The sequence below is a fragment of the Ascidiella aspersa genome, chromosome 3 (assembly GCF_963924565.1).
Source record: "Ascidiella aspersa chromosome 3, kaAscAspe10.2, whole genome shotgun sequence".
In the NCBI taxonomy this organism is placed as follows: Eukaryota; Metazoa; Chordata; class Ascidiacea; order Phlebobranchia; family Ascidiidae; genus Ascidiella; species Ascidiella aspersa.
The window spans coordinates 5,146,467-5,218,555 of NC_139449.1; the positions used below are offsets into that span (position 1 = coordinate 5,146,467).

At 37.3% G+C, this 72,089-nt stretch overlaps 1 pseudogene; it reads left to right on the forward strand.

The window, feature by feature from the left end:
• Positions 1-14,793: 14,793 nt before the first annotated feature.
• Positions 14,794-28,245, forward strand: LOC146158195 (uncharacterized; annotated as a pseudogene).
• The last annotated feature ends 43,844 nt before the right edge of the window (positions 28,246-72,089 follow it).

A 72,089-nucleotide genomic window follows, 5' to 3' on the forward strand; every position in this document is an offset into this window, starting at 1 on the left:
AAAAGAGCTGTTGCAGCTTGCTTGCAAGGATCTGAAAAACTATAGGCTCTGTCGGCTTTGCAATTCAAGCAACTGTTCATCAGCAATGCAGTCCATATCTGAATGAACTTCTAGCGCTGACACCCGAAAAGGATTCCGAACCCAATTAAAGATCCTGCAAGCAAGAAAGATGGGAAGAATGGACGCTCTTCCACAAATAAGTTCAATCCTGGGAAAGCAGCTAACCTCCCATTTTTCATTCGATGCATCCACACATCTTTATTTTACCTTTGAATGATGCATCAATACTTTCCAAAACATAAAAAAATAGTTTATTTTTTTCTTTCATGGAACTATTCAGTTGGTTGGCTGAAAACATCGGCCAAAAATAGCATCAAGTTAATTTTCACAAAACTCATGACGCCTTCCCATCATGGATGGAGCAACATCAGCAAAAACAGACACGCAATTAGACCACTCAAGCTGATGTTCTTCAAAGAAGAAATCCACTTTCTTGAATATATATCTTCTCCTGTGTTATTTTTAACAAGTGGACGGCAAAACAGAAACTGCTCAACGAAATAATTTGTGTCAAAATATCGCACAAACCCCATGAGCTGTGCATCAGTTTCCATGAATTGACGAGAACCAGCATCAATGCAATAATAATAAAATATAGTGTGAAAAAAATTCGAATACAACAAGCAAAGTAGGTTTAGTTGGATAATAGAGCTTCTCACATAGTTCTTTGTCTGGTTATCATTACAACTCGTATATTAGGGGTTACAGCCGGCAATGGATGAGTTCTCCCATATATAACACACCCTAAAAATGCCTTCAATTCAACCAGCGAAATATCAACAAAATTGGTTGACAGTGGCCATTTTTAGATGTTTAATTAAATTAACGAATAACAAAAACACATGCGCCCCTTATTATTCCTTGTCTATTTATCAAAATTGTCATAATATGTAATGTTGACGAATTGTTACTGTGTGCGTTTTTAGTGAAAACTTCCGGTAATTGCCAGTGCCTTGCGAAACAGTTCGGCCACTTGTTCACAGATGACGAATAGCAAAATTGACACACATCCTTCCTTATATTGTCCTCGAATGTGCGACCTCAAATCGCCGTTTTGAGAATGGGCACAGTAGCCATATCCCAAAACTCGAAATTGTGTTTACAGTTAGAGAAGCTGTTTTCGTGTACTAATATGGATCGATTCTAACTTCCTTGTAGGAGATATGACACCCGTGTGACGTAATTACTATTAAATAAGTATAACAATTTGCCGTGTCTTTGCTGCGTCATAATCTTTTTCTCGCACAGAAAATTTCTCTTCTGAATTTTGTGTATAAAACGGATTGCTCACTAAGTAAAAATGTCCAGTTATCACAGGATCAATTTCAAGTTGTTCTGCTGTTAAACCTAGTTCAGGTTACAGTCTACAAAGTTCAATAGAAAACGAACAGTTAGACGAAAGGGACGCTGTTTGCTAACTTCGTCAGAAGATTCATCAGCGCATTCAGCAAAAAGGACTCTCTTAACCCATTTGTAGATTTGGGTAGTGATTGGCCATCAAGCTCGACATTTGGACGAGTGAAAAGACCAACGCCCATACCAAGAGCTCAAGCTAAGTCTCGGGAAAGTTCACCAGAAGACAGAAGAAACCAATCAGATTCAGATTATTACCCTGATAGTCTAGAATCTCTTATAGTCGACGTCATAAAAGAAGAACCAGAGAAACTTCAAGACAAAGAACATTTTACAACCGACAAACTGATTCTAGGCAAATTCATCCATTCATTGATCTCTATGCACGAATCCGTCCGTGCACAAGCTACGACTTCAAAACAGATCATTTGAAGCCCGCGTTGCAACTTTCGATTACTTCGAGACCGCAAGAGCAGAAGAATTTCGTCATATCAGTTTAATAGACAATTTGTGTATATCAACTGTCCACGCTTTGAGGCTCAACAACTCTGAAGGAGAGGTCTATGCTCGGTGACAAGAACCACGTTGAAGAATAATATATCGATCGCCTTGAGATTAGGAGTCCCGTCCCATCTTATACGTGACCTGGTACTCTTACACGTTCCGCCGTTCATTGCTTCACAGTTAAAAAGGATCCTTCAGGTACAGCATCATGCGCAAAGTTACGGGTGTATCAAAATTAGGGAAACTTTCAAAAACTGTTGATGATGCCTTGTTTGACCATCCATTTGTATCACCATTTTCAGCTAGAATGAATGAACTATATCCATAGAGCAATTGGTTTGTGAGGACTCGCTATCAGAGTGCAACTCAGATTCGATGAAATTGTCTTCAATGTCTGTATGGCTGCAATGCCTTTATCAATAGATATTTCGTTTGTGAATCTGAGGAACGACGAGAGAAGCGGAAAAGTTAGTTTAACTGTTTTTTTTTCTTTGACAGTTTAGATATAATGTCTGGAATTGTAGTAATTAATTTTTCTTAACCAAATTTAGAGCAATGGGAAATACCCCAGGTCTGAAAAAAAACTGTCTTAGTCTAAAAAGTTGTACATAACTTGCTTCACTATTTTAACCACTTGCACGACTAGATGCTTTTTAGCTTTACCTTTTGTCAAGTGTCTACGCGCTGAAAATTTTTGGTTGATCACTCAACCGTATAATTTAATTTTCATAGATAGACATTATTTATACGCTAGACAACGCATATCAGCGATGTGGTACAAATACACATCCCATTGGACGGCCTTACTAAGAATATGTTTAAATAGCAGCAGTAGAGTTCCAACTATGTGGTACAAGATATTGGAGGCAAAAAGTATACATTTTGATATGCAGCACAATAAAAAAATGTATGAAGGTAAAAGCCTAAATTATTTTTGGCAACAGGTTATCGGAAATCACTTGACTAATATGATGGATGCTGCTGCTTGTCTTCGTCTTTGATAGAGAGCACAACAAACCGGTTTGCGCCTAAGCAGTAACTTCTGAAGGTATTTTGCAATGCTTCCAAATGACTGCTGTGCAGAGAGCATTTGTAGTTCCAACATTGGGAAATTTAGTTGTTAGTGTCCAATCTCCTTTTCCACATCGGCCTTAAAAGTAACTTAAGCTCTTCACTTTCAAACTGCTTTTGATACTTTATGTGAAATAGCGTCGAAACACGTTGGTTCTGATCCAGTTTAACTGCTTCTTGCTGTGGTGTTGCTCCGAGCTCAGATGCATATCCAGACGAGAGGGGCGCTGAGGGTACACGTACTCTGGTGTAAAAAACATCAGCGAGGCCAGCATGGAGGGTGAATAGAACACGGTCATCCATTCGTGGGGAGCATCATCAAAACCTAGTTTAATCAGAACTTGTAGAAAACTGCTTTTTACTTCGATTGTTAGTTTTATCCAGAGGATAAACGTTTACGCTGCGACATTTTTGCCAGCGATCTGTCATCAGCACTTTAACGTATTTCTGTCCTTCCTCTATTTTACGCTCAAAATATTCTCCCACCTACGAGAAGCTTCGGTTAAGTTTCGTCACAAACAATTGTTAAAACTAAACGTCAGGTTGAGTAAAAACTAGTTTATATGACATCATAATATTCAGAGTCCAGAAGGAATAGAATGCACTCGAATCTAGGTTTCGTAGGACAAGCAATTATTACGTTATTTCTGATAACATTAATAATCTCTTAAGATGCGCAAACCTAGGCATATTTAAACTACATAAAATCAACGTAACATAAAATGAATTATTCGACAAGGCACAAATGATTGACAGCGACCAAACAGCCTGCCCAACAAGTATGAGTGTGCTTGTTGGCTTCTGCTTGTTATGTTTCCACACGTAAAACTGGTCAAAAACAGAAAAAACATTGATTGTATCGCACGTAACAACTATTCAATTTTACAAACGAGAACTTTTTATGTTGTGTGTTTTAAGTATGATAAACGAACGTTGGGCGAACGGAGACTGAATAAAAAGCAATTTATGCTTCGTGTTGTGACGTCATATGATCCCCTTATACACACTGGAATGTATCAATTAAATAGCTGTTTAAACCTTCTCTGCCTCTGCCAGGACAAATATTGCACAAACTCATCATGCATTCTTTGTTAAAAATGGAACAAACCAATTTTTAAAAATAGTCTGTGTATGTCAACTTATCGGGCACTACGGCTTGCATCAACGTGGCATTCTGATATTTTGGTCATTCACAAAACTGATGTTCAAGTTTGTCCAAATTCAGAGCATGAAGTTCTTTTAAATTTGCTAGAAGTAGATACTTTTGTTTTATCCCATCTTTTGTCGAAACGCAGTCTCTTTTACCTTGACACATCCTTGAATTCTCATTTGAGTCATAGAAATTTACCACTGCATCAATGACTTCGCGTCACCGTTAACAAATTTTACACTGTCAGCAGTTTTGACGGACCCTAACGTATTTTTTAAAACCATTTTTTTACCGTACGTAAGCCACTGGCAGCAGTTTTTACTATTCAAATGTATTGTTTATTTACTACAACTGTCCACATAATGCTGCTGTGGTTACACAGTTTTATGACTTGTCTTTGCATCATGCGACCCAAAGTTAAAATATACCCGGTATGTTGATTTTTGCAAAGTCTCTAAAAAAGATTAGGTGCCTATCAATAGAAGCAAAGAGAAAAACGTTTTATCTTGGTAGTGTTTCTATTTTTTTACCTGTAGAACCCGTCTATCAACTTTAGTGCAATAAAGAAATTGTAGAGCGCACGACTATAATTTGCCGACTAAGAGATTGTGTTTACAGTAACTTTTGTGATGTATTTGCTTATGCCACAGATTTATTGCCTACTCGCTCCAAAGTGCAAAGTAGTTACTGGCTTGTGACAGCACAGAGATTTGTGTACTTAACACCGCTATCTGCTCGAAAAGAGACTTCTTCTCAGTTATCGTCTTGCTGTTTGCAACTTTGATATTGCAAGTAGCATCTCCTATATGCTAACTTGTCTGATACGCACGCAACCTTAAAACGAGAGTCAGAAACTTCAACTAAACTAATCTCGTGCCCCACAAAATCATCACATGGACAATGTAGACCTTTTCCACTGCAACTTTATACTGTTTAATAGCAGCTGATATCCCCTAAAAACAGATACATAATTCTAAAACAACTATTTTTGCAGCAAAAATACATATAAAAAAAAAACTAATCACATCTTAAAATATATATATCACAGTGTGCATACCAATGATTATAATTTATGGGTTTGGTTGATTAAGTTTCTTCAAGAGGTTGGTAAATACAAAAACAGGCAGCTTTTAAGTTTATTTCTTAAATATAAGCAAAGCTAAAAAAGGACAACAACAATTGGCACAAAAAAACATCTTTGGTAATCTGTGTTGAGAAGAGAGATTGGTCTCCAGTTTTTTTATTTGATTTTTATCTCCTTTTTTTGGTATTAATTTAACGAAGGCCTTTCTCATGGACTTTGGCATTACATTTTGTAGGTAAAGGTTATATAGAATTCTACCGGTAGGCCGTCGCAACCTGGAGACGAACCTCTTGTTCATTTTGTTTATTGCTTGCTTTAGTTCTCGGGTGTTTATACTTTCTGCTGTTTCGTTTTGATCCGGTGCTTTGTCCTTGTTTTGCGAAAGATTTGAGGAGCCTTGTGTGTTATTTTGGATTGCGCTGTGATCCGGGTTAGTTGGTCTTCTAGTTCTTTTATCACTGCTTCCATGGAGGCAGCGTTCTTGGGGTCGAATGTGTTGGATGGTGTGGAAGTTTGGAATCCATGCAGTTTGGGGAATTCACGTTCTAAAAATTCTTCGCGGGTTTCGCTCGGCGGTTTGTTGTGTAGAAGGTCCCGATCGAATTCTGGTGTTATGATTGCAACATTTGTGCAATCCTTCATAAGATGTCCTGTCTTAAGGCAGAGGCGGCATGTTTGGGGGTTGGGACATTGGTTGGCCCAATGTCCCCTCTCGTTGCAGTTTCTGCAAACTGGTCCAAAAGACTGTCCGGGCTTTACAATTTGAATTCTATTTTTCCTATAAAATATTTCTGGCTGTATATTGTTCAATTTCGGGTCCAGTAGGAATAAATTTCCTGCCTTGATTTGTGTGTACAGAATTGTGTGCTTTTGAGTTTTCCCCATTGAAGGTCAGCAGCGATTTTTAATATGTGCTCTTGGGTCCATTTAAATGGGATAGGAAAGAGGGTAATTTTGGTTTGGGGGAGGGCGGGTTCAAAGGATTTCAATTCAATTATTTGTCTGATTTGAGTTCGAATTTCTTTACCAATTTGCTGAAGCCTATCTCTGTTAAATTGTAGGCGGGAGCTTTCTTTGGTGAATATATGTTTGGGTTCTTCTGTTAAGTGTTCTTGCTCCAATGCGCGTATTGTTTTGGTTTAAAGCAAATTTAGGCAGAGAGAGGACAAGAAAAGGCACAAAATATGTAGAGAAATTAATTATAAAATATATCTGCCCCTTATCGAAAAGGCAAGGGGTGGCTAAGGGCGCTTTAATCAAAGGTTAAATAAATGTGTATTAAGTCACGTGACTTAGGCTCGTGCGTTTTCGGCGAGTAAGCCAGGTTTGTAAAGGCTAGATATATTGAAGGGCGTTTTATGATTTATTAAGGTGAACGGTGGGTAAATTTAGGTTGAGGTTATGAATCAAAGGAGTGACATCACGTTGTTGATAAACATTACGGTCACTAGGCAACAGCTAGCTGTGTTTTGTTATTGTTTTGGTTATATCAGCTGACCATTGCCTAGTGACGGCGGTTACATTTCAGGGAATAAGAAGAACATAGGAAATTTACATATGAAATGATAATAGCTGGTGTAACAAAAAGAAAAGAATATGATTTAAAAGTTGTCAAATAATTTTCAAAAAGGATTATTTCAACCAATGCTTATTTCTATGGATTATTATGTGTGGATCAAGAGTTTTAAGCAAGATTAAGAGGTATGTTAAATTGATATTCATTGTTTTAACGATATATACATTTGCTATATAAACACAAAGCAATTTAAAATATAGTTTTTAACAAGAAAATCTTTTGTGATAGGAAATCAATTTTCGGACTCTCTGGTTGTCGAGTAGAGACTGATCATTGAAAAACTTTAGAAAGTTTAGCAATTGCAATGTCAATAATAAAAGAAGTAGCAGTAATGAAAATATGATTAAATTTGATTATTGTTAAAGTTATAATATCCAGTTTAGATTTACAAGAGTGAAATATAGGTTACAGTATTAAATTTGCAGGTTAAAAAACAATAAGGGTTGGGCTGCCGCTGTTACAGTCTTGAGAGTTGTCAAGGTTGTATAGCTTGGCCAATCGCTCGGGTGGCAACATGTTAATAAATGACTTGAATTTAGTTCTGATTTTCCAGTATGTTTTGTTAATAAATTTCGTTTGGTTATAAAAGGGTGGGTGTTACCTTGGGCTTGGCAGTTGTATCGTAGAATGGACGTGGGGTTCTTCAGTATAATAGCCTCTGTCCTCGAGGATGAATGCCTCGAGTCTTCGGGCCAATTGTTTAACTACTGGACAGTGCTCTATCATATGGGTGATGGTGTCTTCTTGTGCAAAACTTGCAGTGCAGTTTGAATACCCTGCCCGTTTCGTTTTGGAAAATTTGGCGGTTCATTTTGAACTTACCCCAAAAATAGCCTTTTTGTGCTATCCGATAATTGACTTCCCGTTCCGAATTGGTGTGAAAATATTTAACGTTATTGTTCTTTAAGAGAATGGTATTCCAACTGCATTGCGAGTCCTGCAGAGGGAGGGTGGTTGGAATATATTTATTTTTAATAATTTCTTTGTAGAGGTGTTTTTGCTTTGCTGTTTCCCAGTCAAAGCTGTTTCCAGTTTGGCTGTTGATTATATTATAGTTAAAGATTTTATTCATCCATTCGGGCTTGGTTTGTAGGTTTTTTGGATACGTTTGGTTGTATAGTTTGGGGTTTATTGTTTTCCCTTTAAATCCAATGTCATATCTGACCCATGAGTGCCAGAAATCGGAGATGGTGTCCAAGTTTTTATAGTCTTTGAGCTGCTCGAGTTGAGCAGCTTCTATTTTTGCTTCGACATCTGGCACCCATAGGCCGCCTTCATTTACTGGTGCGATTATTTTTTTCCTCGCTACGGGTTCCATGGAGAGTGGAAACCACAAAAAGCCAAAAATGAGGGATTGAAACTGTTTAATATATTTTTGCCTCATCGTTAGGATTGTGTTGTTGTTTTTCCTTGCCGCCTGGGTCCCATTCTATGGTTTTTATGGATACGGTTATGGTTATTTAGTGTTTTCAAGAAGGGGCCGTAGACCTAAAAAAGCCGTGCCGGCAAAGTTAAATCTGTAGTCAGTTATATTAGAGTAGGTCTTATAGTTTTATTATTATTAAAATATTTAGTTATATTATCTATGTTACAGTTATGTGTCTCCTGTATACCCAGAATACCTATTTTATTTAGTTTTACAAATGATAGAACATTGTCCAGTTTCTTACTTAAAGAATTTACGTTGACAGAGGCTATCCTGATTTCGCCATCCACGTCCATTCCGTCCGGTGAGAGGGATCACTGTGGAAATGAATGAAGATGAGCGACTGGCCAAGCACGGTTAAAGCACGTAGCATGCGAAAAATATTTTTACTAGTTATGGTTATGATTAAATTTATGGTTACAGAGTTATATACAATGTTGTGATTTTGGTGTTGTTGTGAGTGTGAAATGACTCTAGCTGGGGGGTCAGCATCTTTTCTTTTTATGTCTGCGTTTTGATTTGGGGGGTGTTGGTGTTCCGGTGGTTTGAGTGTCCGTAGTGCTTAGGTTCCGTTTGTTTGTAGAGGGGTCGTATTCGTCTGTTGAAGATTCTTGGTAAGATTCCTGAGAGCTTGGGGGGGGGTTGAAAATTTGTTTATTAAATTCATTACTGGACTTGGATATATAATCCGCGGGGATTGGGCATGGGTTGTTGGGGTGATGTATGTATGAAATCGGCAGTTTGGACCAAAGCTCTGTCCAGGCTTGATAATTTGGATCCTGGCAGATTGTAATTTCTGATAATTTTTGGATCCTCGATTTGGATATTTATGTAGCCACTAACAAAAGGTAATTTAAGTTAATTATGTTTACATTGTGCAGCAATATGATAGATGTGATAATGATGAGTATGGTAATAAGTATTAAATATGATTCAAAAGCTGATAATAATGTTATAATATAATTGAAGCGAATTAATTAAGAGGTGTATATTTAGAGAAGTAAGTGTTACATTAATTATTTAAGCGACAAAGATATGAATATTAAAATACTATGAGATTTTCGCTGCCGCTGTTAAAATCCACAGAAGTGTCAAGGTTGTAAAACTTGACCAGTCGCTCTGGTGACAGAATGCTAGTGAATGACTTAAATTTAGTTCGCATTTTCCAGTATGTTTCTTTCATTAAAAAATTTGGTTTGATCACATATATATATTCATTTTCAAAATCTTGTTTTTTCTTTGCTTTAATGGCTAGTTTAATTATAAAAGGGTGGGTGTTACCTTGGGCTGGGATGTTATATCGCAGAATGGACGTGGATAGTTCTTCAGTATAGCCTCTGTCCTCGAGGATGAATGCCTCGAGTCTTCGGGCCAATTGTTTAACTACTGGACAGTGCTCTATCATATGGGTGATGGTGTGTCTTCTTGGCCTCTGCAGAACTTGCAATGCATTTTGAACTTACCCCAAAAATAGCCTTTTTGTGCTATCCGATAATTGACTTCCCGTTCCGAATTGGTGTGAAAATATTTAACGTTATTGTTCTTTAAGAGAATGGTATTCCAACTACATTGCGAGTCCCGCAGAAGGAGGTCGGTGGCAGTGTATTTTTTTTGGACGATGAATTTGTACATTTTTGTTTTGCTGCTTCCCAGTTAAAGTCATTGTTTGTTTGGCTGTTAATTAAATTGAAATTTGCTATTTTGTTAATCCATTCGGGTTTGGTTTGCAGCATTTTTGGTTATACAAATTCCGGTTTATGTTTTTGGATTTAAAGCCAAGGTTGTATCTGGCCCATGAGTGCCAGAAGTCGGGGATGGTTTTGTAATCTTTGAGCTGCTCGAGTTGAGCAGCTTCTATTTTGGCTCCGACATCTGAACTGTTTGATATATTTTTGCCTCATCGTTAAGATTCTTGCTACAAAGATAATTTTGGACATGACAAGGGCTTGTATCAGATTTATTTTACCAAAGACCGAAAGGTTTCTGTATTTGTGAATTTAGATTTTTTTTTTTAATTTTATCATTTTTTGGCCAGTTTAGCTTTTCGTGGTCTCCACTTTCCCCGTAGCAGATGCCTAAAATTTTGCATTCCTTTTTAACGTATTCTGGGTACACAAGAGACACCCTATGTTTAAGTTCCTTGTTGAAACAAATTATTTCAGTTTTTTCGACGTTTATTTTTTAGCCGCTATCTAGTGTTAATTGAGTTTTACCAAATTTTGGGCCTGTTTTACTATGTGAGTTAGAATATCAGAGATATGCCTCTCCTCACCACGATCTTCTTGGTTAGTTTTCCATTAATATTAATTATTTTTATCCAGTTTGTTAAGTACATTTTGTTGGCTTGAAATTGCTGGAAAGTTTTTATTATCATTTTCTTGGTCGTTGGTTGAATTGTCTGGGTTTGCAGAGGAATGACATATACCCTCTTGATTCTTGTTTAAGTTTTTTGTAGAAGCGGCAATTGGGGCCACCAAAATGATTGTATCCGGTTTTGACAGTTGGATATTATGCGCGCTTTCTCGGCAACAATGGGAGAGGATTAGGTTAACTACTTTTTTCTTTGTCTACTAACGACATGTATGTGCGTGCTCAGTGAGATGGTAGAAACTGCTAAAAATGCAGTATTTATGGTTGGTGATAACTGTATTACTAAATTTGTTAGGGGTAGCTTATTTTTAGTTTTTCGTTGTTGCCGATCGGCAAAGAGATTTGGAGTTGAAGAGGTGCGATGAACTTATATGGATCGAGTCACTAGAGGATGATGATGGTGGTGATCAGAGGTTAACGTGGGCCCCCTTGTGAGCGTTGGCGAGTTACAAGGGGGCGCGTTTTTGGTCTTTTTGTAATTTGGGGGGCGCTGAACGCACATAAGGGGGCGGCGTACTGATGGAAAAATTTTGTAAAAGGTTCACATAAAAATAGTGTGACAAACAGCATTGTAGGTAACTTTTAACCTTATGGCAACAACTTCCGTACTGCGAACTTGTAGTAGTTTTCAGACCATTGTTACGTAATAATTGGCTTTCTTATTTATGTTTAAGTTTGTTGTTGCGTTTCACCGTTTTATACGCGGCAAAATGTTTGTATAATTTAAAGCAGGGGTCGTCGCCGGATTCGGCCAGCCGCGCCCTTTTGACAACTAGACAGGAGTTCATTTAAAATACTTTTTGACTATTTTACCTTTAGTACGTCGAAAATTTTTCGCGCTTCGCGCGAATGATCTTTCTACGCCCAGTTTGCTTGTACATTTTTCAAGCTGTTTTTTTTGGACTAGATCAGCGCTTCTTTACCGTTGCGCCGTGAAAGGGGCTACCACCAAGTGCGTCACGGAAAAACGGCACACATATTTTTTAACATTTTTTTTGGCAATGTAATAATAAAAACCAGCAGGAGATTTAAAAGAAATGCCGGTATACCCCCCAAAAATCGCGCTCGCCAGGTGCGCCCGGACTTAAAAACATACACCACACTATCTATTAAGGGTAGGAGGTAGTAGAGCTTTATTACACTTTTCATTAGTAGTATGGATGAAAAAATGCGGCCAACGGAGGAGACCTTTTGGAGTTTGGTTGGCGACCAGAAAGTTAAAATTTTCCTGGTAATGACATAACCTGGTGAAATAATGTATCTATTAATTCCCGTAGTGAATGTGTGTATGTTAGACAACCTAAAATATGACTGACAGCTTATCGAAACGAAAGTGAAGTCAATATGATTGTTACACACAACGATTAATATACAAACACTTTACTGTAAAACAAGATGAGGGGGGGCGATATGAAATAATCCTGCCCAAGATACAAAAGCATTAGGAAGTGGTAAGGAAGAAGATTTAGTTCTATCTCTTCTCAAACGGACGCGGGGGAGGGTAGTAGCCAGCAGCAAAAAGGCCATATCATATATACATTTCCTTTTAAAGGTGATTGGGATGAGAGCAAACGAACTGTTACTCTCTGGCTAAAGTTGCAATGATTTACGATTTCATGGTTTATATCGGCAAAGCTATGAAGTTGCTGGAAATGTTGTCATAAGATTTTCCAGAAAACAACTTCAAAGTGTATTTTGATACTGGTTCAGTTCGGTTAATCTTGTATGTCTACGCCAAAAGAGTAGGAAAGAAACGTGGTAGAGACCATCGAAGACCAAGAAAGCCCTGCCAGTTGCTGTGTTTGCACCACTGGCCTCATCATATTGCAAAATAATGCAACACGCAACCAACAACTGCTTGATGGCCTTTCACAGCAAGTGATTTTGATAAGGAGAGAGAGGGACTTAGACCGACATAGCAGTTCTTTTTCTGTTTTGTGATATTGCTGAAATCAGGGGAATTGTTTATAGCGGTTTTTGGACCACGTCCAAGTAATTGACGCGCGTCGTCTTGCAACAATAAAATTTGGCTGCTATCTTATTTGGTTGTTAAATTCGGACCGATGGCTGAAAAAAGAAACGGGCCTGGAAAATCCAAAATGCGAAAGACGAGGACAAATTGATGTGCGACGGGGCGTTGTTCAAAGTTAGCATTTCATGTGCCAGTGTGGGGCACGAGGTTTAGTGGTTGAGACTTCTGACTCTACAACTCGTTTGTATTATCTGATAAGCGAACACCCAGTTGAAACTATAGAAGGCGGACAATCAACACTGTTAACAACACAGCGCTGTGCTGTCAACCGCACAACACGTTAACTGAGAAGAGGACTTTTTTACAAGCGGATAGCGGCCTTAAGTAGCCACAGACAATCGAACTGCTGACTGCCGAGATAATCGCGGAACAGCACATTTAGCATTTACACTTTGGTGCGAGTAAACAATAAATCTGGGGCATAAGCCGTTACAGCGTAAATTGCACAATAAACACAATAATATCATCATCATCCAAATTAAGAAAAAACACATAGTAGCGGTAAGAAATAATTTTTCTTTCTTGATCTGAAAATTTTAACCCAAAACGACGAGAAACCCTAAATTTAAGTCTTTTCATGACTTGAAGCTGGGAGTTGCGTGGACGGCTGTTTTTTCTTAAAGTTGATATGGATGTACCCGCCAAAAAAATAATTACTTTGCCGTAAATGTGCAGAGTAGTAGTTGAGGGTATAAAATCTATACGAGACTTGCAATTCTTTTCTTTAAGCAAAAAAGATGTCTGCTATAGTCGTCGACAACGCTTCAAACATGACGAAGGCGGTGCAGCTTTTTTAAATGAGAAAGCAAAGGGGGGTAGAGATGAACGATTCATTTGTCGAAGAGGAAGAGTGAGCTCGAGTTTAATTTGGCTGTGAGCAACGAAGATTTCTTGCATAATCTATCACATGCGTTGTGTAATACAAACACTCTACAGTTGGGGCAAGGGATGCCTTGAAAGGCGAGCCGAGGTACGGACCTACCTCATGCCGGAGCGTCTACTGACCATTATTTTCATCTTCTGTTATTTCTTTTTGTTTGTCAAATTCTAACTCTTGAACGCATACTTGGGCTATCTGTGGAAAAATGTATATTATTGAAATTTGATGTTATAAAAAAATAAACCAAAAATAGCGACAAAATTTTTTTACCAATGAAGGATTTAAAAAAAACTTTTATAAGTAACAATGTCACACAACACAGCAATGTGATTTGTACCCCCTTTTCGCCTAAATGAACTACTTTTAAAAATTACGCAAGTTATAAAAACCAACAACAAGAAAATCATACTCACCATGCGACAGCCGCGCTGATGAAAAAGGAATTAATTATTCATCATCATAGTTTTTGGCAATATTACAACAGCTAGAGGGGGGTAAGGTTGAAAACCAAACAATTGTGGTTCCATATTGTCTAATTCTAAATGTGGATATGTATGTTTAACGTTATATACCCCTTTGTTTCAACCTTTTTTGGCTTAACCGAGCGGGGCTGACGAAGTTTTTTTACGTACTGTAGTCCGCATTTCATAAAACAAGAGACTTTTTAATGGACTGGTTTGTTGTTGCACATTATTAACTAACAACTCCAACCGAGGTATGATATATTTTTCAATTGCTCCCCTCATCAATGGGTCGATGTGTGTGAGTGATTGAATTTCTCTTTCGAGATTTAATTTCACACAAATAAGAAAAACCGCTTTCGCATAAATACTGTTGTTGGCATTTTATTTGAATAAGCACGGAAATTGCCTTTTCTGCTATGCCTCGTCACATAAATAAAAGGTTGTAAATCCAAGAACCGGCATTCTTCTGTTGAGCATTAAAATATTTCTCAAAATTTTCTTGCAACAAACTAAGATGGGCATATAAATAAGTGGCAACAGTTGCTCTTGAAAAATCGGAAAATCAGAGAAATTATTTGCAACTCGGTTTATAGCATTGATTTTGGACATGCTTTTAAAAATATATATCCCCTTTCTTCCACTGCAAATTCAGATTAAGATTATTGAGGTGTTCAAAAATGGATGCCATACGCAAAAGTACTCCCTCCCCTCACATACTACTTCACGGAAAGGCCGGGAAGGGAACCAACGGCAGATGGCATTGAGATTTAGACACAAGCATTTTTTAACAACGATCAGCTATTCAAAAAATCCACTAATCAAAATGGCAGCCTTAGAAGACGCAACACCGAGATGCGCAGGCGTTTCATACAAGCAGAATGGACGGAAGACTCTCAAAGACCCAAAGAGAAGCGTAACAGACGACGACATAGTGAGTGAATACATCGTAGACAAGATGGAAAACAACAGGATGCCAGTGGAAACCAAGCTGATAGAGACACAAAGCAGGAAGAGAGGGAGCGACACTGAACTCCTCAAAATAAAAAGAATATATATTAATAAAAGAACTTTGAAGACAACTTTGAAAAAAACCAGACAAACAATTCTAATTACCCCAAACAAACAAAATGAATAGAGAGAGAGAGGTTCTGTCTCCAGGCTGCGACGGCCCTACCAATTCTATATAACCCTTAGGCCCCAACTAAAACTGAACTTGACAGAATTAGTAAACAATATTTTATAATGCCAAAGTCCATGCGAACGGCCGTCGTTAAATTGATGCCAAAAAAAAGATAGCCCCCATCTCTATATTCTAAGCACGGACTATAAATTCATTACAAGAACACATTACTAACAGCTGGAACCACCACCAAAAATGCGGCCTAAAACAAAGACAAATTCAGCACGTTCCCTAATCACCCGTTAGCCATCTCATATTTTCACCTACTTAATTAAGGCCTTTGACCGCGTCGGCATTGGGGCGCGGTCAGGGTCTTGAAGTAACGGCACACCGGCCTACAAAATCTTTTACAAAAACATTACACCAAAAAAATACTCATTAACAGAAAACTAAGCAACGAAATTCAAATAAAAAGCTCCTTGTCGATGTATTTATCAGTGCCGACGCTCTGGACTCAATTCTTTACAACAGATGTAAAATCTGTAAATCAAATCCTGCTGAATAACAATATGAAAGAATAAGCGGTCAAAAACTTAATGTCAAAAAAACCGAAATAATAACCTTTAATAAAGAACTTATTAAACAAAGTGTCAAATATACCCAGAATATGTAAAAACTGAACGCAAAATCCTAGGGATCCTGCTACTGAAGACCACAAAAAGCCAAAAATTAATAAAATTAAAATAATCCAAAATCACAATTCGGTCATTTCGGTCATTGGTAAAAAATAAACTTGATACAACAAGCCCTCATCATGTCCCAAATACGGCGCACCCGTAAAGCTGCTCAAGGAAACGATCTCCGACTTCTCAAGAACTATCTACCCCAAATAATACACAATCAAACGTACCCCGTATACTTTTACAAACCAGGCCAGATTAGATTAACAAAATTTACAACCACAATGTATCATTAACAGCCAATCCGGAAAAAAACAAATTGTTGTACAAGGAAATAATAGTTCCACCCCTTCCTTCCTCTGCAGGACTCGCAATGCAGAGCAGTTGGAATACCATTTCTCTTAAAGAATAAAAACGTTAATAGCACACCAATTCGGAAAGTGTTTTGGGGGGTAAGTAAGTAAGTTTAATGAAGGAGTTCTGCAGAGGCGAGAAAGACACCATAATAGAAAGAACACTATCAGTTAAACAATGGGGCCCTTGACTCGGGGCATTCATCCTCGAGGACATCTGAAGAACTATTATTATCTACGTAACACCCATTCTTATATTATAAAACTAGCCCATATTTTTAAAACAACATTAATTAAAGCAAAGAAAAAACAAGATTTTGACAACGAGTTATCTCTGCTGGGATCAAACCAAATTCATAAATAAAATATACTGAAATTATAAACCATGCGGTCACCCGAGCGACTGGGATTTTAACCACGGCAGCCCAAACCTTATTGTTTGTTTTTTAATCTCTTTCGCAGTAATGTAATACTTATAAGTTCACCTCCCATTTTAATTACCTCGATAATATAACTTCTTTAATTATGCCTATACTACAATATTTATTACTAAATTCATCTGACGAATCCGATGAGGGTAGTACCACCAAAGTCTGCTGGAGCAATGGGATGGTTTCCACCACTAGGGGTCGCGCGGACCGACTCAGATGAAGTCGCATTTTTTTACAATGGCGATAGGTCTGAGTGAGACTGGCACTATTTGGTCGATAATTCAGTTATTAGGGCCGTTTGCGACATTTTGACCGGTTTAACTGTTAAGTTTAGTCTCACTATCAGACCATTTTTTTTTATTTTTATCGCAAAGACCATAAGTTAGTGAGAATTTTGTGTAAACTTCTAGAAAATACTTGTTTGGTAATATAACCTACTATGCATTCTCTCCCTGGGTTAACAATTTATGGAACTAAAGAAACTGCTACTACTGGAATAATTTAAGCAGGTAAAAGTTATTTTCTACCTTTAGTGCTCGCTGATTAAATTAGTATGTTATATGTGCAGTTTTTATTAAGTTGTGGGATTCTTTATCAGTGTTTGATTTAGTTGAAATAAATAATAATCTATAATTCAAAAAATACACTTGTTTAGTTGCTATACTGTTGTTGTATTTGTAGCAAATAATCATTATCTTATAAAATCAAAACAGACAAATCTGGAAATATAATTTCTACGAGGGAAGATTCAAACAAGCCTACATTAAAAAAACACTTTTAATCACGTTCTTGATTCATTATACTACACAGTTCACACCTAACAAAAAGTGAAAAGTTTTGCTTGTTTTATTTAAACTTCATAATATGCATTTAATTTTTGTATGATACGAAACGAAACAAATTTACACAGTTGAACAAAACGCTGCGAATTAAATTGACCTGAAGTACGCAAAACCTCAAGTAAAAAACATTCTACTAAATTTCATATTAAAATCAGTACATTATTATTCTAGAGATTTGACTACTATTTGAAGAATGATAAGATTCATTGTAGTTGTGACCAGGGCTGCCACTCCTAGTGGTTGATGAAATGGAGTAATAAACTTTAAGTTATTTCCCGGCTTCCATTGTTAAAAATGGTAAAGTGAATGAAAAATTCCCTTTTTTAAATCAAATGTAAAAGACTGATCATGTTTGGTGATCGTCGATGGCTCGATGCTTGTTAATCACACGTTTCTATACTGATTACTGTTAGTGTCGAGCAGCAGACTATATTTAGAAGTTTGTACGTGAGCCTATTTAATCACCGCTTGCCAACCAAAGGTGCTAAAGGAAGAAGAGGGGAGTGAAAGGAGCAGGTCTAGGTAGGGTATATAGGTAAAGCTGATATAAATTCGCCGGCAAAAAAAAAATTCTTTCAAAAAGTCGACCTTTAGGGAGAAATTTTTGGCAATCTCTGGCTAGGACCCCCAGGGTCAGTTATACTCATTCATAGCGAATAGAACTGCCCCCAGGGCCCAAACCCAATCTTTGCGATTGGCCCTTTTATTGTACTTTACAGTTTCAATTGATATCATAGTCGGAGTGTGACGTAACTCCACCACGAAAAAACAAGTTTTTATCGCCTGTTTTACTTGAATAATGACTTCAGCAAAGCTTGCTATATAAAGTTAAAACAACCAAACACAAGTGGCGTTTAATGTACCGTCCAAAGACAGTGTTAAGCATAAAAGAATAATACTGCCAAACTCAAAACCACTGTTGCCACATTTTTTTAAGTAGATGCCTTAATATTCAACAAAAAACGGTAATAAAAGCAGAGCTTTTGTTGTGTATATTTAGCAAATAGTAGCTTTAATAACGCAATTATGGCACACAGACTTAAAAAATAGTCTGTGGATGGTCCAATCTAGTGTTTTTTTTAATTTGAGAGTGGCAGCCCTGGTTGTGACTTGTTTGTAACATTGCAAACTAACAAACTTCTTTCATTGTCCTGGCGTTGTTCCACAAATAATATACGATTTCTTTGTCAAGATGTAAAATTTCAGTTCTGTAGCTAATATATTCTTTGGAATTCAGCAAGTGCCTGATTTTTCAGCCAAAGGCACAAGCTTGCATAATATAAACATTTACAAAATTACACCTATTTCAAAACAATATAACAGTACAAATAGTTAGTTGTTTTAAAAGGATGTGGATCACTCTATAAATAATATTTTGCTAAGATGTGAGGTATCATGTTGAGTACAAAAGAAATATCTGGTAAAAAATTTAGGTTGCACAAGCAATTACACTGTCGTTTAGAATACTATACAGAAGATATATTTTAAAATTAAAAATGACTGTAGGAAACAACTTGCAAAATGCAAAGTTATAGGTTAAAAAACAGCAGTACCACAAAAAACTACAGTATTTCCTCATAAAAATGCTTATTTCAGCTTTGTTCGCAACTAGCTGGCCTTAAATATTCTAATTAAAGTTGACACAAATGCTTCCTGGTTTTAACCGGGTACAAAATTAAAGTTGTAACAACATGTTAAGGACTTATCGCTACCAGAGTATTTGAAGAAATTGCGAATAAAAACTGATTATAGATATTAATTAAAGTTAACTTAAAACGAATAATTAGCTTCATAATAGATTCTACAAAAACAAAGGGTGAAATTGAAAACCACGGATAACCACTGTAAAAGATAGGCGCTCGCAACTGTTCATCTGACTCACGCAACGCCTCTAGTGGTGGTGGAAACCATCCCATTGAAGATAAAATGCAGAAAGTCCTGTTTTCCTGCTGGCCTCACGGATTACCAACCTTAATGAGGGGCGCTAAATCGCGGACCGAGAGACTCGGACACACCAGAGAAAAGTCCGGTGAAAACAAAAATGGTTGGACTTCATCCAAATGAAAAAGAGTGCTGCCTCTCTTACTCGATGAAGTGTGAAGTACAACAAATAGCACAAGCTGTTGAGTATCTGAAAAGATTTGTTGGATATTTTCAGATTCTGGTTGTGTAGCCCCCCCTCTCACGTGTTATGCTTCATGGTGAAGGGTTGGTTTAACATGTCTTCAATGTTTAGTATTTTTATATGCCTCTTATTTCTACACGGGGTCATCAATTGAAGGAGAAAGACTTTGTGGAAAATGACCAATCACCTTGTAGTTGAGCTTGGAAAGCGCGACTAACAGGTAATAGTGTTTTTAATTTGTAGTATTTTTGTGTATATTGCAGAGTAACACTCATATTTCTTCTTGTTTTTAGAGATACTGTAACTGCAAGATAGCTCATCCCCATGTTTTTTTGGGCGCAGTTTACATTTTTTAGCAGATGTTCAACACTTGCTGAAAAACCTTCGATCTGCATTTCTAAAGCATAATATTGCTTTTACCAAGGGAAACAATTTGCCAATATAAGTTGCCTTGTTTTGAAGTAAGCATGTTCATGTTTAGTAACTGATAACAATTTATTAATGCTTTTGATTATCTGCAACAGGTAAATTCCATGTATGTTGAGGCAGTTGTCAAGCAGCAGGAAGGTAAAGAGCTTTTGCTTGCTCCTAAACTGACTGCTAGGCATATAAATCCCACACACTATGAGAAAATGCGTGTCAACATGGCTGCACAGGTAAACATCCATTGTCTAAGGGTTGATATTGATAATATGTTTACCTTTTAATCTGGTGCAGGTTCTCAGTCACTCAACTGAATCGGCCATTCGAACATTCAAACTAAGGATTTGCCAGAAAAAGCCCTTCCCACTGCATTTTTTTGCGAGTTTTTTAATCATAGGACATAATGAAGTGCCGATGCTTCAAAGATGGATTATTTGAAAACTCGCTTCAAAAGATTCACAGTTACATTTGGTAAAATGTTTGATTTCATGCATTAGCTGCATAATCACTTAAAAGCTGCACTTCTGCTAAAGGCGCTGAACTTGATTCAAAAAATGAAGTTTCCCTCAGACGCTTGGAAGCCAGTTCAAAGTGGTATGAAGTTGTCAAACAGTAGGTTATTGTCATTGCACGATACACTTGTGAAACATGGCAAACTCAATTTTCTGATGAGTGGCCGACTAACCCAGGATGCCTTGAAAATCTTTTTTCACAAGTAAGAATTTTTGCATTTTTAATATTTCGGAAAGTAACAACATACTAATTATCCCAAAGATTATCGTCGGGCAATCATCATCTTGCCACTAAGACAAAGACGATACTACTCCGCACCTTCTCAGCTTCATTAAAGAGCATTATAATGCTGATGAAATTCCCTCTTCTTTTCCCCGAGACGAATCATCCACCTCCCTTGACACACTCTTTATTGGAATAGCATCTTTTTCGCTAGATGTCTGTGAGGGGAGAGGGTAGTGGTTTAGGGTGGTGGTCATTGTTTAAGGTTCTGAGCGCAACTGAACATGTGACGACATATGTAGACAAGCTTTTACTGCACAATCTGTTTTGGGGTTGACTGATTCACAACATTTGTGTCATCCATAACCAAAAACTGCTTTTTTTCATTTTTTTAAATATGTTGAAGGAATTTTTAGGTCAAAAATTGGTGTACTGAAAACAGCATATCACATTTGAGGGGTTTAAATTTCCACAGTGCCATCAGGTACTTACGAAATCTTTACACCGATTTACACATTCACGCTAAAACGGCCAGTTAAACATTATGGTGGGAAAAGTGTTGCCAGAGCAAATATATAAAGTAGTAGAATTACCAATCAGAGTTGCTTCCTAAATGGTTTTAATTTTGAAATAAACAATTTACTATTACTTTTCGTTACGTAATATATATGACCGAAGTATGAATTTTTATTAGGCTTTTGGGGCTGTTGACTTTGTCAGAAAAAACTGTTGTTTGTGGTATTTACCACTTGACATTTAATATCCCACAAAATAGCATTAATCTTTGATTATGCAATTCAGCTGAAGTGCAGAACATGGTAACTAAGTACTCTTAATAGGCCGAGAAGATTTTTTAATTGATAAAAAACAGATCAAAAAAAAAATTAAACTTGACACCAACGATATGTGGCTTTAACTAAATTGTGGGGGCTGGCCTACAACCCCACCACATTATCTTCCGGCAGTTTATATTGCTAACCATATTGGGTTAGGGTGCGAGTGGGTGGGTCTAGCATTATTATAATACTTATTCTTACATATTTATGCCTTACTTAAAATTCTAACTTTGACAACTTGTTTCGTTAGCTGGACGTGATTTAGTTATCCAGATATTTTACGGTAACAATTTTCGACTTAATTCGGCGCATTTTTACAAATTTGCCTTAAAAAGGTAAAAACATCTAATTTCATGGTTGGTTACTTTTCACAGAAATCAAGAATGGTTGCAAGCGGTCTGTGATCTGATTTATATCCGCACAAAAGGCACGAATCGCTAATGCTTTATAAATTTTGTTAACACACAAATACGAGGTATATAACACTTAGTAAATATAACAAAATACCAAGTGCATTCTTTGCTTGCCGGATAAGGAACCCCCCATGTCCACACCTTTACAGGCAGTTCTTTCTGTTTAGCAATAAGAACTTGCCTAATTTCTTCTAAAAAATGCGTTTAATACATTTTACGCAATTACAAATGTGTCAACAAACCTAATTTTACTTCAATAAAAGTTGTTCAAGACGACTTGTAATCCAAATCACTTCTGGCCTTTTTTTATTAAAGCTGAGTTTGCAGCTGCAAGTCATTCATTGTGGAGAATGATTATGGTCTGAAAATAATGTATGTATTTTCTCGTACAATTAATAGACTATACAGTAGAATAACAATAAAAAACCTGTCACTGCTAAGTTGATGGGTCTCTTCAAAGTCTTGAGTTTGCGAAAAGCTTCTGGCTATCTATTCTCCCGATGATATACAATTTGAAAATTTGCCCCATTAACTATTCCTTATTCACATTATAACGTTCAAGGTGTAAGTGTTAGGACTTTCATTTCCAAAACGCGGGTCAATGTTTATGACAATTTTTTTCCGGTATAAGAACGCATTATTGTCGTCTTTAATGGGAATGCTGCATCTGCAGCCATACAGAACAGGAATATTTGGTTAGTGCCAGGAATGCCCACGTCGCTGTCTTCCAGAGTCACCAAAAACCCTTGTAATTTGTAAAAACTCCGAGCCTGAGAAACATGTTTGCCGTCTATAGCCCCGATGCAATGTGGAAAGAAGTTCCACCGGCTTTTAAATTTCGAAGCTATAGAGCGCCATTCTGTACCTGATGGCATCTTCAAATATTCTGGCATCACAACCGTCCATATTGCTTCGCAAGTCTCTAAAACAATGCGACGTACCGTGTGGTTTGCGAATTTCCAGATGCAAGGTATCTGAGTAAAAAAATTTCGGCTAAACCTACTACGGTTTGGCATGAATTAAATTCAAACCTATTATAAAAAGCCTATAGCTTATTGTTACAGCTAGCCGCTAAAATGCAGGCAAGGCGTATCTTGTTTTGTAATAATAGGCCCCACTTTTGATAATGAAATATAAAAATGCGAAAGTAGTTAAAAAAAACTCTCTGGGTCATCATCTGGTCTGGGTATCCGCTCCCTTCTGTCATAAGCCGATTCTTTTTTGGCCCTTGATTTGAAGTTCTTCCACAGAACTTGAAGCTGCCCCATATTTCTTGTTGCATTTGTGGTTTCGGCATTAAAGGCCTGGCGAAGTTTTTCCCATGTCTTATTTTTTGCAGCGGCTGTTACGCAGTCTGTTTTTTTGCAGTCTAAAATTTGTGCTGAAGAACGCGAGTGTAGTTGTTTGAACGCGATGGTTTGCTGGGAATCACCGGTAGCCAAGTACCTAAAAAATAAGTTTTAAATAGTTTGTGTCTGTGCTTATTTTACATTGAATTTGGTATTACTAATTAGTTTACCTTAACGCCATTGCCAGCCGTTGTGTGGTCGAAATAGATTGTCTCCAAGGCGTGTTGTTTTTTGACTATGCAGAAGAACAACTCCAATAGCTCGTCGAACGAATCGACATTCATCCTAAATAGTAAAATGGAAGCTCTCTGGATCCTGACGCATTTCTTCCACAAGATTTTGTTCGCCTAAAGACTCCCTTTTCTTCTATTTCTTTCTTTTACCAGCAACTTAAGTAACATATTCTGCTGCTCCAATAAAACAACGACTAAAGTGGAATTCATCTATATATCAGTGTTTGAGGTTATGTCATTACCAGGAAAATTTGAACTTTCTGCACAAAGAATTTAATCAGGGGGTCGGGTCGCCAACCAAGCTCAGGGCTGCATTTTTTCACCATAGCACTACTGAAAAGTGAAATAAAGTTAATTGAGAAAACGCGTTAAAGATTTTTTAAGTGCGGGCGCACCTGGCGAGCGCGATTTGTTTTTTTTTTGCTAGTTTTTTATTACATTGCCAAGCCCATTATTACGTAACAATGGTCGGGAAACTACTACAAGTTCGCAATACGGAAGTTGCCAGAAGGTTAAAAGTTTTTACCTACAATGCTGTTTGTTACTACTATTTTTATGTGAACCTTAAGACCCACAACGCCCCCTTGTAAGTCGCCAACGTAGCCAAAGTATTGTGAAGCTGATGAGATGATATCTAGGTGCTCATGATAATAAAATTACAGAAGCTGAACTTTTCTGGAATGAGTTAAACAGTTCAAAGATGCCTCAGGTAAAGTGCCCGTTTGATTCACTTTTTGAATATGCAAAGTCTTAAAGATGGTGGTTCAGAGCCATTAATTAAATCAAAAGCTTAATAATGCTGACTGTTAAATTTTAGCACGTCGAGGAAAGTGCTGTTCTACTCTTATGAATTGCCAGTTATTGGCACTGCAGGTATTCCCTACCCCCTACTTTAGGCCCCCAGCTCCACTCTACATAAAAACAAATAATTTAAAATTTAAAGACGTCCTACTAACTCAAATTGCCAAGTTTGTCCACAAATATTACCAGAACGAACGATTTGCCCAGGACATTCGACAATTATTTCAACGTAACATCTCATACTCACCAAAATAAATTTGCTACTGGTAAACACTAGAAAAGCACGAGATCGCAACACTCTACGGTTTAAAAGAGTTAAAACCTGGAATGAATTACCTGGGGAAATTAAAACTTGAAGCTTCGTGAAAAAATGGAAGTTTAAGAGGTGGGTACTTTTCTTGTTGTGTCCAATTTTTATATGATAAGACAAAACTGATAAGCCGCCTGATTTCTTGTGTCTTTTCGTTTTGCCTTTGATTGCTTCTGGACCTACCTCATCTCTCGAAAAACCTCGTGTTGCTGAGTTGTGGATATCACAGAATATATATTATTTGCTAAAAATGGTAAAAATTGTGCGTTTGTAAGTGTTTTAAGATATTTAAACCAAAAATATTTATAGTTTAAATAGAACACAACAAATGCTTTACCGTAAACATCACAGTTTGAAGATCTAATAATTTTTTGTTGCCTGATTTACTTGCACCTTTGCATAAGGTCATTTATTTAAGATAGTTCAATTAAGTGAATTATAAAGGCACAGTTTACAAATTCTGGGGACCTCACAAACTTTTAACACTACTGGGATGAATGTAAGTTTTTTCATGAAGTTCAATAAAATAATATTCCTGTGGTGTTGTACAAGACCATTTACCTAAATTAATACTGCAAATAAACTTATATTTTTTGGGAAATTTGAATTGACCTACCTCTAAATGCTTTTCCAATTTTTTTGCTTGCTAATATTTTAAGTCTGTTAAATTGGAGTACCTACCTATTCTTTGCTGAATATATGAGGCTTGTCTGTCTGTTGGTGGTTTTCTGGTTGACCAAGATTAGCAAAAAAATAAGTTTCCTTATGTAAGTAACATTTGTTTAATTCTGTCATTTTGGCAAGGATCTCTAAACTGCAAACTAAAATGACGCAATCTTGTCCTGTGCGTTTTTTCTTCTTCATTTATTGCCAAATCTGGTCAGACATCGGTTTGTGTAAATACACACACCCCGGAGTGCAACACTTTTTTTATCCACTGCTGAAATCAAGCGACACTGGAAAAGGTCGAATTTTTTACCCGGTTCATCCAAGCGTGACCGAACCGATTTACGAGTGTCGCCTCTTCGTGCTCTATGGTGGAACAATAAAAAGATCAACTGCCCTGGAAAGACATGATGACGCCCATTGGAGAACTAGATTTGAAATTTACAACATATGTATATTCCATACCAAGTGTTTGTTGTTTCAAAATAATAGACAAGAAAGATATGACTGATGCGTATGGTGTTCTTCGGAACAAGGAGCTTTCACAATTTTAAACCGTAGCCACAAAAAGGAACAATGATGACCAATATACACACAATTTTCAAGTACACGAACAATTTTTTCCAGGAATTTCTGTTGGAGATGTCAATGTGAAGCTCTCTACCTAGATGCATTGTTTTTCCAAAGAATATGCAACCAAATCCCCTTATTATAATAAGCATTTTAGAAATTTGCCCTTTATTTTTTCTTCATGTTCATTGTTTGTTTATTAACGTTTCCATTTCATTTTGCTATACATTAGAATAGACAAAAAAATCCTACTTCGTTTATTTGGATATCCACCAGTCAGCATATCTCAAATATATTTTAATATAAGTAATAAAACCAGGGTTTTAAATTAAAGGTGGGCACTTGCGAAACCTTTCCATTGCAATTTTTTTAAGTTTTTTTTTAGATGGCCGTGTTACAACACACAGCTCATATGACATTTGTAACCAACCCCCTTGGAAGGACCAATGAAACCTGGTTTAAATGAAAGTACTTGGAATAAGCTCTCCATAGACACCTTACACCTTCTAAATTGGGGCTGATTTAAAAAAGACAAATGTTTAACCTCTACATGACCTCCAAACTTCAATCCATCACAAAGATACAAGATGTTGAAGATTACATAGCTAAGAAATCCAAGGTATAGTGGTTAAAATTTTACTTATTTCCCTTCTAGTTGCTTTGACATGGAATTTACCCATTGACAACAGAAGAGTTTCAATTTTACATCAATGCTGTTCTTGTTAATTCATGTTGCATTGCATACAGCGCCAAGTCTAAAATTCAATACTGAGTTTCAAAGTCGAGTGGCACAATATCTCTTTAAAGAGTGAAAAATTATTTTTTTTTTAGTTGCAACAAAGCCAGTGGCTTTTAAAATATCATCATAATGGTTTAATTAGCATTTTATATTTTAACAGACACTAAACAAACGCAGATTCGGAAAATTGGCATAGCTCCACGATTTCTTTTCAATCCATTTCCATTGCCATTTTTTAGAAAACTACTATGCGAAAACAAACCACAACGAGCTACGCCAGGTTGCTACAATACCTGAAAATCACGTTTTTTTATCAGCATGTCGTAAAGGTAACAAGCCTAAGGCCGGTTTAATCAAAAAAATATGGCACGATTTAGCAAGAAGAAACCTAATGAAAAGAAAAGGGCGAACCCGGAGGTGGTGGGTTCATTCTATATTAAAAAGAAGGAATGAACTTGGTAAGTAAGTACCATTTAATTCTTGTTGGCTGAGCTATGTTTATATTTTAAAAAGTGAGGAATAAATAATGTATTAGTCTACGATTAACAGGTGAATACCATCGATTAATAATGGAATTGCGTTTGGAGAGGACGGCGGAATTTCAAACATGTCGCCTGAACAATTTGATCCTTAGTTAATAAAATAGGACCTCTGATCTCGAAGCGGAATACCCACTTGAAACATCGACATCCGCTGCAGAACGTCTTGCAATAACTTTACGGTACTAGTCTTTACCTTATATCGTATGAGTAGATTTTTAATTGTAAGAGTTTTATCTTGATTTTGCAGTTATTGGGGATTCGTAATCCACCATATCAATTCTGGTCCCTGAAACCTCTGCAGCCATCTGGGAGTGTTTGCACTCCGAGGTTATGCCATGACCATCTAGAGAAGATTGGCTTAAAATTGCAGGCGATTTCGTTAATTTTTGGCTTTCCGCACTGCGTTGGGAGAGCATAGATGGCAAACATGTTGTGTTGCAGGCTCCAAGCAACTCCGGGTCCATGTTTTATAACTACAAGCATACACACAGTATCGTCCTGATGGCTGTTGCGGACAACCAGTATAGATTTATTGACATAGATGTCGGTGCTTAGGGTAGACAATCTGACGGAAGTGGGAAAATAATACGCTAAACTTACCTAATGTTACTATTTTGCCAAACAGCTTAAAAACAACTCCTTTCGTGTTTGTTGGAGACGAAGCATTTCCTTTAAAATGTAATTTAATGAGGCCATTTCCTGGTCGTAACCTGGTTGTTTCCAAACGCATTTTTAACTATCGCTTGTTTCGAAATAGAAGGATAGTTGAAAATGCGTTCGGAATTTTATCATCAAAGTGGCGGGTTTTTAGAAGGCCAATACCAACTGCGCCAGAAAGTGCAGACTTATTAGCGAAGGCATGCTGCTGTCTTCACAATTATTTACGCCCATACTGCAACGAGGGTGATTTTGACCGAGAGGACCGTTTCGGAAATATTATAGAAGGCAACTGGCGGGGGGGAAACAATTGGCCAAGCATTTGAAAGTTTCACAAAGTTTGGCCGTAGGAGTTCGGAGGCTGCTGCATAAGTGCGGTCTACATTTATGGATTATTTTAATAACGAGGGTCAAGTAGACTGGCAAACAGCATTGGTTAACAGGTGTTAAAAATCAACACTTATTGTACATGTGTTCATTTATTAATAATTCTTACAAAAATTCTGCTTCATGAAATAAAGTTTAAATTTTAATCTTCAGTTCTGATGATTTTTGTGGAGGAAGGGCTTTCAATTTTTCTTTCATAACAGAATATTTGATATATAAAAATATTCACCTATTATATATATATAATCCTGTAAATATCAGTGGTGCTTATTAGGTTAAACAAAAACATTAACCTTTTTGATGAAATTTACCTATTTGAAAATGTTACTATAAACTAACTTTGCAATTCTTTAAAAAAAAAACCTTGGGGAGTCACTTGAACATATATATAATATTGGATCAATTATTATATGATAGAAGTTTTTGTCCAAAAGTTACTCACCACCAGTTTCTAAAATTTGCAAAAATTTTTTTTCGAGTTCAGAGCATGTTCAGAGCATGGCTCAAGTTCTAATGTAACCATATCATCAAAATTGCAGGATGTTCTTTTAAAAAAGGAAAAATAGTCAAAACAATAAAATCAAATGTTTATTTACTTCGCAAGCTATACTAGTTGTTAAATAACATACAGCTGCTTCAATTAATGTTGTCAAACAGTATGATAATTTAATTAAGAACCATAGCTAAGCTATTTTGTAATAAACCAAAAGCTAATACCTCCTCGGTTGAGAATGTAAGGCTCAATAAAGGACATTGCTCCGAGCAATGGCCAGCTATTCACTGGGCTGTAGTAGCCTGACCCTGAACGAATATTATTCGATTTCTTTTTTATTTTAACAAATTTCCATTTTTGTTTTGCATCTTTTACTGAAAAATAGTGAAAAATCTTTACAAAAATGTCTCCGATTGTAATATGCAAAATAACTGAGAAGCTCAGTTTTTAATAAGATGACACAAACTGTATTTTATAACTATACTGTGAGTTCAACTGTACTGTCTGAATTCAATTGTCAAGTATACCTTCTAGTCACGATCTAGTAGTAAAAATTTGCTCATATGAAAATTGTGACAAGTAAGCCTTAAAATAACATCAAGTATAATAACAAACTTTAGGATAAATGCATAGCACAAACTTCTAGCATTTGGCATAGTTGTCGCAAAAGGCACTAAATATATACCAAAAAAATAACACAAACAGCAAAATGTCTTTCACTGCCCTTCAAGGCTAGGTTTAACGCGACAAGCGATTCGGCGTCAGTGCGCACCAGTGTAAACGGTTACGCTTAAATCAGTGGAAGCGATCCAGTGTCGCGTCGCTTGTAGTGTAAACGGGCCTTATGCAAAGAAGTCTTACAAAAACATGTTAGAATGCGGCAAAAGTATACGCAGAATCAAAGAAGGTGACCGACTTTTTTATGGAAAAGAACCTACCCTTCTAATAAAAAATTAGGTGGTGTAAGTCTTTTACGGCTTGGTGGAAAACATCTTAATTTATAGGCTTTTAGCGTTGTACCAAGTCTTTATTTTGGTGTTAACAACTAAATGGCAAAAAATAAATTTTGATTGGTGCTATATTCACCTTAGTCCGGATGCCAACAGAGTACTGACTGTAAAAAATAAATTAATTTTCTGCACTGCCAAAAGAACACCATTTTAATGTCGAAAGTAGAAGAAAATAAGCTCAAATGTTTAGATTTATCAAGGGGATGAGTTCATGTATGACTTTCCTATTTTGATGTAAGAATGATATATGTTTGTCTGAAAGAATGAAGAAATGCATTCGAAAATAGGTTGCACTTATACATATAGGCCCCTAAGATCTATTTAAATGAACTGTTAACTGAATTTAAGCCGTGATAAGGTAGTTTTGCTACCACAGATGTAAGCTACAGGCATTAAACCATTATGATTTACGCGATTTGTCAGTCTGTTAAAATAAATTGTACACAATTGAGTTGAAAAGCCCCTTGCCTAAATTGTTTACTTAAAATGCACGTAATAAAAAAAAAAAGAATAACATTTTATGTAATACGTGTATAGACTGTACAGTCCTAGTACTCCGTTAAGTAAATTGGACGAATAACTTGAAAAGTCGAATTTAAGCTTTAAAATATATAACTAACAACTATTTTAGGCCGTAAAGGGCCAATCTGGCCACCCTGGGAAGGATCCTAGACCAGCGCCGAATAATGTTAACCAAGAATCCTATTTTTTTTTCCTTATCATTGCTTTAACAAAAACTACTAAAAACCCCAACATTTATTACATTTTTGCGATATGATTCGCTGGTAAACGATCCAATCGAGCGAGGATAGAAAATTAAAATCTCATAGATGTGCTTCGGTTAGTTTCTTGACGAATCGGGTGCGAAGCCGAGCAAAATGCTTCGTTAGCAACAAAAAGTGCAGCCAACTCTACAGGTTTATTACAGGCAAAATGGTCAAATGAAGATTTAAGGTCCAACCAAAGCTTCGGACAAAATCATAATTGAGATGATTGCTATTGGATGTAGGCTTGAAGCGACAATGACAGCAGCAGAACCAAGATACACACTGAAAACAGAAAAAATGTATCAAACCAATGATAGGTATCGAAAAGGAAGAACAACATTTACCACAGATTGTTGGTCAGGAGCAATGAGTCTAAAACAGCAGTAGCACACTTTATTAACAACAACTAGAAAACAAGAGTGCAGGTGATGGTTTTGTCAGCTAAATCAATGCATTGCAGAAATGTTTTAGTTTTGGGAGATTGAGAATCTAATTTGAGCGACCGACTTTTGGTATAACGAACCCACTTTTCGTTTCGGTAACGCCTAATTTGTGTTCTGAAAACTTGAGATCTGTAAACGAAATAAAAAATGGCTGCATTTATTGCTTTGAAGCGTCCAGCAAAGATTACGACGAGAGACCCAATGGAGATGACAGAGGATTTTGATAATCTAGGGATTTTGCAAATCGTTTTGTATATTAGTTGTTAACTAGTAAATGGAATTTTGTAAAAAAAAAAAACAGGTCCAAATTATTCTAGCCTACTTGCTTTATTTAAAAGATTAACTGAAACTGCATAGCCTATTTAAAACCTGGCATGAATTTGTTGATTGTTGCGTTATTGTACATTATGCATTATAGGCTATTGTAGAGCGCGCACGACTATAATTTTACCGACTAAGGGATCAGTTTACCTTGATCCGGGATCAATATTTCAGGTTTCATTCCACAAACTCGGATCAAAGATAGGTGGATCAGCCATTTTAAAACAGCATTCTTGTTGAATACTTTTTAAATTTATAATAAATACCACCCTGTACATCTACTTTTCATCTTGTAAGGCGTGCAATTTGTAAGATTTTAAAAAATTTAAATATAATATTAAAAGCCGGATACCATAACTTTAACCTTGGCGGTTGCGATGAACGGCGAACACCGTTCTGAGTCATTGCCGAAATACAGTATATGCTGAAAAGATTATATAATACAAAATGTCAATTATCTCAGTTAGAAACGTGGTGGAATTATGTGAACAAAGTGAACGAAATAAAGCACTTCCTAAAAGAAGACTATACTCGATGTACAAAATCCGATTGAGTTTTACGAAGAAAAGCAATTTAAAAAGCGATACAGGTTTTCCAAGGAGTCACAAGGTCCACGGAGACATGGTGTTCCGGCAATTTTTAAAATATTAATCACATTACGATTCTTGGCAACAGGGCAGTTTCAAACAACCGATGGTGACCTTATACACTGCAGCCAAAGCAGTGTCTGTCGAATAATAAAAAAATAGCCGTCCTACTTGCAACTAAAAAGGATCTTTTTATAAAATTCCATTCAAGTCTCGTTTGCCGAAGTAGGAAATTTTTCCTAATGTTTTATAGAATTGCTGGTTTCCCGGTGTTATTTGTGCGATTGACTGCACGCATATCCCGATTTCTTCACCTAGAGGTGACCAAGCTGAGGTCTTCAGAAACCGGAAAGATCACTTTTCTTTGAACGTGCAATGCATTTGCAATGCTAACATGATGGTGACCGATGTTGTTGCTCGTTGGCCGGGATCGACCCATGATAACAGTATCATAAAATCAAAATTCGAATCAGGTTTGGTCACTGGTTTGTTGCTCGGAGATGGCGGTTACCCTTGCCGGTCATATTTAATGACACCCTACAGATGCCCTTCATCAGCAAAAGTATAACAAGGCACAAATTAAAACCCGGGGAGTTGTGGAAAGGACATTCGGTGTCCTAAAATGCCTTCACAATCTGGCTATTAGGCTTAAAGATGACATTGAAGAGGAGATACTTCCATTTATTGAGGAAGAAATGACAGTCGTTGGGGCAACTACTATTCAGATAAAGATTTTCGTAACAGTAACATTTTCATTTAATGCCTTTGGCGTTTCCATTCGTGTTCTTGGTTTCTGTTATTCATTTCATTAATCATTAACTGGTCTTTAAGAGTTTCGTTAGTTGCTGTAAATTAAAAATATATTGTTTACCTTTGTTTTGTTACACAGCCATTAAATACTTACCAGAAACATTTGTGCTTGTTGAACTATTCAGCAAAACGAAATCGTCGTTTGGCTCTTCATTATCTGTAAGTAATGAAAACATCGAATTAGACCATATACGGTTATATAAGCAAAATTACACCTTCCAACTGTTATGTGTCTCACTCCCACTGTGGAAGAACCTGCATTGACCTCACCTACAAATAAGTAACAAGAGTCGGAATTTAGCAGTTTTTGGAAACACAACAATTTCATTGCACACCTGGACAATTCTGTTGTTGTTTTTTTAAGAGGAGGTGGGGGTGGGGGCTTCTTCCCCCCTTGCCTTCAGGTTCTTCCACAGCTGACGCAATTGCTTGGCATCACGCTTTTGCCGTGTCGTAATGCCATTATACTTGAAATTTCAAACCAATGCGTCTGTCTTTTTATTTTCTATAATTTTAATATATCTACCTTGCTTAATTAGATCAATTATACAATTTTTGTCAATATCATTGAAGCTTTCGTGTTTGTTTAGATACTAATTTGCCTATCTTCGTATAGCCCAGTGCAGACGACTTTTGGCTGTCAATATAACCTTGGAAACTACTTTTGAAACCACCCAACCGTGGAATTTAAGTTATAAAACATCGCTGTAGCGAAAAAGCATCACGACTCACGAAACTGATCCAGGATCAGTTGATCCGAGTTTGTGAAATGAACCCAGAGCTCAGGATTTTTTTTTTTTTTAATCTCGGATCAATTCCAGGATCAGGGATCAATCCTGATCCGAGTTTATGAATTCGACCCTTAAATATTGTGTTTACAGGAACTTTTGTGATGTATTTGCTTATGCCACAGATTTATTGCAAAAAGACAAATATGAGGGATTGAAATTGTTTAATATATTTTTGCCTCATCGTTAATTGGGACATGACGAGGGCTTGTATCAGATTTATTTTACCAAAGACCAAAAGGTTTCTATATTTGTGAATTTGTTTTTTAACTTTATCAATTTTTTTTGGCCAGTTTAGCTTTTCGTGGTCTCCATTTCGCCTTAGCAGATACCTAGTATTTTGCATTCTTTTTTAGTGTATTCTGGGTACACAAGAGACACCCTGGTTTTTTAACGTTGATTTTTTTACCGCTAATTTGTTCGTATAAGGTTAGGTTTTTAAGTATTTCTCTGATAGACTCCACATCCGTAGTGAAGAAGGTATTATATACGGAGGTGTGCCGTACTTCAAGACCCTGACCGCGAAGCCAACGTCGACGCGGTCAAAGGCCTTGGAGAAGTCGTTGAGTATGATGGCTAATGGGTGATTGATTGTGCATATTGTATGGCTGTTTTGCAGGGAGGTTATCATGGTCATCTTGGCTTGTTGTTGTTTTGTTCCGTGTTTCCACTTTCGTTTTCCGTGATTGTATTTCCTGGTTCTGTGTGGATTAGTTTTTTCTGTTCCGGGTTTTCGTTTAGTAATTATGTCTTCTGGTACTATGTGTCTGTTCCGAGTTTTCGTTTATATTTCTGTATCTATGTTTACATTTTTATTTCCGTTTTCAGCGACTATGTTTTTTGCTATTTCTAGGATTTCTTCTTTCTGTTCCGGATTTTCATTGATTATGCACATTCTGCTGTCATTGGTATTGGTATTTTTGGTATCGTTGTTTTGATCCGGTTCATTCTTTTTAATTTGATGAGTCTGGTGTGTGTTTTGGTTTGGGCTGTGTTCCGGGGTATTCATAAATCCTTGGTTGAATTTTTCTTTTCTTCTTAATTGATCTTCTAAATTTTTAATCACAGCTTCCATGGACGCTGTGCTCTTGGTTAGACGTGTTGATGTTTTGAATCCATGTAATTTAGGGAATTCTCGCTCTAGAAATTGTTAGTGAGTTTCGCTCGGTGGCTTATTGTGGAGAAGGTCTCTGTCGAATTATGGCGTTATGTTGGTTGTCACTTTTGTGCAATCTTCATTAGATGGCCTGTTTTGTAGCAGAGGCGGCATGTTTGGGGGTTGGAACATTGGCTGGCCCAACAATGTCCCCCCCCTCTCATTGCAGTTTCTGCAGACGTGGGGCGAAAAAACGATAAAATACAAGTACCTGATAGACGGGAACAAGACAGTTTAACTAATCTACCAAAATACGGGGCAATTAGTGACGTCACTTCCGACGTGGAGCAAACAAAAAGTAATTAGAAAGTAATAGAAAGGGTATAATAACCACTAAGGGGCAGTAGGGATCCCGAAAAATTAAAAAATTCTAAGTCCGACAGGAGTCTCTGAGACTCACCCGGCGTACTTAAGGAGGCGCAAACAAATCACAAATACGACAAATAGCACGAAATTTTACAACCAACAAACGAAAGGTAAACAACCCTACAAAAGCCTGCCTGCCGCCTCTGCCACAAAACTGGGAAAAATAGCCTCTAACAAGTTGAAAAAAAACGCGTAATAGAATAAATACAATATGTCGAAAAGCTCATGGTTTGAAATTTAACTTTTATTTTTCACGTTCGCATTATGCAAGTATTCATTTTCTGTTGTACGTTTGTTTTTTTCGGTTATTATTATTTGTTTTGTTAGTGGTTTGCTAAGACTGTGTTTACATTTTGTTAGGTTTATGTTGCAGTGGTTTTTAACAGGTGGTTTATATTATCGTTCGGTCGGTGACAGTAATTACATCGGTTGATCCTAGTTTGTCGAGTTGAAGTCCCTAATTATATTTCTAGATTTTCTAAAATCACCCCAGTAGCCTTGATGTGCCGTTAAGTATGACACTTCCCTTTCCTTGTATAATTGTTTTTGTTTCGGTTTGTTCAGGCGTATCCATTTTTATTTCGGTATGCATTGCTTTTTCTTGGAGAAGAGTGTCTCGTAAATGACTCGCATTTTGTTATTTTTCCAGTCAAATTCCTTGCTCTTTAACGTGTTGTGGGTATATTTCTGTAAGTTGTTGTTTTATGAAAGGTGTGAATGTTTAGTTTTTGTCCTGTTATGTTTTCGTAGTTTTTAATTTCTTTGAAAAGTTCTATTGCACTGGTTTTATCCGAGATATAGAAGGTATTATCATCTGCACGTTGCTGTAAATAGATTTTGTTTTTGAAAAATTTGAAGCCGGTTATTTTTTTGCGTTTTTTCTGGTGTTCCATTAATTTCTATTTGGCTGTTGATATCCGTGTATAGAGTATTGCGATCCATTTAATGAGATTTTTATTAATTCCGAAATATGTGAGAGTTTTTATTATTAGTTGATGGTCGACTCGGTCGAAGGCTTTCTCGAAATCCGTTAGTACAATTGCTAATTCCCCTTTCATTGCTTTTGTCCTTCGGCTATTGAAAAGTATTTATCTTCTGTTTTTTCTGCAGTTGGAATTTGTTCTGTGTCGAGTATTTCATTTTGTCCGTTTACGTCTAGATTATCTTTCCTGTCCCAAAGATTGTAGTAGAATTTGTTTATTTCGTTTTTGATTTCTGTGATGGTTTTTCGCCATTTTGGTTTTTCGATCTGGAAGAAGGACATAGATTTTTTATTCTTGCTCTGATCTGAGCGCCAATGATCTTTTTATTTTCTAGTTTCTTCAGTTTTTCTATAATATTGACGTAGTTTTCGTTTTCTTTTGTATTGCCATCGCGTATTTTCCGATTGGTTTCTTTAATTTCGTTTTCTTCTAGGTTTTCGTTGCGTTTTTTGTTGATACAATAGCTTATTGTTTCCTTTTTAATTTTATTTTTTAGCTCTTCAGATGTGGGTGATCGTTTTTTGTTGATTTTTCATGTTGTATTAGATTTGTTATAATGTTGTTGGGTTGTATTTGTAATATTTCGTTATTTAGTTTCCAATGACTTTTGTGTTGTTTTTTAGTTGTTGTATTTCCGATAATTACGTAAGGGGCTTGAGTGTGGTCCGAAATTGTATGGGTGCTGTGTCCTATTTTGTTTATTGCATGTTTATTGTTGTCCTTGTTATAGATTCAATCTATTCCTGTTGCCATAGTTTTTGTAATTCTTATGGCTTGGTTTCAGGATTTTTTTCTCTGAATGTGTCTTGCAGGTTTAATTGGTTTTTCGTTTCTCGCCACTTTTTTCTATCTTTTGTGTTTCTTGTGATCGCCAAATAGTAAAATGTCGTCATTATGGTTCGCATTTTGGTTGATATATTCTTTTTTGATTTGCGTGTTAGCTTGTCCAGATTTTGAATATATATGTTAATAATTCGTGTTTTGTTTTGCCGCCTGTCTTCGTGTTTGTTTGATATTGTAATGTTCCAATGTGTCTTATCGTTGTAGAATATGGCTGTACCATGCCAAAAGTGTTTGGTTTTTAGTGTGTTTTCGTTTATTTTATGGATTTCTTGTAAATTGCAAATGTCGATTTTGTTTTGTCTGATAAAGGTTCCTAATTGGTGTAGTTTGTTCCGTTTATGTTTTGCGTGTCGTTGTCATGGTCTGGTATCGATGCGGTGGTTGAGGGGACGGAGTCCGGTGGGTCAGATCGGTTTGGAGGTAAGGTGATTCGATTTGTCCGGGTGGCGATATATTTTGCTCGGAGATATTTGAGGTAGTTGGGTGACTGTTTTGGTCTGGTTGGCTTGTTGCTTCTTCATTATTCTGGTTAGGCTCTGGGTTCATTGGTTTGTTATTTTGGTGGTCCGTAGAAGTTGATGGGGTGTTTTCTTGGTTTTTGTTTTCTGTGTCCATTTTTTCGTTTCTGTTTTCGTTTTCAGGGATTATATTTTCTGGTGTGGTTCTTTTTCTTTGTTATGGGAATAATGATTTATCGTGGTTGAATCGTTCCTTTGATTGCGGTCTGGGGTTGCCATAAATCCTCGGTTGAATATTTCCTGTTTTCGTAGTCGTTCTTCCAATTGTTTGATTATGGCTTCCAGAGAGGCTTTGACGGGGTTGATGCTCTAAAACCTTGTAATTTTGGAAATTTTCTGTCGAAGATTTGGTCTTGTAATTCGTTGGGTGGTTTATTGTGAAGAAGATCGCGGCCAAATTGGTGGAGGGGCCTTTGCTAGAGTAGTTTTCCTGTTCTTGGCTGCTGTTTTCATTTTTTTCATATTGTTGTTTTTCTTGATTTGTTTGGGTTAAAAGTTCAATGTTGGTCGGGGTCGAGGGTGTTGGGCCTTAACTTGTATTCTGTGATGGAATATAGATATTTCGCTTGGTATATTTATTATTGTGATCGGTTCTTCCAGTTGGATGTTTACATATCCGTTCCGTATGGCAGGGTGATTATATTTGCCCTAGTTTTGTTGTAGGGGAAGGGATTGGAGGAGGGGGACTGGGTAGAGCGTTAAGCGATATAGGGTTTGGTGCCGTCCACCTCAACTCTCTCCCCGCGGATGTATCTGTCGTGGAGTAGTAGGTTATGGTGAAATTTTATTTTTCTGTGTTGACAGTGCGTATTTCTATAATTTCTTTCTTGTATTGGTGAAGAGGTTGTCCATATTCAATCAAATTAAAAAATTGTTCTAAGGTGAAGGTTGATACTTGAAAATTTGTACATGTGCTTTTGTTTGGTTATTAATTAAGTTGAAGTTGAAGCATTTTTGGGTAGTTTTGGTTATCCAATTTCCGGTTTATGTTTTTTGATTTGAAGCCGAGGTCGCATCTGGCCCATGAATGCCAGAAGTCGGAGATGTTTCTAAATTTTTGTAATCTTTGAACTGCTCGAGTTGAGCAGCTTCTATTTTGGATTCGACATCTGGCACCCATAGGCCGGCTTCCTTTATTGGTGCAATGATCCACTTTCCCCGTAGCAGATGCCTAAAATTTTGCATTCCTTTTTAACGTATTCTGGATACACAAGAGACACCCTATGTTTAAGTTTTTTTGTTGAAGCAAATTATTTTATTTTTTTCTACATTTATTTTTTAGCCGCGTATTTCTTCATAGGTTTTTCAGTATTTGACCGATGGACTCCTTCACATCTGTGGTAAAGAATGTGAGATCGTGATGAAGAGGAGCATCGACAGGGCGCAACCCTGTCGAATGCCTCTCCTCACCACGATCTCCTTGGTTAGTTTTCCATTAATATTTATTTGGCTTGTTATTTTAGAGTACAACTGCTTTAAGCAGTGTAGTGTAATAGTGTATCTAATTAGCATATTTATAATTTTTTTCTTTTTATTGTAAATTTCTTTTTTTCTTTTTTCTTTTTTTGCAGTTCGGAGGGTCAAACGAACTCCCATCATAACCCCTCTGCACTAAACACTACACTAAAGTTAATGTATTTCATTTTACACTAGAACTTAGTGTATTTTATATTACATTACTTATAGTGTAGTGTTTAGTGCCCACAATAACAAATCATATACACAACATACAATAATACAATTAAAATTCGATTCCACTTTCTTTCATTGCAGCCTCAACCATATCTATCATTTCATAGTCTGATTCTTGTAATTCTTCTCCTTCTTTTTCGTATGCACATGTACATTGCGCCCATCATCGTATTCGACTTGTCCCATCATTTCTAGTAAGGGTGCGACTGCTCTCTCCGCGAAGCCCGTGGCAATCTCAACACGTGATCTCTTCGCGGAGTCTTGTTCTTTTTTTTCTTCCTCTTCTTCTTCTGATTCGTACGCTCTTTTACTTCCTCTACTACTTTGCGTACTCTTTTCCTCTTCTTCTTCTTCTGCACTATCTTCTTGTAGTAGTTGTGCTACTTTTCTTACGTATTCGGCGATTTCAATGAGCGACGGTTGCACACCCATTTCTCTATTCTCCATCTTTTCTACAATTTCTTTGACTAATTCCATCAATACTTCGTCTGTTATATCCGATGTTATTCTTTTCTGCTGACCGAGATTGGGATTTTCACTTGTTTCGTTCCACTCTGCGGTAACAAATCTTCGCCGCATTGGCCCCATATCCTCGAGTCCTGCCATCTTGACTAACGGGTTGTTGGCATTTGTAGTAATAAATGCGCAGGTCGCCTCGTTGTCCTGCCGGTCGCCGTGAGTTTTAGCGCTCCACGCATTGTGGTGCATAAACTTCACGGCGGCCAACAGGGCATCATTATTAAAGAAGGCGTTGCCTGCATCATCTATCTTCAAAACTTTATGGCGAAAACGTAGGGCCATCTGCCCCACGCCCTGCGAGTCGTTGGTGAGGATGCTTGCATACTCCACCGGGAAGAACATTTTCCCGAGGAAGGTTTTACCCTTCCCCGCTACCCCGTGTAGCATTATATGCGGAGCGTATTCTATACCTCCTGCTTCTGATCGCGCCTCCAATCCCGCTTGTACCAAAACTAGCAACAGCTCGTCGGTCGTTAGTTGATCCTGGTTGTACTCTATATTCTATTTTCTTATATATCATTTTTATCCAGTTTGTTAGATATGAAGGTGTGCCGTACTTCTCCAAGACACTGACCGCGTCTAACGGGCGCGGTTGTGTGAAGGTGTTGTGGTGCCAGTCTGTTTGTGATGATTTGCCAGTCTGTTTGTGATGATTTTATAGTCTGTGTTTAGAATAAAGATAGGCCTCCAGTTTTTAATTTGTTTTTTATCTCCTTTTTTGGTATCAATTTCACGCAGCCTGGAGACGAACCTCTATTCATTTTATATTGCCTGTTTTAAGGATTTGGTTTTGTTTGGCTTTGTTGACAGTGGGGTTTTTTCCCCAAATGTCAATCATAGAAGTTATATATAATTTTTTCAATTTTGTCAGGGTGGGTGGTTATTGAGTCGTTCTTATTATTGTCAGCGAGTTGAAAAATTTCAGATTTTTTTTTAAATGTAAGGTATTTTTTATTTATTTGTTCTAGCTGCTTAATGAGAGAGTATTTTGATATTGTTGGAGAATGATATGGACTTTTTCCGGTGGTGATAGTCACATTTTTTATTTGCCAATGCTCCAAATGGTCCGTTATTATTGTTTGTATTCCTCAATCTCCCATCAAAATTGGCAGTTCAATTTCCATATGCCTTTTCCCCATTGGGCTAGGGGATTGGGAATGGTCCGAAAAGGCACATGGAAAATGCCCTGCTTGTTTTATCCTGGATGACAGGCTGGATGCTGATTTCTGTGTAATATGGGTATATGTTTTTTGTGTGGGTTGGCTCCTCTCGACTATCCACCTTCTAGTTTCAAGTTTTGAGTTTGTTTTCTGGCCGTGTTGTCCTTAGGGAGGAACGTTATATTAGGGCAAAAAAAATATATTTGAATTTGTTAAGATAGAGGTAGAAAATAAACGAAAAAACATTTTTTTTTATTAAACAGAAGTAAAAGTTTTGGCCCTTAAGAGCCGGTTTGTAGTTTTGGCTCTAAAAAGAGCCGTGTTTATAACGCCCATTGTGAAAAATATAGTCTTCTTAGCTATATATTTGAAGTGAAGGTTTAATAACCATTCTATTTCAGCAACCAAGGATTACGAATGTGATAATGAATCAACAACTATTTGTCAAAACTCAGAAATCAACTTGGACAAAGTCTATAAACATTGGAGGAGGAGAAAAACAAGGAGAAGCTGTGCGAGTTAAATCTGTTCATATGAATCGCTCGTTCTTTACGAAAAAATAAATTGTTTAACAAAGCTTGTAATATATTTTAGACTTAAATTTTGCGTATTTTAACGACGCTGCAAATATTTTCAAACTTAGGTTTTCAGGTATGTTTTTAGCACAACATCGAGAGAAAAACGGCCCTATTCAAGTTACAACTTTTACAAAATTAAACTAGATAAAAATTAGGACGTTTCTAGAACGGTTTTTAGTGAATATTTTATGTGTGTCCGGACAGACTCAAAATTTATCAAAATATACGTACTGCACTTTTTGCGTTTGCGAAACTTTTTAGGTATTGTTGCTAGCCATACTGTGGAGTAGTTATAAATCGTGTTAGATAAACGCTTTTTTCCGATACCCTTAATGTCTGAGATTACCAATGCGTTCGTCGTCTATGGGCCAAAATAGGTTGCACTTCCCAATAATCTGTACTGTGAACGAGATTTTGGAGAAAAAAGACAGCGCTTATTTTTAATAAAGCTTTTTTATCTACAGCTAAAATCAAAGTTATTTCATCTTAATTGTGATTGGAACAACAAACCAGGGCTCACAAATGAAAACCAGAAAATCCCTAAAGCATAATATCACATTAATATAGGAGGGGTGGTACAAATACAAATTAACTAACCTTGTTTACATGCGCTAAAAAGCTTAACTGCATTTGTGTCTCAGGGTGGTGTCCAAGGTTGGCAGCATCGCGGGCCACGATATTTCTTGCATATATTTACGGGCTACATAACGTATATATACATGCGTACCAGAAAAGGATCGACAATTTACGTTTGGTCGGGGCACGAAATGGTGTTTAATCAAGCTCCAGAAACTTGCTGCTATCGTCGAACTTGCGCGCAAAGCGCGAAAAAGTTTGCTAATTTGACAAAAACTTCCATTGCTTCTTAGCCCTAGCATCTATCTCCAGCTTCTTGTCTATTATATATATATTATACAGCTATCGGAATATCCCGCCCTGCTCGTTATAGCATCATTTTATAAGACCAAAGTGTGTTAAATGCTAATCGCTTTTTCCCCATATCCACTGCGGCGGTCAGCAATTGGAATGTCCACCCGATCCGTTAGAAATCAGTGCATTTCTAAGCAAAAAGGTCTACGACAATCAGGGCATCCAATGGCAGAGAAGTCTAGACTTTTAGACCTTGAGGTCCTGGCAATGCACTGATTTGTTAAACTCCCGGCGTAGATAAATTAAATATATTCATTAAAAGTTCAGAAAAGATAACAAAAAGTATGAGATAGGATTAATAACACTTGTCCCACCTAAACACTAACGCTAACCCGAATCCTAACCCAAATAATGTGCGTTATTTTAATAATTCTTTAAATGCTGGGGAAAAAAGCCCAAACTCGGATGGGCATAAGATGGTTTCTCGTCCATTGTATTTAAGATTATTACGTCACAAATTGAGGTATTGGGGCCTGAAGCGTTATAATTATTAAATTATCGCACATTATTTGGGTTAGGGGGCTGGTTAGCGTTTGGGTTTGGTTGGGTCAAGTATTATTGAACTTAATCTTCTTATGCACATTGTTAATGCAAATTAGTGCATTGTCCAAGACCTCAAAGTCTAAAAGTCGGACTTTTTGATCCTTTGAATGCACTGATTTCTGACGGATCGGGTGGAATGTCTGTAGCTACTTAAGACCGCATCCGCTTGTTTATCAACTAATACAATTCAAATCACCAGAACGTCGTTTGTGGCGGCTCGCGAGTTGGATGCGCCCAACCTTGAAATTTGTTTGGGTTGAATAAACTATTAAGATACTAAACTCGTGCCTCCCAACGCACTGCGGCTTCTCTCAAACCGGTCTAAAATATACAAATTTATGCATAATGTACAATAAGGCAAGAATTAACAAAATTCATGCCAGGTTTTAAATAGGCTGTAACGCCCCTAAGTTTCGGTTACCCTTTTTCGGTAAATTTTAAATAAATAAAAAATGGCGAAAACTCCCCAGATTTGTCTGAACTAAATCCCTATAAGTGAGAGAGCACTGCAACAATAGCCCTCCGACTAACCTATTGGCTGAAAGAAATTTTATGACGTCACCGACGAAAATATTAGACGGGTTAAAAAAAAACTCTATTTTTGAAACGGTGTTTTTTTGACCTTTTAAACGGTTTCGATTAGAATACGCCGTGAATAATTTGCTTCAGGGCAGGTGTTTTCATCAGGTGATATAAGCCTGCTTCAGTAGTTTTATTTCTTTGCTTTAACGGAAAGGAATTCCTAAACATATCGATTCAAATTAGCCAACTTTAACCAAAATGTTTTCTTCGTTTAATGTCTTCTTATAAATCAACAAAATGTGTTTAATCTAAAGAAATACATGGAAGGTTGTTTTTACATCACGAAAATAGTAACTTCATTAAATAAAACGTTTATCAACAACTTAAATGTAGATTTTTTTAATTAAATACTGAAATGACGGGACACATATCATTGGCATAAGAAAGGGTGGGTGGGTAACTAAGATTAGGTGGTAAATCTTTTCCATTTTATACAAATACTAAAAATATGTGAAATAACTGTCAAATAACATTGTATCTTACCAAAAGTAACATTTCCAACTGGAACACCGTATAAGAGTTATTCTACATACAAAATAAACGTTACAAAAGGTTTTCTTATACTTTTATAATATATAGCAAAGCTTTGTCAATTTAACAAGAACGTATGGTTATTTTAACAACATATCTTTACCGATATCATCAACCACTTACAAAACTCGGCCATTACAGAGTCGGAAAACCAGTTCTGAAAATCATCCACATTTTGGACCTTCAATCAATGAATTCTAAAGTTTGAAACCTGGAAACGATAGTCTAACGAAGAGTTTTCTCTGAAGTAAAAGTAAGAAGTAGTCAGTTATTTTTTACTTGATTGACCTAACTGTTAACAGCTAGTTTTGTTTACTGTTATTTCAGTGGTTTTCATCTGTGCATAATGTTAAAGCAGCTATACAGGTGTTTAAAACAAGTAAAAGTAAAAGTAGTCAGTCATTTTTTACTTGATTGACCTATGTTTAAAAGCTAGTTTTGTTTACTGTTATTTCAGTGGTTTGCATAATGTTAAATCCAGGTGTTTTGTTAGGATTTACGAATTACACATTTCTTCTAAAAAAATGAAAGAATCTTACCAGGTAATGACGTCAGGGGGTTTAAACCCGTGACCGAGCCCATAGTGGCAGCGCAGCAAGCTGAGTTGCTTGGCAGACTACCTAAAAGTTTAAAAAGTGTCGCCAAAACAATTAAAACAGAAATAATGCACAACGATTGGGCTACCTTGCCATTTCAGGATAACGGAAGCGACTTCCTTGTCAGCAGTCTGTTAAATACAAATTATTTTTTTTTTTAGTTGAAAAGCCCCTTGCCTAAACTGTTCACTTTAAATGCACGTAATAAAAAAGAATAAAATTTTATGTAATACGTGTGTACACTACTAGTAACTCCGTTAAGCAAGTTGGACGAAATAACTCGATCTCGTGTAGCAAAAAAGTCGAATTTAAGCTTTAAAATAATATAACTATTTTAGGCCGTAAATGGCCAATCTGGCCACCCTGGGTAGTCCTAGACTAGCGCCAAATAATTATGTTAACCAAGAATCCTATTTTTTTCCTATTGTTTTGTGGAAAAAACAGTTAAATTTAACAAAAACTACTAAAAACCCCAACATTAATTATATTTTTGCGATATGATTCGCTGGTAAACGATCCAATCGAGCGAGGATAAAAAATTTAAATTTCACTGGTGTGCTTCGGTTAGTTTCTTGACGAATTGGCTGACAACAGAAGCCAACAATTTTATAAAATTTTAAGGAACTTAACTTTACCATGAACTAGAAACATATGTTTATTTTTTGAGCTATTTCAGAATAAAAATATAAAGTAGCAATTTCTGATCAGAAAAGGAAGCACCCACAAGTCCAGTCAAGATAAACAATTTCAAAAAGAAAAAAATAATAAAAAATGCAGCCAACTCTCTACTGGTTATTTGTTTGTTTGAATACTTTTTTTTCATTAAAGTCGTTGTGAAGCTGAATAGTGAACCGACTCAAGAACATGAAACACGTACACACATCATATACGTGGGAGAGAATAAATCAAGTGACAATTTGTTGGCACCCGACCTAATGCAGACTTAATTTATTTGTTTGCATAAATGAATAATTATGTATAGAAATAACAAATCACATTGAGATACGAACTTGATTCCTATTTTCTTTAAGAAATTTCATGTTTCCTGCGACACACCTGGTGGCAATCTTTCTGGCACACAAATATTTTCATGACTCAAAAGAACTACGTTGATTTGTGGTGTTTGGCTTTAAGCAGGGCAGCGCACCCTTGTAATAATTTCTCCACGCTCCCCTACCGTTAAAAGTTATTTTGCTTGTTGAAGGTGTTCTACGTAAAAATAAGTAAATTGTGGCTGTAACTGTTTATGCCTGAAACTGTCGATAACTCGTTTGAAGTATTGTTTCGTTGCTGCCACTGTGGGCTATGCGGTCACGGAAAATAAAGTAATTCGTTAGAGGTTATTTTCTGTGGATACTTCGATCAAACCTTGAAAGCAGAGGCAGCGTGTGACGTAGCTAGAGGAACCTAGAAGCCACTCCAAAACAGGCAGGCCGCGTTACTGCAACCCTTCTTGGAGCGTGTTTCATACCCAATTTCCACTTGTCACTGTTCAATTAGCCTTGAGTGTTGTGCGGTTTTCCGCTTGCTTTGACTGACTGAGCTTTTTTGGATTTTGTACTGAACACACGTTGCTGTTGTGTTTTGAAAGATCAGTCATTTTTGGCGCGATCAAATTGCAGCTGCCACGACGTAGGTGTAGGAGAGGCGTTGCTATGGGGAAAAATGTTTTTTGCCAAAGAACCCTCTCGTTTTATAGTTAAATTGCAGCACGTTTATCTGGTTGATATGGATGCTGCTGTATTATATCTTCTAAATCACTATGGGAAGTGTGTATATTATATTTTGTTAACAAACTAATAGTTTCAGAATTTTTTTAGTAAATGTTAGCAACCCGCTTGTATTTGGAAAAAATGGATGTAAAAATGTACGGAAATATCTGGCAACCCTCCTATATGCTGGTGCATTGAATTTCTCTTTTTGTGGCAAATTTTTTTTGAATTGAAGAAAGAAACCTATGACCTTAAACAAATCTGGTGCTTCATCAACTAAAGCAATTTCATGGCTATATTTTCACCTTGATATAAGCCTCCCGCGCCCAAGAAGTGTAGTATCTTTTTTGGTCAATAGGATAAAAGGTTTCTCAAACTGTGGAAGCCAGCACTTAACGACCCGGAATGCAGAGTCAACATAAATTGAAGTAGTTTGCTTATTGATTAAAAGACTTTCACAAGAAAATGAAAAGATGATTAAAGCAATTTCGGAAGAAAACAAACTGAAAAACACATTAAAGAACAATTTTTTTCCTATTCGTTTTTGTCGTTGTACTTTCAAATGCACTGTTATTGTTTTCATTGTTGTTTTCACATTTTTTCTGTTAAGCCTGAACTGCTGTGATAACACGGTTAAAGGATGTATGTCTGTGCCAGTGAGATATTAACCAGCATCTCCAGCTATCATCAATGGGATTTTAACACCATTAATTGTTATGTCACCCTAAACAACATATCTATTTTAATACAAAATTCTGCCTTTTTCCATAACTTTGGTATATAAGTTTGAGTTTTTAAAACAGCAGCATCAGCCTTTGATCCAGGCATTATTTTTACATTTGCTACAAACCTATATGCAAAGCTCATCAAGATACAAAAAAACTTTTGTCAACCACTGCTTGTCGATTAATCTAATCTGAAGACCCCCCTCCTTCTGTATGGCAACCAGGTATTGCAATGCTGATTTTGATTAGCCAAATCCAGTGCCTCCTCATTATGAGGTATATTTGAATGTGCAATAAATGATGAGATTCTGACACTACAGTTCCAGTCAGCTGAAGAAGCAAGCTGAAATATTGCAATTGCAAGTCGCTTGTTAAAAGGAATTTGTGTTCTTAATTTTTTATCTAAAATGTAAATTGTTAATGCAAAATAACTAAAAAAACTAGCATTAGACATATTCTTTCACATTGTTAGTTGCTTATAAACATCCCAGCTAACTCCGCAAAAAGTCTTTAAAAAATCGGGAGTCAAGTCTCAAGAAAAATTATGTTTGCATTGTAACCAGCACCTCATTCTTCCAAGATTACCTGTGTATAATCTTCGCTATTTTCGTCATCTAGTTCTTTTTGGTCAATTGCAATATTCAAAAGGTCTCATCAAATCGACATCTTCAACAACGCCACATTCGAAAGGTAATATAAATAATTCAGCTTTTTGGAACGAGTTTTTTATGGCTGATTTCGATATCGAATCCCATGCACGGTTAACATAGTCAACACCCGCTGCCCCTCTGGGTAAAAAAAACCTTTTTGCTTGTTCTTCATCCTTTCGTTCCTTTAAAGTATCGTCTAGCCCAGGGGGGTGGGCAAGCTTTTTGAACCACGGGCCATGTGACTAAATGAAAAGACAAATAGTGTTAAAGCTACACAGTTTATTAGAAAAGTTAGTTACATTATTTAACTAACATCTTTCTGAAATTAAATTACATGATAAACAAAACACGGCAATCTGAACAAAGTCCTTAAAGCAATATTTTTTGCCAAAGTATCGAAACTTAGGGTTAATTTGGTTGTGGCGATTGTCAGATATTTTCCTTGCAGATTCATATGTGAGAATCTATTTCCTCAAGTATAAATTGTCGATGGTGAAGCCTCTCCCTTTTATGTAATTGATCAGTTGCACCACTGCCTTCACACTACATGATGATTATTAAGCTGCAATACAAACTTACATAGTGGTGGGAGTTTTTCAAAATCAAGAAATCTACGACAGAATTATTGGTGCAGATTATCCAGTAATTTGATGTATTTATTTTGTTTAGGGGCTTACTTTCAACGTCGCTAGAGTAGGAAAGGAAATATGCACAAAAGAGTTGTTGAAAATCTGTTCTGAGAATAAAGTTAATTTAGATTTGAAAGCCTCAACATTTGTGTACATTTGGTGGGCGAAGAAATATTTTCCTTGCAGTCTTGTGTTCATTCATATGTGTCCTCAAGTACGATGGTGAAGTCCTCTCCCTTTTATGTAATTGATCAGTTGCACCACTGCCTTCACACTACATGATATGATTATTAAGCTGCAATACAAACTTACATAGTGGTGGGATGATTATCCCATCCCAGGGCTTTCTTTGCTCTTCCATCTCTAAGTCTTTTCAGCAGTCCAATATTTTCCATCTGTGGTGACATTTGCAAGGTCTTCTTTCAGCCTGTCAATCACATCAGACACTTTAATAAAAAGGTCCTCTCCTCGTGTTTTCCCCTTGGTATTAATCCCTCTGACAAAAAACAAAAGCTGGGCGGTGTCCTTCGTCAATTTGTTCTCCACGGCGATAACTAATTTTCGTATTTGCTTTTTGCATCTGGACACAAGAGATCTAAACTCTCTCCATCAGACAACGGCTTGCTTGCTTTTGCTATTCTAAAAGCCAGTAAAAAAAGCTTGTCTTGGTGATTGACTGAGATGAATGGCTCTTTGCTGGTGAATCCGAAAATGTGTTTTTAATCTTTTTGCGCAGTAGTTTCTCGTTGTTGAGTTGACTACTGGCCACTAGATAATTTGATAGTTTGCGTGGTTGGTGTCAAAATGGCGGCGGATGTTGTAGAAAATATTTTGCTGTTCCTTTTTGAATGTTCTGCGCTCACTATATCCACTTTTAGCTTCTTTAATGCACTTATTGATAATTTAGCTTCACTGAAACTGTTACGACACGTTAGCATAACTTGATTAATGTGATACTCACAAATCTTCAAGTAGGCTAGCTCAGCAGATTAATTTGTTATTAAACAAAGTTTCAATGAACCAAATCAACACAATAAATGTTTTTTCTGTGGTATACGGTAATCAAAAAAATAACAATAAAATTTGGTTTAAGCCAATTGACAGACGGGCCAGATTATCGGCCGTAGTTTGCCCATAAAAGCTAAGAACATTATCCTTAAGAAACAGGTACACCTGAATCTTTTCTTTAATGCTGCAATGACACCCATATCGCATGGTTGTTTGCTTCAAAAGCAGAAAAATGACCTGGAGCATTAACCTCTTCATCCTCATTAAAAACCCATTTCCAACATGTGTCAATGGTTAAGCCACTGCCAAGAAGCCTTAAAGTCATTTTTTCTCTGATATCGAGAGCCATTCGGCGATATTTGCCTTGCTAATGAAGGTGGAACCGGAAAGACTGCTCTATCAATCCAAAAAGATACAGCATATCTTCTAGTTCCGACAGATGCTCGAAATTTCGTTTTGACAACAACAGAGCAGATCGATTTTCCCACACCTTTCGGATAGCTTTTTCATCTACATTGTACTTTCGTTCAAGACTTCTCTTACTAGGGTGGCCTGCACACAATACAGTAATAATTTCTAGTCATTCGCTTGCTTGCCTTTTCCTGACATTTTGTGTAAAATTGCAGCTTTATATGTGCCGGCTACTACCACCCTCACTTCACACGTTATAAAATCTAATGAATGGGGACAACGCTGATTTTGTTTTAAAAGTTTTTAAAAAACACCAACAATGTTAACAACATTTATATATATATGTTGCCTTTTTTTAGCTTTGCTTTTGTTCTCACGTGATCTCCGCTTGGTACTAAAATTACAGCAATCATTAATATCCTCGCATTTTTGGTATGCGCCTTGAAGCAGCGTTACGTGTCACACAGTTAATTACTTTAAAGTCGGGTTTGGCAGAATTCTCAAAGAATGTCCATTAGCACAATGTGAATTATAATTTTTGAAGACGTGTAAAACACACGCACTAATAATTATCATGAATTGAAACAGTTTATTGTGCTGAGCCCGTAAAAAAATAACTTAATGCGTTAAGTCCGCACAAGCCTATAAACAATTTGGGGACTTAACCTGTTCAACATCCAGAATCTACGAACATTACTTTGCTGTATTTTTGATCGGGCTACTATTCTCAGATTCTCAGTATTTGGCAATAACTTCGTCGATTGGCCACGTGGAAAGGCTAACTAATATGCACTTCCAGGGCAAAATCAAAGCTTTTTTTTAAATTTGACGACTTAATAGTACATTTTTTTTCAAACAACACGTACTATATATACTACCAGGTTTGAGACATACAGCAACAATTCACAACAGTCTGAATTACGTTTTATATGTTCAAACGGTTTCATTATTTGTTTACAGTTTCACATCATACAACAAACATACACTGGTTAAAAAGCAAGTGATTTTTCATGCTACTTATTTAATGTATGCTAATGTTCTTACTTTTTGGTCCAATTTAAAACAAACAATATTTATACCTTTTACCAATTAGCCATAATACTGCTGTCATGATTTGCCCATTCACTTTTTGTATGCTGATTCTTGTGGGCAATTTAAAACTTAATTTGTTTTGTGCTCGACAACAAAGCAGCCTATTTACACTTCAGGATAACTACCAAAAAACAAGCATATTCTACACCCACGGAGGTGTAAAACAGCGTATAAATCTGGCAAATTTTTGAGATTTGGGGAAGTCGGTGACAGACGGTGTCAATATACACAGTCACGACCCCTGTGAGTCAGTCCCATTGATCAAGATCGTCGTATACCACTTGAATGTTTTCAACAAAATGCAAAATTCAGCGTTAAAACTAAGATATGAAACAGGTTTGCAGAACAATCTTATGCTAGTTACCAGAAATATGTTAAAAAAAGATGTTTCACCGGCTAAATGTTGTTGTTGTCTTCACAGGTAAACATTTATTTTACTTATACTATGTTTATGGGTGCATATTGCCCTCTACAATCAAATTGTCGATAAGCCGAGAAACTATTTGATAATTACCATGTTATTTTTGTGGCAGATAATTAAGGCACAAACTGTTGAAATCTCGGTGGGTGTGTTTTTATGTAATTTTGTTGTACTTTACCGTAAAAAAATGCATGAAACAAAAATATTTTTTTTTGGTTTGTTTATAATTCAATATGCTTATTTTTAGACTGGGGTTTGTATCACGATGTAAGCAATATAATGAATGAATTGACGAGAACAGCATGAATGCAATAATAAAATATACGAAACCACCATTTCTTTGAACTTCCAACAATATGTTTAAATAGCAGCAGCAGAGTTCCAAGTTGTGGTACAAGAGATATTTGAGGCAAAAAGTATACATTTTTATAAGCAGCACAATAAAAAAATGTATGAAGGTAAAAAAAAATTTGGCAATAGGTTATCGGAAATCACTCTACAACAGGGGTTCACTTATTTTAGCGCGGACCACTGATTATGAATTGGTGACAAATTGTTTGTTTTATTAAATTTAAGGAATAGCGAAATATCACTTAATGACTAATATGGTGGATGCTGCTGCTTCTTGTCTTCTACAAGAATTTAAAATTGTGGCTTCGTCTTTGATAGAGAGCAACACGCATATCATCCGTTTGCATTAAACCGGTTTCTACTCTCTTTTCGAAAATCTTGACTCAAATAAATATGTAGGGGAGACCGGGGCGTAAAGGTAACACGGGTCGATTGTAGCACTCTAAATTGCGCATAGAGTGATTAACAATTCGCGTGCGCCTTTCGGTTCATTTCCGCCATTGAAAGTTTGAGCAGGCTACGTGCAGTACAAACAAAGTTGTGGACAAAGGTATGAAAGTAACTTTGTTGTTTAACCATTTAACTTTAAAAATTGTAGAGCATACAATCGGATTTAGTAATTATTATAGTTTATTGATGCATACTTTATGAACTACCCCCAGTTGACTGGGCAAGTGGTGAACGAAGGTAAGTAGTAATTAATGGCTGACATGGGCCTGGGTCGGTTGTAACAAAATCCCTATACTAAGTCTTTAAATCTGTGTTGAAAAACTTAAAACGAAAAAAACTGACAGAGGTACTACTACACCTGTGCAAGAACTTGCAAGAGCTGCCAACGATGTGAAAAACCAAGGAAAATCTATTCGATCAGTAGCAAAAAAGTATATTCTATTTGCCATTCACGTTGTCTAGATTTTGTAAAGCAAAACAGAAGTTAGAAGATAAAGGTATAAATGAATTGCCTTATGTTGGTTACCGCGGAAGTATTCACGGAGTTGCAAGAAAAGGAGTTGACGAAATATCTCTTGATGTCAGCGGATGCTTATTACGGATTCTCTCCAAAAAATGTAAGATATACACTTACTACCTTTCTTTTTGTTTTTGTAGAATCGATGATATCATTTCTAAATCACATAAGTTATAAGTAATGGAAATAAAGTTTCCATTTTTTTAGGTCCGATAATTCGCTTACGAACTTGCAGTGTTGAAATACAAGTGCAGTCATCACAAGAGTTGGGAAGAGGGAGCGGATTGGTTTACTGGCTACATCAAAAAAACTCAACGCTATCAATACGAAGTGCAAGGGCTACGAGTTTAACAAACACAATGTCGGTGTGTTTTTCTCCAAACTAGACGGCGTGATATCATCAAAGCATAAGTTGAATGGTAACGATATTTGGAATGTCGACGAAACAGGTATTACCACTGTTCAAGTTCCTAACCGTGTTAACGCAAAACGAGGGTCAAAACAGGTCGGTGCTTTCACTTCAGGAGAGGGGCACGTTAGTCACCCTTGCCTGTGCAATAAACGCCATCGGAAATACACTCCCATGTTTGTTTTCCCTTGGTCTGGATATGCCGATCATTTTGTTCGAGATGGTCCTCATGGCGGCTGCATAGGATCCGGAAACAAATCTAGGTGGATGCAACAGGACGACTTCCTTATTTTCCTTAAACACTTTTTAGGTACACTAAAGTCACAGTAGAACGAAAGGTTTTGCTTTTGCTCGACAATCATAGCTCCCACCGTACAATTGCAGCCATAGATTTTTGTAAGAAAAATGGTATCATACTTCTTTCGTTTCCTCCTCACTGCAGTCACAAACTTCAGCCTCTCGATCGTAGTGTTTATTATATATAAAATGTGTTGTTAATGGTGCCAGCAGTGACGCGTGGATGAAAATGAACCCCGGAAAAACCATAAACATTCAGTCAGGATTCCGGTGCACAATGAATCTGCTTCAACTCCGATATATTTGAAGAACCATTGGGACATCTTTGTTGCTCTTCTGTCTTCGCATTCCACAGGATCGGACTTCTTACGTCAAACTCCATCAACTTCTGCTGCTGCATGCGAGCCTTATTCTAAAATGAAAACTAATTTTTTTTATTACTTTGATAACCGTGCCATGCGATGTTATCTCATGTGTATGCACAATATATGCTGCGCACAGTTTCCGATACGTTTAGAGAACGTATTATTTCTGCTAACTTTTTCGTTTACCTTTGAGTTGCCAATTTGTTTGATCAGCACCAAAAACAGCCAATTTTGTTTAACCTAGTTTAGTAATCATGCCCAAGCCTGCAGTTTCAGCTGTAGGCTTGTTGAACTTAACAATAATCGAAATTTGTTTTTGAGTAGTAATCCTGTCCTTTTGCAACTCCTGGTTACACCCAGGCTACATGCGGTTGTTTTCATTTGTTACGATTCGCCCCATCAGGTGTTACAACCGACCCGTGCACGGGGCACGTTGTAACACATTTTTTGTCTTTTTTGAAAGGTCATAACTTTTGCTGTGAACAAGATATTTTTGTATGGCGAAGGTTTTATTTTATTTATTCAAAAGATAAACAAGTTATTTGACAATATGTCAAAATTGTATCAACACGCCCCGGTCTCCCCTAGTCGCAAAGGTGTCAGACATTTTTTTTATTCCATTGCCCTTAGTTGATCCTATCACTGATAATAGATTACAGTTAAACGAGGAAACGATAACGTATCATCCATGCTGTACTGATCCTCTGCGCCTAAGCAGTAACTTCTGAAGGTATTTTCTGTGCAGAGAGCATTGCAAACTGTAGTTCCAATCTGAAGCATCAATTCTTCCTCCAACATTGGGAAATTTAGTTGTTAGTGCCCAATCTCCTTTTCCACAGCGGCCTTAAAAGTAAACTGATTTTAGAAAAAATAAACTTCCATTCGAAGTTCGAATAGGCGCTTAGCGAACTTCCCATTTCTTGACACCCCAATGATTCAAAGCACGAGCTCCTCTGATAAAGTTAACGATTTTCACACTGCAAGAGACGACAACACTTCTTTAAGTCAAAGTTTTGACCGTCGTTTATGATAAAGGAAATCTATTAAGGCCCGTCGGGAACAACTTACTGGAGTTTGGTTTGGCCAAAAGCTGTATGTACAAGTTCGCTCTGACGCAAAAAAGTTGACAACGGTTTTCATTAAATAAGGGGTGATCTTGCCAATTTTCAACTAAATAAACCATTTTTTCGCGCATACAAAAATAGCTGTTTTTCAATCCTGGATCCCCCCTGGTCGTTGAGCGTGCTTATTTTTTGGTCTCAGCAGATAACCCTGGTTATAAGAGTACTATTTTCGTAATATTATATGCTGGCGTGTGCTTGATTTCTGTTTTTTTTATATATTCATTTATTTTGCTTTTGTGCATTATTACGGCGGTGGCGGTGGTGAGCTGCTCCGGACCGCGTTCATCATGGGTGGATGATATCTAGTAGTAGCCCTATGTTGCGTCGAAAATCCTCGCAAGTCGATGCAGCTCTGGGCTGGAGGAATACGTTGACTCGAGCAATTTCGCTGCAGACATCACCGGGATCTTGGCATTGTCATTTCTATCTTTTAAGGTTTGTTCAGCAGGAACAATGTCAAATCTTTCTGATAAGAAGCTGCTGTGCAATCTTTCTTCTCGGTAGCAAAATATTGGAGCGTAGCGTGTACAGCAGGCTGTAACTAATTTTCGCGCAGGCGCATTTCTTGGTAGTTTTGCGGCCTTGAGCTACGAAATTGAAAATTTTCGCCGCCTCCTTTACCCCCGTGTGGCTAAGCGATGCGCATGGCAGTAGTGCACGTGCCAGGTGGGTAATCGGATTTTGTGCAGTCAATTGCTGTGAGAGGGAATTTCGGCGGCCGCAGCTCCATCGCATGCAATAATTTTACCCACATCTTTCCAGAGTCGGAATAGGTTGGCAGCAGTTTTGCCTGGTGTCCCTTTTTATTGTGACGTACTGAACAAATGTAATATATTTCTGCAAAGTAGAAATATCGGTTGTCTCGTCGACCATGGTAGCCCAGCATAGGCTTTGCTATCCAGCAACGATGCGATCAGTCAGATGGTCGGAGATGAGCAAAATAAACTCCGTCACTGCTGTTGAACTGGTATGCCGCAGGTCACGAAGCCGGTCATTGTGACCAATGCGGTCAACCAATGTTTGGGAAGCGCAACTTTTTCAGTACCCAGTAAATTAGGTATAGTTTTGTTTTAATACACGATCTTGATACTTTGTGTGAAATAGCGTCGAAACACGTTGGTTCTGTTCCAGTTTAACTGATTCTTGCTGTGGTGTTGCTCCGAGCTCAGATGCAGCATATCCAGACGAGAGGGGCGCTGAGGGTACGCTGGTGTAAAAAACATCAGCAAACTTGCCTCGGCCAGCATGGAGGGTAGGGTTGTTCAGATTTAACTTTTTTTTTAATTTATGCTTCCTGCTTGGTTTCCCATTATGTGTCACATAAAAATGAGTTTCGTAAGTTTTCAAAACAATTAAACAACATTTAGGGGCTCCGCAGACACCCCAAAGTTATCACACTGAAATTGCTAAAATCTGGGACTTCTTCTCCAGAGCATAAGCGTTTACGCATCGACATTTTCACCTGAAATAAATCCTTTTACCAGGAAAGAGATCGCTGGCAAAAAGGGCGATGTAAATCTACAATAATAGCACTTGTAAATAACGACGCATTAAAGCTTGATAGCAACTGTCAGCACTTTAACGTATTTCTTTCTTAATTTCTGTCCTTCCTCTCTTTTACGCTCAAAATATGCCGCCTTATATAAAATTCCAAAAATATTCTCCCACCTACGGAGAAGCTTCGATAAGTTTCGTCACAAACAATTGTTAAAACTAAACGTCAAAAAAATACGTTTATATTATGACATCATAATAACTCGAATCTAGGTTTCGCAAGAAAAGCAATTATTACGTTATTTCTGATACCGGTAACATTAATCTCTAAAGATGCGGTACAAACCTAGGCGTTTTAACTACATAAAATCAACGCAACATAAAATTAATTATTCGACAAGGCACAAATGATTGACAGCGACCAGCTTGTTGGCTTCTGCTTGTTATGTTTCCACACGTAAACCTGATCATTATGCGCCAGAAATCAGAAAAACAGAAATAACATTTATTGTATCGCACGTAACACCTATTCAATTTTACAAACGAGAACTTTTTATGTTGCGTGTTTCAGTATGATAAACGAACGTTGGGCGAACGGAAACTGAATAAAAAGCAATATTTTCGTGCTTTGTGCGATGTGAATTTACTTCGGTTGCGTAACATGAATTATGAAGTTATTGTGACGTCATATGAGACCCCCTTATACACTTAAACCTAACTCATCATGCATTCTTTGTTAAAAATGGAACATACCAATTTTTCAAAATAGTCTGTGTATGTCAGCTTATCGGGTACTACGGCTTGCATTAACGTGGCATTCTGATAGTTTGGTCATTCACAAAACTGATGTTCAAGTGTGTCCAATTCAATTGAGCATGAAGTTCTTTTAAATTTGCTAGAAGTAGATGCTTTTGTTTTATCCCATCTTTAGTCGAAACGCAGTCTCTTTTACCTTGACATATCCTTGAATTCTCATTTGACTCCTAGAAATTCACCACTGCATCAAAAGTCATACCCTGTAAAAGTTGTACACAAACACAACAACTGTCCACATAATGCTGCTGAGGTTACACAGTTTTATCACTTGTCTTTGCATCATGCGACCCGATTTTTGCAAGGTATCTAAAAAAGATTAGGTGCCTATCAATAGAAGCAAAGAGAAAAAACGTTTTATCTTGGTAGTATCAACTTTTGATTGCCTTTGGAGGAGATACTCCGTATTAAAAATAAAATAGCAGTAGAACATCCTGCTAGTGCAATAAAGAAATTGTAGAGCGCACGACTATAATTTGCCGACTAAGAGATTGTGTTGTTTACAGTTAACTTTTGTGATGTATTTGCTTATGCCACAGATTTATTGCCTTTACTGGCTTGCAGTATCTCTATGCTGTCAGCACAGGGATTTGTGTACTTAAGACCGCTATCTGCTCGAAAAGAGACTTCTTCTCGGTTATCGTCTTGCTGTTCGCAACTTTGATATTGCAAGTAGCATCTCCTATATGCTAACTTGTCCGCCTTCTATAGTTTCAACTGGTTGTTCGCTTATCAGATAATACAATTATATTAACCTATACGTCTTGTGGTTGGCTAACGAGTTATACGCACGACGAGAGTCAAAAACTTCAACTAAACTAATCTCGTGCCCCACAAAATCATATCACATGGACAATGTAGAACTTTTCCACTGCAATTTTATACTGTTTGGTAGCAGCTGATATCCCCTAAAAACAACTATTTTTGCAGCATAAAATACATAAAAAAAAACTAATCACATCTTGAAGTATATATATCACAGTGTGCATACCAATGATTATAATATGGGTTTGGTTGATTTGAGTTTCTTCAAGAGGTTGGTCACCCTTTAAGTACAAAAACAGGCAGCTTTTAAGTTTATTTCTTAAATATAAGCAAAGCTAAAAGGACAACAACAATTGGCACAAAAAAACATCTTTGGCCTATAACCTTTTCCAACAAAAGTCACATTGGGAAAATTTTTAACTACGTTGCTAGAAGAGTCCAGTCTTCAGTTTTCTCAAACTGTGGTCCGGACCATTATTGGTGGTCCTCGACGACTGTACGGTGGTCTGCAGCGATATAAAAATAAATTAAAAATCCACCAACAGTGCGTCGCCGCAGTTATTCACAACTTAATGAATTCGAAAGCTTTGTATCGTTTGTTGGGCCTTCGTTGTAGTCAAAAAGTTGCTTACGAAAAATTCTCGTATTCCTCGTCTATGACTGCTTAATAATGTATTCTTATCGCCATTCGGAAGATGTAGTGCAACAGCTCCGAGAATTTATGATTTATTTATTTATTCAGAAAGAAGCAATCGTATCCGTGCCATTGATGTTGTCAGTTTGTGCATTGCCGTCCGCGAAAATTTTACAAATATGGTCCGTGGTCCAAAAAAGTTTGGAAACCTTGTTCTAGAGGATGACGAAATAAATTTTAGTTCGTCTGCTGATGGAAGCATTGCCAAGTCCAAATTAGCCACCCAGCCAAACTCTTAACTGAGCAGTGACAAGTTATGTGTAAAAATCGATTGGATCAAAGGAACACCCTTGTATCACCACTTTTCAACCTGCCTACAGGTAAAAGTACGTAAAGTAGCTTTGACACACACACACCATTTCAAGCAGCCGGAAACAGAAACATAGCCATTTGTTTGTTTAATGCATCCAAGCGGAACAAAAAACTTTTTTTTTTTTGGCCAGAAAAGACTGAGGATGTTTGGTACAAACTGTTGCACCCATCATTAATGGAAGGATATGTTTGTACAACATCACAGTAAAGGAAGAGTACAATGACATTACTGCTGCTTTTTTCATATTTCCTTTGAGGCACTTGGTATATGCACCAAACTCGGATGAGTCGAGCCGACTTCGCCTTCTTACTGCGATTAAATAGAGCAGTATCTCCTAAACTCTACAATGGTACCATGCGTAAACTTTGTTTTTTTAATCTGAGCAACGACGCTTTGAGACCAACTCGTTTGTAGCATCATCTTGAAAAAAACTCCAAAGCATTGGCGAAACATGGATGAAGTTAGGCGAGGCGAACAGCGCAAGAAGCTTGCTAAGATATGTGTAACTTGCTGATTCTTACCATTGAAACACCACGCATCGATGAGCTTACACGGGATAATTTGGCCCAATTATTGGTCTATGTTCGCTTTGTCCGGTCTTCTTCAATTGATAAAGAAATGTTGTTTTTTGCAACAATGATATGTCGGAGGGAGATACTTGTGGGGTTGTTGTCTGCACTGATGGTGCCCCAGCAATGTCAACTTCGTCAAAACAAGTGCTGTTGGTAAGAAGAGATTGTTTACCAAGCTGTGTAGAAGACATAGCTTTGTGACTTACGACATCATGCTCTGTGTTGACACCACATCCTTTGGAAAAAGATCTCTAAAGCAGTGGTTCCCAACACGTTAAGGCGACCCAAGCAAACTGTCGTAATATTTTAAAAGACATACAAGATTGCGTTGCAAACAAACAGCACTACACAATAACAGTAACTTTTTCCGAAAATAATATATTTATCAAATCACTAATGAGATAGCTTTGCTCGCTTGCTGTCTCCGAGGTGTTATTTTGCTTAGGCATGTATGTCTCTAAAAATCTAGTTTTACAAAACCAAGTTGTTGAAAAGGGATTTGAGTTTTTGAAGAACTAATTTTGAAACTGTGGGATATATACGCTTTGCAACAGGGCTGCGGAGTCGGACTCTGGACTCGAGCAAAACCGCGTAAAACTACCTGAGTCCAACGTGTGCGCATGTGCAGTATCAAATTTTAAAACTGTTAATAGCAAATGATGAAATATTTTTCAACCATGTAATGCGGGTGGATCAATTATGACACCATTAGTGGATTGCAGAAAATCCACCTTAACTTAGTTGCATAATTGGGTAAAATACAGGCTGTAGATTCAGAGCTGGACTCGGATTGTTTTAACGGACTCCGCAGCCCTGCTTTGTAGCCTACATGGAAGCGCATAAGAAATTTTCCAGCAAAATGGATCAATTATCCAATCATTTTGACTATTAAGTGATACAGATTCACGAAAGCAATACACAAACTTTTTGGCGAGCTGTTCCAGGTGTCCAATTATGGTTTGTGTCTTGTGACATACCTTTTCCAGAGTGTAAAGTTTTTTGTGGTAGGGTGGTGATCAATCACCGCAAAACCATTGCCTTGCATAGATAAATTTAGAGAGTCAAATAGCAAGATTTGCGTTAAAATCTTTTTGCAAAAACCTTCCACTAAGTTCTGTTCTGTTGCCTCATGAAGATACAATCACTTTCCGCAAATCACGCCATCGCGCACTTCTGTGTGCAGCAGCAATGCTTGATGATGCGGTTGGCAGCATGTTTATAAATTTTGTTTGATCCCACCATATGTATTCGTTTTCAATATCTTGTGTCTTCAATTATAACGCGCGGAGAAAGGCCACGACTATCATAGGTTAAATACAAAGATACATATAACAACCTGCACCCTGCCTTGACAAGGAGGTCTAGTACCTCGTAACGTCACACATGTAAAGTCACAACAAATTTGTCTGTTCAGTTCGGAGATCGCGATCCTATGAGAATAAGGCCGTCCGGAGGAACTTACCTAGAATACTTTAAAATCGCGCGGCTGAGGCTTTATGCGAAGGCCAACTTTCAAAAACGCCAGTTTACTCAATATACGATTGTATGACTTCACCACCTATATAAGGGTGTCGCCAGAGAGGCGCTGGTAAGTATTCGCCATGCTATGTGGTCACGTGGTACTTCGTGTTGTTCGGCGACATTTTTAACAAAAAATTAACGCCCAAAAAGCCAACTCAACATTGCGCGCTGTGGCACTTCAAAGGGCGGCATACACACAAGAGAGAAGCGCCCTACGGTAAGTTGGAGGAAGCGTCACCTGCGAAAGCCACGGGGGTCGGCAGACTTGCAAAGGAGAGAGAGGAGCTGATTTTGGTTATGGGAGAGTGGGCCAGGGCTATACATGCATTTTCGCCATCTCTTAATTTGACAAAGGACGTGATAACGCGATTTGGGGATTTTGCTACATGAATGCAATACAGTGGGGGTAGCTTGGCTAAGCGATTGATTGGTTCTAAAAAATATTCCACCGTTTTTTTTTTTTTTTTTTTCTCTATGGGTTTATTCACATTAAACAAACGATAAACAAGGCAACATGACAAAAACGAAAAATAAGAAACACCAAAACAAACAAAAGAATAGTTTTTCTTATAGTAGAAATGATAAATATAGTTCGATTTTGGAGCCGGTAGGTCGGGGGTTCTGCTTTGCGAAATGTTCAATTTGGTATAGGTTATGTTATGTGGGGCTTGAAAGTCTGAGATGTTATATTTGCAGGCTATTTAGTTGAAGTCTAAACGGTTGATTGGTTTGCGGTGTAAGTGGTATGGAAGTCTGAGCTGTAGTCATTACAGTGATACAGCAGGCTATTTTGTTGAAGTAGTTTGGACTTTGCGCGGTTGACTAGTTTTAATGTGCTTTGTTACTTGTTGGGGTGCTATATTGGCCTTTTGAATTAGCTGTTTTGGGTGATGACATTTCGTAGTTATAGTTATAAGTTTTAGACTTATATTAGTGTCATTGCGTTATATATATATATATATATAGGAATATTACACGGTTGGGTGATTTGCAGTATGCAGTTTGAGATCTTATATTTGTGCAGACAGCCATTGCTTTATGTCCTACTACATTGCGCTATTTGAATGTATGATACTATGCTATGCTTTCAAGGTCGTTTATCACGGTAGGGTGGTTAGCGGTATGAAGGTTAAGATGTTATATTTATACTAACAGCTATTGCTTTATGTGCTATTGCGCTTAGGGCTATTTAGTTCAGGTTATTGCGAAAATTTAAGGTTGTCTGCGGCGGGGTTTGAACCCGCGGTCTCAGGACTTGAGGCTTAATATGCGTATTAAGGAAAGAAATGGCATTTAATCAACAAAATAGGTACAGAAAAGCACAAAATATATACAAAAAAGCAATGGAGAATGAAATCTGCCCCTTGCCCAACCGGCAAGGGGTGGCGAATGACTTTTGGGATATAAATAACTATGATGTTTATTAGGTCACGTGATTTAGCCTCATGTGCTTTTTCACAAAGGAAGTTTAGGCTAGGTTTTGGCTTATGGTACGGTTTGTGGTAAGAAAATTAAGATAAATTTTGACCAGTAGAGCGTGACGTCACATTGTTTATAAACATTACAGCCACTAGGCAACAGCCAGCTGTGTTTTGATATTGTTATTGTTTTGGTTATATCAGCTGACCATTGCCTAGTGACGGCGGTTACATTTCAGGAAAATAGGCATAGGAAATAGGTGTACAATTGAATGAAATGAAGAACAAAATACGAAAATAATGTGGGATTGCCAAAATGTGTTCTCATGTTGGATTTTTTCTACAAGTGATAATTCATGGTGGAGTGAAACATGATTTTGGATATAATTTTATGAGGTGGGTTTACTAGTTTACGGTAGGCCTACTCAATTAATATGTACACATGCAGAATAATTGCAAGAAATTTAAATAGATAATACATAGCAAAAAAACTTTAGTTTTAGTGTCCTAAAAGGTGGAGCTCAAGAAGGTTTTCAGCTCTCACAGGGACTGCCAGAGGCTGAGCAAATAAGAAAAGGTAATAATATTTAATTTAATTATGTTTACGACAGCAATATGAAGTATTAAGTATGGTTCAAAATCTGATAATAATGTTATAGTATAATTGAAGCGAATTAATTAAGAGGTGAATATTTAGAGAAGTAAGTGTTACATTAATTATTTAAGCGACAAAGATATAAATATTTAAAATACTATGAGATTTTCGCTGCCGCTGTTAAAATCCACAGAGGTGTCAAGGTTGTAAAACTTGACCAGTCGCTCTGGGGACAGAATGCTCGTGAATGATTTAAATTTAGTTCTAACTTTCCAGTATGTTTTTTTAATAAATTTGGTTTGATCCCATATATATTCGTTTTCAAAATCTTGTTTTTTTTTGTTTTTTTTAGCTTTAATTAGGTTTATTTTAAAAATATTAGCTAGTTTAATTGTAAAAGGGTGGGTGTTACCTTGGGCTGGGATGTTATATCGTAGAATGGACGTGGATAGTTCTTCAGCATAGCCTCTGTCCTCAAGGATGAATGCCTCGAGTCTTCGGGCCAAATTTAGCGGTTCATCCGATAATTGACTTCCCCTTCCGAATTGGTGTGAAAATATTTAACGTTATTATTCTTTAAGAGAATGGTATTCTAACTGCATTGCGAGTCCTGCAGAGGGAGGGTGGTTGGAATATATTTATTTTCAATAATTTCTTTGTAGAGGTGTTTTTGCTTTGCTGCTTTCCAGTCAAAGCTGTTTCCGGTTTGGCTGTTGATTATATAATGGTTATAAATTTTATTGATCCATTCTGGCTTGGTTTGTAAGTTTTTTGGATAAGTTTGGTCGTATAATTTGGGGTTTATTGTTTTTCCTTTCAATCCAATGTGGTATCTGACCCATGAGTGCCAGAAGTCGGAGATGGTGTCCAAATTTTTATAGTCTTTGAGCTGCTCGAGTTGAGCAGCTTCTATTTTTGCTCCGACGTCTGGCACACATAGGCCGCCTTCTTTTACCGGTGCGATTATTTTTTTTCTCTCTACGGGTTCCATGGAGAGTGGAAACAACAAAAAGCCAAATATGAGGGTTTGAAATTGTTTAATGTATTTTTGCCTCATCGTTAAAATTCTAGCTGTATAGATAATTTGGGACATGATGAGGGCTTGTATCAAATTTATTTTATCAAAGACCGAAAGGTTTCTATATTTGTGAATTTGGATTATTTTTTTAACTTTATCAATTTTTTTGGCCTGTTTAGCTTTTCGTGGTCTCCAGTCTCCCCGTAGCAGATACCTAGTATTTTAGATTCATTTTTGATGTAATCTGGGTACACAAGAGACACCCTATGTTTGAGTTCCTTGTTAAGGCAAATGATTAGACTCCACATCCGTAGTGAAGAATGTGGAGTCGTCAGCGTATTGTTCTAGTTTCAGTTCGGTTTTTCCAAATTTGGGGCCTTTTATGTTTTTGTTTTGAGTTATGATGTGGGTTAATATGTCGGAGATCGTGATGAAGAGAAGCATCGACAGGGAGCAGCCCTGTCGTATGCCTCTCCTCACCACGATCTCCTTAGTTAGCTTGCCGTTGATGTTGATTTGGCTTGTTATATTGTTATATATTATTTTTTATTTTTATTTATTATTTGTACTCTGTAAATTTGAAATCTCCAATTATGATGTGATTATGCTTATATGTGTTATGGTTATGGTTATGATTATGGCTACGGTTATGATTATGGTTATGCTGGGCTGACTGCTTGATGTCGTTTAAGACATCATCAAGCATCAGCCCTTTGTTTTATTTTAATGGTTTAGTGTTTCCAAGAAGGGGCCGTAGACTAAAAAAGCCGTGCCGGCAAATTTAAATCTGTAGTCAGTTATATTAGAGAGTAAAGCTTATAGTTATTATGATTAAAATATTTACTTATATTATCTATGTTACAGTTATGTGTCTCCTGTATACCCAGAATACTTATTTTATTTAGTTTTACAAATGATAGAACACTGTCCAAAGAATTTACGTTGACAGAGGCTATCCTGATTTCGCCATCCACGTCCATTCCGTCCGGTGAGAGGGATCACTGTGGAAATGAAAGAAGATGAGCGACTGGCCAAGCACGGTTAAAGCACGCAGCATGCGAAAAATATTTCTACTAGTTATGGTTATGATTAAATTTACGGTTATGGTTACGGTTATATACAATGTTGTGATTTTGGTGTATGAAATGACTCTAGCTGGGTCAACATTTTTTCTTCTTATGTCTTCGTTTTGATTTGGGGGGTGTAGGCGTTCCTGTGGTCTGAGTGTCAGATGTACTTAAATTCCGTTTGTTTGTAGAAGGGTCGTATTCATGGGTGGAATATTCTTGAGATGATTCCTGCAATGTTGGGGGGTTTGAAAATTTAGTCATGAGATTCATCACTGGAGTAGGGCTAGGATATATAAATGATCCGCGGGGATTGGGTATCGGCGGGCGGCACTTGGTAGTGGCTGGGTGTATGGTAGGCGGAGTGGGATGATTGGTTAGTAGGTTGTCCGGGGGGGAGGGGGAGGTGGGGTAGAGGGGCCATGGCTTATTAAGGCTTGATGTTGGCTCGTGTTGTCGTCGCTTTCTATTTCCTCAGAGTTGTCGGAGGGATAATTTGTATTGTTGGTTTGCATCATTGCTGTTAAGGGTATTTGGTTTTTCGTTTAACGCTGGAAAGTTTTCTTGATAGTTTTGCTGTTCTTTGTTGGTTTGAATTGTAGTTTCTGTATTTGTAGAGGATGACGCACCCTCACAGTTTTCTTTAATTTCGCTAACTTGGCGTAGTTTCTGAGGGCACTGGTTTGACCAGTGGCCCCTCTGCCGGCAAAACCGGCAGTTGGGGCCAAAAGAATCGCCAGGCTTGATGACCTGGATGCGGTGGTGATATATTGATATTTCTGATGGGATGTTGACTGTTAATGGATCTTCCAATTGAATATTAACGTAGCCATTTCTTATAGCCGGATAGTTTTTGTGAGAAAGCCATTGGTGGGAGCGGTAATTTCCCCATTTCTGTTGGGAGGGAAGGGATTGGAGGAGGGGGTCGGGTAATTCAAAGGGAACTGGGTACAGGGTAATACGGTAAAGGGGTTTTGTTGGAATAAAAGATTGGAGGAGGAATTGGGTGCCATCCACCTCAACCCTCTCCTCGCGGATAAATTTGTCGTGAAGCTGGTTTCTTGTCGGGTCTTGATTTTGTTAATGTTACTCTAAATATTTTTTTACTCTGTTAAGTGTTCGGATTCCTATTATTTCTTTTTTGTAAACCTGAAGGGGTTGGCCATATTCTATAAGATTGAAGAAATTTTCCAGTGTAAAAGTTCCGTCTGTAGTAATTTGAAAGTTGATGGTTGAGTCTTGGGTGAGAGATGAGGTACTCATCTTGGCCCAGCTAGAGTTGAGTTTTATGTTTTTTGTTTTGTGCTGTGTGATGTACGGTTTGTTGTGTTAATTACAATTTTTTGCACACTTACTTTTTGTTTTTGAATAAACGGTTGATAGTGCATAAATAAATATAGGTTTGTTTACAATTGTAGGTTCAGGAGCATAGAAAGTTTTATAACAGAGAAACAAAATGGCGGACTTATGGTCTCACTTATAGGTTTTAGATAAAGGGCGTGGTCAGATACAAAATGGCGGACAAATTTACCAAGTAGGGAAGTTAACAAGGTTAGTTAATAGCCTCTTCGCCCTTCCGCCAGTAGGAGCCCAACGACCTCCGTCAGTCAAGCCGATGACGTCGGCAAGACTGACAGGGGGTCCAACTAGCGCTACCACCAACAAACGGAAAAAAAGGCTATTAATTGCGTTTAAGTTACAATATTATTATGCTGGCTTTTTTTAAACATAAACACAAAAGCCTGCAAACTAAATAAGCTGCAAACACCCTGAACACAGGCTGCTGCAGCCGAACTAAATATGTACACTCCACAAATGAAAAAAAACGGATGGAAAAAATTGGAAAAAAATGGAATAATCGGAAGAAAACAAAAAAAAACGCAAAAAGCAGCGGGCAGTGGGATTCCCTTTGAATCGGGTAGTTTTTTTTCTCTCTCTATGTGTTTATTCAACAATGAAAAATAATAATCACCGAAAAACAAGTAATTTTTCATATATTTTTTGAGCCGGTAGATGGCGGTGAGGTGGTTAATGGAGGGAAAGGTGGCATGGGAAATCGTAATTATAATTCTGTGTGTTCAGGGTTATTATTATTTCTATATGGTCTTAGTTGTGCTATCTTGGGTCTATGTTCTTCATTAGGTGCTGTATTGACAGTTAAACTAGGCGATTTTGGGAAAGGACAATTACATATATAGATTTAGTTGCTCTATGGGATTTTATGTACACTGGGTTTTTGACTGAAGCATTAGGTCTTATTATATCGGCGTTTGCTTATTATGTTGTTATATATTATTTTTATCCAGGTTATTATATACGGGGGTGTGCCGTACTTCTCCAAAACCCTGACCGCGAAGTCAATGTCAACGCGGTCAAAGGCCTTGGAGAAGTCGGTGAGGATAATGGCTAACGGGTGGTTGTGGGATTGGGCGTATTGGATGGCTGCTTTGATGTTGTAATGAATATGCTGAATTTGTCTGTGTTTTAAGCCGCATTTTTGGTTTGCATGAATTCTGAATATGTTGTGTAAGTCTGTTAGTGATGGATTTTGTTATGATTTTATAATCTGTGTTTAGAATAGAGATTTTTTATCTCCTTTTTTTGGTATCAGCTTAACGACGGCCGTTCGCATGGACTTTGGCATTATATTCTGTAGATAAATGCTGTTTACTAATTCTGTCAAGTCCAGTTTTAGATGGGGCCAAAAGGTTATATAGAATTCTATCGGTAGGCCGTCGCAGCCTGGAGACCAGTGGTTCTCAACCTTTTTTGAGGCCAGAGCCAAATTTCGAACCTACGGTTGTGCAAGGAGCCGCATGAAAAACAACTGTCTAATTCTAAATAGAAACATTACTTAAGAAAGCAACAACACAAAAAAAATTGTTTAATGTGAAGTTTGACATGGATTTTTGATTTTTTTTAAGTGTGTCAAAACGAGGCGTATCGGTTACGATACTGATTTTTTATTTTGACCATTTTGCTGAAATGTGCTTCACATACATAAGTTGAACCAAATACAGAGGCATTCTTCAGGGCATTACTTATCAAGTTGAGATATTTTTCCTCTGAAACTCGACCCCCAAAGTCGAGTAGACCTTCACTTTGAAATGCTTGTTTCAGCTCGACACCGGACTGCATGTCTATAGTAGCTCCAACTGAAACTTATCAGGGGCGGTGTCTGCCTCTATTGCCATAGGTGTAGCAAATGTTTTCATCAAAGGCAAAAAAGAATGCATTCCGTTAATGCGACGTTCGAATTCATCAATCAAGTTGCTTATGAGTCTGTTATACGTATTAAATGATCCGCTGTCTCGATGATTTGAAAGAGCCGGAAAATGCGTTGTAGCACCTCTTGAAAGTTGCGTGTTCCAAAGGCAAAGCATTTTAATGAAGGCAGATGCTGTGCCATACAAATCATGACAAAACTTCATATTTCCTTGCAGGGTGCGATTTAGGAATGAAAGGTGGGTAGTGATATCAACCATAAATGCCAAATCAGCTACCCATTGTTCATTGCCGAGCTGTGAGATGTCTTTCTTTCTTCGGCAAACAGTTTAATCTCCGGTAGAAGGTCATAAAATCTCTTGAGGCATTTAGCTCGGCTTAACCATCTTACAGCAGTGAACATGATAACGTCACCATAATCAGCATCAATATCTGCGAGAATCTTTTTAAACTTACGATGGTTAAGTGCATTTGTTCGAATCCAATTTACTGTTGTTGTTACTACGTTTGTCACATTAGGCATGTTCAAAGACTTAGCAACGAGACTTTCTTGGTGTAAAATGCAGTGATGCCATGTCACGGGAGCTAGGTTATCTTCTTCTCGCCATTTGTTGATGAGTCCTTGAAGTCCTTAATTTGCGCCAAGCATAGAAGGACACCCATCGGTTGCCACTGAAAACAGCTTTGATGGATCCAAATGTGCTTCTTGAAGAGCAGCTTGAAATTCACGAAATATATCCGTTCCTTTGTTGAGCCATGAATGGAACGCATTTGTAGGCATCATACTTTGCAGAATGAATTTTGTAGTGCCTCTCAGCGTTAAAAGCTTTTACACTACTAATCACCACAGGACACAAAAGGCAATGAAATTTGTTATCTATTTCAATTTGAAAATATTTCTCTTCCCAATCCCTTTTGAAAGTCCGATTTTCTTGCTGAAAAGTGCGAGCTTTCTCGGTAGGCTGCTCTGACATATCGCTAGACTAGGCTAACTAATTAACACTGCTAAAATAGCTTTTTCTTATTGCCATAGCTTGTCGATCAAGACAAATTATATTATGACGTCACAAACCACAAAATGATTTTACACAGCCAAGGTAGTAACCTGGTAAGATTAGTACTTCGTACACGGGATCCTTGCTGAGACAATTTGCTAATTCTTAACATGTTTTACTTACTTTGTTGCAATTCTGGTACAAGTAATTGAATTTCACTAAGTTAGTGAGAGCCGCAACATGTACAGTTGAGAGCGTTGATTGATTTGAGGACTTGGGTTTGTTTCTTTTTGTTGACGGTGGGGTTTTGTCCCCAGATGTCATTGTAAAATTTGTATATGATATTTTAAATTTCTTCTTGGTTAGTGGTTATGGTATTTTGATTGTTTGTTAATTGGGAGATTTCGGTTTTTACTTTATGAATTTTTTCTGATAGATAAAATTGTTTATTTGGCTTTTCGTTCTCTTCAAAATCTTTTATTTTGGCTCTAATTTTGGCCCCTTCGAGGATTTGATTTTCATGGTTTTTGATTTTGTTTTTAATTTCAAGATATTTTTTATTTATTTCTTCATTTCCTGGGGTGATTTGTTGTTGGATCTGTTCTAATTGTTTAATGAGTGTGTTTTGGGTGTGTATGTTTTGTTTTTTTAAATTGATGGAGAATGATATAGACTTTTTCCGAATTGATGATTTAAGATCTTCCCACCAATTTGATATGTGATGATAGTCACATTTTTTTATTTGCCAATGCTCCAAATGGTCCCTTATTAATGTTTTGTAGTCATCATTCTCCATCAATTGACAGTTCAGTTTCCATATGCCTTTTCCCCATTGGGCTTGGGAGCTGACCTTTATTTTAATATAGGGGGATTGGGAATGGTCCGAAAAGGCATATGGAAAATGACCTGCTTGTTTTATCCAGGATGACAGGCTCGTGGTATGGTAGATCCATCCTGTCAATCCTGGATGCTGATTTCTGTGTGATGTAGGTGTATGTTTTTTTATGTGGGTAGGATAGTCGAAAGGAGTCAACTATTTCTAGTTGGCTCCTCTCGACTATCCACCTTCTAGTTTCCAAGTTTTGAGTTTGTTTTGTAGCTGTATTGTCTTTGGGGTACTCTGTAAAATTAAAATCTCCAAGTATGATGTGGTTATGCTTATATGTGTTATGATTATGGTTATGATTATGTTGGGCTGACTGCTTGATGTCGTTTAAGACGTCATCAAGCATGTCAGCCCTTTGTTTTATTTTAATGGTTCCGTTCCCAGACGGCAAGTATACATTGTATATGTTGAGTTGTTGTTGTTTTTCCTTGCCGCCTGGGTCCCATTCTATGGTTAATTTATGGATACGGTTATGGATTATTATTTTATGGGTTACGTTATGGTTATTTATGGTGTCCAGGAAGGGGCCATGGACTAAAAAAGCAGTGCCGGCAAAGTTAAATCTGCAGTCTGTTATGTTACAGTAGAGCATATAGTAATTATTTTTAAAGAATTTAGTTATGTTATCTATGTTTCTTGCTGGAATTTGGAGATTAGATTTGAAACTAGTGTTGGGCTTGGGATTATGATCCGCGGGGATTGGATATCAGTGGACGGCAGGGGGTGGTGGGTAGGGGTGTGATAGGTGGAGTTAACGGATTGATTTTGTATGATTGCATGGGAGGTTGAAGGGCGTTTGGGTCGGGGCAGGGGGTGGAGGTGGGGGAGAGGGGGTGCTGCGGGAAGGGGACAGGTGATTGGGTTGTGAAGTGTGTAGCTGGTCTGGTTTAGGTTCATCAGGTTTGTTTGCTTGGTTGTGGTTGTTTTCGTTGTTGGAATTTGCTGGATTGGTTTTCATCGATTACGAGGTCAGAGTTGTTGTTGTCGGAAAGGTCGGAGGGTACGTCATCTTGCCTTAGGCTTTCAGAGGATTGGTTAGGATTTTTATTTGGTTTGTTTGCTGTATTTTGGTTTATAATAGCTGGGAATTCTTCATTGTATTTTTCTTGGTTGGTGGTTTCTTCTGAATTTTTGTTGGTTGTCGCAGAGGATGACGTACCCTCTTGGCTTTTGTTTGGTCGGTTTGCGTTATTTTTTTGTGGACACTGGTTGGACCAGTGTCCCCTTTGGCGGCAGAAGCGGCAGTTCGGGCCGAAAGATTCGCCGGGTTTTATCACCTGTATGCGGTTTTGAAAGATTGAAATTTCAGTTGGGATATTTGAGATTATTGGTTCTTCCTTCTAGGCTGAAGTTGACGTAACCGTTTCGGATTTCTGGGTGGTTCCTGTGAGATAACCATTGGTGATTTTTGGAAGTTCAAATGGGACGGGGAAGAGGGTTAGGCGGTATAGGGGTTTGGTTGGAATAAATGATTGGAGGAGGAGTTGGGTGCCGTCCACCTCAACCCGCTCCCCGCGGATATATTTGTCATGGAGTAGGTTTCGTGGAGGTTTTGTTTGTTTTGTTAAGGGTTATGGTGAATATTTTTTTTTCTCTGTTAAGAGTACGTATTCCTATAATTTATTTTTTGTATTGGTGTAGAGGTTGTCCATATTCGATAAGGTTAAAGAATTGTTCTAAGTTGAAGGGTCCGTCAGTGGAAACTTGAAAGTTGATGGTATGATCCTGGGTCAACGATGAGGTGCTCATGTTGACCCAGCTAGAGTTGTTTTTATTTTATTTATGTGTTTTGCAGTGTTGATTTTCGCTTTTTTGTTATGAATAAAATTGCACGGATATATGGTTTTGAATTATTGATATAAAAGTATATAAATAGATTAGCTTATGATGTATATATATATAATTTGACACAAAATGGCGGATTAAATGGTGTTAACAGTAGGTTTTAGGCGGAAAAACGGGGACAAATTTAGGACACAAAATGGCGGCAAATAAATTTTTATGTTTAAATTTGAAAAGCCTGGCAGCCCGTCGGCGGGAGCTAGAGGGACTGCTGTCAATCAAGCCGACTGCGTCGGCAAGACTGACAGGAGCCCACGCAGTAGCCGCACGCCCAACAAACGGGAGGCCAGTCTATTCTTGCTAAGTTTTTAC